This window comes from Adiantum capillus-veneris, chromosome 15 (genome assembly GCF_014529385.1).
Source record: "Adiantum capillus-veneris isolate H3 chromosome 15, ASM1452938v2, whole genome shotgun sequence".
NCBI classification, from domain to species: domain Eukaryota; kingdom Viridiplantae; phylum Streptophyta; class Polypodiopsida; order Polypodiales; family Pteridaceae; genus Adiantum; species Adiantum capillus-veneris.
The window spans coordinates 100,934,107-101,006,195 of NC_140945.1; the positions used below are offsets into that span (position 1 = coordinate 100,934,107).

At 41.8% G+C, this 72,089-nt stretch overlaps 1 protein-coding gene and 1 pseudogene across 1 annotated transcript; one reads left to right on the top strand and one right to left on the bottom strand.

Moving 5' to 3' along the window:
* Positions 1-3,138: 3,138 nt before the first annotated feature.
* Positions 3,139-3,915, top strand: LOC147441170 (uncharacterized). Its single transcript, XM_086483670.1, has one exon. The coding sequence runs from the start codon at positions 3,198-3,200 to the stop codon at positions 3,624-3,626; it is 429 nt and encodes a 142-aa protein (XP_086339796.1). The 5' UTR covers positions 3,139-3,197; the 3' UTR covers positions 3,627-3,915.
* A 37,238-nt stretch (positions 3,916-41,153) lies between these two features.
* Positions 41,154-50,005, bottom strand: LOC147441171 (uncharacterized; annotated as a pseudogene).
* Positions 50,006-72,089: the final 22,084 nt, after the last annotated feature.

Here is a 72,089-nt window from a genome sequence, read left to right on the forward strand (position 1 = left end):
CTTTGCATCACTTGCAAGGAATTGCTTCATGATGGAAACTCGTAGAATTTTCCATGTCTTTGGGGCTTTGCTGTTGCCACAAAGGCTAGCCCGCCATTGATGAGCCGATTTTTGGAAGTGCATAGCTACATGGTGTAGCTTGGAGGACTCCGTGAAGCCCTCGTCTCCAAAGGCGGCATCAAATTGTTGGATGAAGGCCAATACTTTGTCGGTAGCACCGAAGGTGCCATCATAGGTGAGAAAAGAGATACTCTTTCCTCCCTCTTTAAACTTCTTTAACTTTTGTGACCTTCGCCATGCAGAGTAAAATTTGCGATGTCCTCCCCTCTTGTATTCTCTAGGAGAATAGCCATAGATTTCATCGGTAGAGGAGGAAGGTGAAGAAGAAGGAGAAGAGGGTGGCCTCTTTCTTACCCTTTTCTTCCTTTGTTTCTTCTCTTCCCTTTTGGAGTGACGAGGAGAAGGACTATGGATTAACCAATTCCTCTTGGGAGGATTTGGTGATCGTCTAGACCACCATCTTCATGGAGCCACATCTTTTGAGGAACCTAGGGAGTCATTACTTTCTCATTCTTTGGATTCCTCTTCTCATATGAGAGAGAGTCTTCTTTTGGGGGTCTCACCAAGAGGCCTCCTAAGCTCTCTCTCCTCTTTGAGAGGAAAGAAAATCCCATAAGCACGAAGTTGTTGAGTAACTTCGGCTTGCAAAGACGGGTTGCCCATAGCTTGTTGCAACTTAGTAACAAGATAATTAATAAACATGGGGGCATCATCATTAGCACCTTCATGTGCAAAATCAAAGTTATCAATGTTCATTCTACTCTCTTGGTTATTGTCAGCCATGTTAATAGATCTTATGTGTTTACTTAGTGTATGCTTTGGCAATTCAAAACCTTAGTTTCTACTTCTCTTAGCCTTTGAAAATAGACACTTAAGTATCTACACCCACGGCTCGAATTGCTTAATTATAGAGAGTAGTGGAGTAAGTCTAACATAGCGAAGTTGCCGAGGGATAGCTCCTTTCGGACTTCTTATGGTTCAATAATGGTAAAGCCGTAGGCAAGTCTAAAAAGACTCCATTATTAAGACCAAAGCTCCCGAGGTGTGCACCATATCCCACATAGTGGGTTCAACAAAACCGATAATAGATCCCAGTCCCACTTACCCTAATATAATTAACAAAATCAACCATTAATAGGCTACTTAAGGACCTCCTTTCTTAAGCAAGAAAAGAGAAACCTAATGCTCTAATATCAATGTAATGGAAATGGCCTATGAACTTTGAGAGTAGTGGAATTAGGAAATTAGGTGAAGCACTTTTGAGAAATTACTTTGTGAGCATAGCGGGTGAACTTAATTGATAGTAGCAACATAAACATGGTACTTAGTTAACTTGGCATGAACAATACTTTTTCAAGAGAGAGTTTAGAGAACATGACAATAGTTGAGGACCGGATTCATATGGAGCCGGTCCCCCCTCCAATAGGCATTTGTATTATAGTTTCTCCCATCAAGAGAGACTTGGTACAATACAATCTTTGTGTTCCTTGTGACCTACGTGATGCAATGAAGATGGAAAGCTTCATGCATCACAAGCATAACATAAACTTGTTGGCATTTGTATTATAGTTTCTCCCATCAAGAGAGACTTGGTACAATACAATCTTTGTGTTCATTGTGACCTACGTGATGCAATGAAGATGGAAAGCTTCATGCATCACAAACATAACATAAACTTGTAGAAAGCATTAACTATCCCAAGCCTCAGTCCCAAGGCCTCAAACACCTTCGAAGGTGGAGAGAGCTAGCGGGGAATGAGAATAGGGAAGAGGAAGAAGAAACATTCCGTAGGAGAAAGAAATAGTTCCTCACTTATCATTACTCTTCTTGCTAGCATACATAATAGCATAGTAATAAAGATGGAGAAGATGGCAAGCTTAAGCATTGAAGCATGACTCTTGGTTGGATTTGCATTTTATAACCAAGAGTGTTGGTGTAGACTTTCACTCTCACAAGCTTGGAGAAGGAGGTGGTGTTTCTCAACTTTCACCAAGTGAGAATAGCCTTGCAAATGAGTGTGTGTGTGTGGAGTATATCCCCCTAGCACCCCCTTTCTTGCTTTGGGCAAAAATTATACTTGCTACAAGCTCATTGGACCCCTCTCCCCTTAGACAATCACATCCAGCATGCAGTCAAGCATATGGGTAGTCTTTTGACAAGTGTTCTCCTTACCCCTTAGAGAGAGAGAGCTTGAAAATATCTAGATATTTGTTAGATGGAAGTAGAATCTCATTGGACCCCTCTTTAGCCCAACCAATAGCATTCAAGCACACCACATGGTTAAGCTTAGTGAGAGTCAGACATGTGTCCCAGGTGCTCTTTTAGAATTTCCCTAACTTTGAGATTTTTATGCATAGGAAGTTTCTCAAGCAACTTCCTCATCAAGTGTGCATGTTCTCTTTTTGACTCAAGCATCTTACCCCCCATGCATATGAAGCTTCTCAAACAACTTTCTCATTAAATGTGACAAGTACCTCAAGTACCTTAGTCATCAAGCATGAAAAGCATCTTAGGTGGAGTTCCCACCTCAAGCAAAGCCTTAGTTTGTTTAAGTCTAGGTCGGGTTCCGATCTCAAGCATAGCCTTAGTTTGCTTAAGTTTAGGTCGGGTTCCCACCTCAAACATATCCTTAGTTTGCTTAAGGTTCCCACCTCAAGCACAACCCTAGCTTGCTTAAGTTTAGGTAGGGTTCTCACCTCAAGCTCAACCCTAGCTTGCTTAAAGTCAAAGGACTTTTAACAATAACCATTGGAGGTTTTTAATGAAGCTAACCCTAAGGTCTTTTAAGCTTCATTAATTAACCTTGCTCTTTGACAGACCATCTCTCATTTGGGCCTCTTTACCATTGGCCCCGTGTTGAGATAGATCCGTAGGCACATGTCTATCTTCTAACCCTTGTTCTTGTTTATTATCCCATATTAAATGATCAGTTTAATATGAAAAAATCATTTGGCTTGGTTAGATATTAGATATTTAATGACAGCCGCTCACACAAACCTCTCTCTCTCTCTCTCTCTCTCTCGGAATAGTTTCTTCTTCTTCTCTCTCTCTCTCAAGAGCACGTCTTGAGTTCAAAAATCGGGCAGATAATTCTTCTGGATTGCTCTTGCTCGCACACTAATTAACAGGACCGAGCAATGGCAGTGGTGAAGGTGGAAGTGGGCGACGGAGGAGAAGGTGAAGAAGAGGAAGCATGGAGAGCAGCGAAGCTGTTCATGGCCAAGGGGCCGTCGGCGACGCTCCAGTTTCTCAAGGACGAACCGAAGGCCCTGCTATATGCTCTGGACGCGCAGGCCATGGAGGGTCCCTTCCTTTCGCACGAGATTGCTGCGCAGGCCCCTGCCCTGCTGGATCCTGCCCTCGTCCGCAAGCAGGAGGCCTGGAAAGCTTTGGGCTCCATGAGCAAGACACAGGCGAAGCGTGCCTTTGTGCAGCTTCTCTCGTTCCTGCTCCCTCATTGGAAAGATTGGCACCCCCCACTCATTGAAACCCACAAGGATGAAGCTTCACGTATCTTGTCTGCATTCATGAAGAAGACAGGCCTTAAGCTCCGCTCTTCTCTTTGATCGCTGCAGCAGCTCGGCTCTCTTTGGTTGACACAATTTGCAGGTTTTGTGTCCACTGGTTTTTCCTTTTGGTATAGTCTTGCCTGCTCCTTTGCCTACTCTAATGTTCTTTGGCATCTGAATATCAATGGCACATGTGTAATCGTGCCCTGTACATGAGATACAGGAAGAGATGTCTGTGCATATGGTCCAACCTGACATCTATACAAGATGTATGTGCAGATGATATCTGTATCGGAAGCAGAATTGAATTGTATAGTTTAAATGTGTCATAAATTGATTACTTATCTGCGATGTCTTCAATTATGTTGTAGAAATGTTGCCATATGATCCTTTGGTTTTTTGGGCTTGTCGTAGATTTTTCTTCCTGGCATGTTCTTTTCGTTGCCTGTGTCTGTACGTATGAGTTCGTTCAGCTGCGCGTGAGGTGCATGGGAGACTGAAAACTCTACTCCCAAGCTTTGAAAGCCGGTTAATTTTTGCGACCAATTGGCTTGTTTCTTGCAGCTACCTGATATGTTTAAGGTTTTTGGAAAATGGGGCTTCCTTTTAAACCAATTGATGGGCTCCACGAGGGGAGCGCACCCGTGCTTCATCCTTTCCATGACACATTCTGAACATGTAAATGCAGTCAGTTCAAATAATGTTTCTGCAGGTCAGTCTACAGTGTATGTCCTTATGAGGTGTATACTTATCTGATGTGCCCTATGGGTACAGTCCGGTTCATGACAAACAGATGATGTTTCTGTCATTGGAGCTCTTTGTCATGGAAATATGTGTTTGTTATGTTGTTTCAGCAGAGCCAGGACAAATTCTCTTTGTCAAATAATTTGAGAGGTTTTAAAGGACTTTATGTTACGGATTGTGTATGTGTGTGATGCTCCTATTCTTTCCTAGGCCATGCTGAATAGGTTTTGTTATCTCTGGTTAGGGTCAGAATTTCAGTCCTGCGGCCTTTTACTAAGTCTTCTACGACTTTTTAGAATTTCTCATGTAGTCATCTCTGAGCATCTATGAGGAATTGTGTCTTTACCTATGTGTGCCTGCATGTGTATGCCCTGCAGTCAGTGTTCGGAACAAATTGAACTATTAAGCAATTCAGGTCTATTTTCTTTAATTTTTCAAGCGGATTTTCTCCTTCTCCCCCTCCCCTTCAACCGGCTGCTTTTCAACCAACTCAAGGCTAAGCTGAGGAACACTGCCTGCAGTTGCCTGTAAAGGCGATCATTATCTCTTAATAAAGGTGATGTGCTAATCTGTTTTGTACCAAGAGCTGCATAAGTGTGTTATTTTGTTTCATTTTTGGCTTTCTGAAAGAAGCCTTAGAGGAGAGAGTTAGGCATACATTTGAAATTTTATTATTTGTGGTAGTGAGTGGCCTTACCTATTCATGTGCATGATTGAAATTTTCTTCTTCTTAGTTTGTCAATGGGTCTTCTAATTTCACAGCCTTAGATTGTGAACAATTGAAATCTTCGTGTGCTTGGTTTGTCAATGAATCCTTCCGTTTCATTGACAACGTAGATGACTTTACTTCTTTTCCATTTTCCTTTCTTTGAGGTGCTTGACATTGTACTCAAAATTTGGAGATTTAAATAGTAATTACACTTCGATTTTCACTGTTAATTAGTATTGGATCGAGTATTTTCATACCAACACTATTGCAATTGTCATTGTACTATAGTTCACATGTTGAGGCTGGAACTAATTTTTGCTTCTTGCTTAGCCATGCTATTTTTGTATTGTCCCTGCCTCTTTTGCAATGTTTATAAAATCTATAACATGTATGTGTATAAAAACATAGATGTGAACTTTCCACACTACCATATATGGTTCTTTGGAGAAAGCATTTTTAAATCGTAAGGACTTCTCAAATGTTATAAAACAAATCAACTAAGAAGCGGAACGTCCTTGTCATGATGGCAAACATAGAGGGTTAGTGTATCTTGTCATGTTTGATATTGGACTGAAAACGGGACTTTATTGATTATTCATTGACTTTCCCCGTTAATTGGTTCTAGATTTTGAACACACTTGTGAAGGTCCACTAATCGTCTCTGCCAAACTACGTTTATTGCGACAATCCTTTAATAAGCATGTTGAGGCTACAATTATTGTTGCTTTTTACTTGGCCATGATTTGCATCAATGAGCCAGAAAAAATGGCCCTTTGTATAGAAACACCCCCCCCCCCCCCCCCCCCCCACCCCACCCTCCTCAAAAAAAAATCAAAAAGAGGAGCCCTCACTATGCATTTGTTGAAGCAACCCAAATCTTCCTCACTCTTTGGCTGTTGGGCAAAATCTTTAGTGAATGCAATCCAAGGGACCACATTCATGTAGGAACTGTGTTAAAAACACCTTTTGTGCTTTTAGAATTACACAATTTGCATATCAAGCTCCACTAAGCAAGATGCTCCAGCTTTATCAAAACCCTTGTACTTCCACAAGCATCCACCATACAAGTTACGTGTTCATTGTTTGGTGCAATGCCATATGCTTTCCTCATATTTATAGACAGTATTTGTAATGGAAATGGCCTATGAACTTTGAAAATAGCGGAGTTAAGAGAATTAGAGTGAGCATTTTTGTGAGATTACCTTGAGAACATAGAGGGTGAACTTAATTGCTGGTAGCAATATGAACATAGTACTTAATTAATTTGGCACGAACAATACTTTTGCAAGAGAGAGAGTATTAGAGAACATGACAATAGTTGAGGAACGGATTTACTTAGAGTCGGTCCCCCCTCCAAAAGGCGTTTGTATTATAGATTCTCCCATCAAGAGAGACTTGTTACAATACAATCTTTGTGTTCCGTGTGACCTTGGTGATACTATGAAGATGGAAAGCTTCATGCATCACGAGCATAACATAAACTTTGCAATAAGCATTAACTATCCCAAAGCCTCAAACACCTTCGAAGGTGGAGAGAGCTAGCGGGGAATGAGAGTAGGGAAGAGGAAGAAGAATCATTTATAGGAGAAAGAAATAGTTCCTCACTTATTATCACTCTTCTTGCGTAGCATAGCATAATAGCATAGTAATGAAGATGAAGAAGATGGCAAGCGTAAACATTGAAGCATGGCTCTTGGTTGGATTTGCATTCCATAGCCAAGAGTGTTGGTGTAGGCTCTCCAATTCTCAACAAGCTTGGAGGAGGAGATGGAGCTCTTGCACTTTGCACTCCACAAAATGAGAGTGTGTGTGTGGGAGAGTATACTCTCCTCTCATACTTGGTCCACACCTCTCTCTCTCTCTCTCTCTCTCTCTCTCTCTCTCTCTCTCTCTCTCTCTCGTATTATTTAATTATTTCATGTGGACACGTGTCCTCTTTTCTTCTTTGAGAGAAAGAACTTAATTATTTATTTTTATGTATCTAAATTATCATTGGTCCCTTTTAAAACCTATCCAATAGCATTCAAGCACATCATGAGGGCCACATGTGGAGGATCATTTGAACATGTGTATTTTATGCTTATTAAGTCATTTGGTTTAAATTGATTACTTCGAGCACTTAGTCAATCAAGCATGGAAACTTGAGAGTTTACCTTTGAATTGAACACTTCAAGAACCTTAGTCATTTCAGCATAAAATTCACCTCAAGCTTTGGGCAAGGTTCCCACTTTAAGCATCTTCATGCTTGGATATGATTCCCACCTTAAGGTTAGCCTAGCTTGCCTAAGGTCAAATAACTTTTTAACACTAACTTTTGGAGGTCTTTAATGAAGCTAATCCTAAGGTCTTTTAAGCTCCATTAGATGCATGTTGCTCTTTGATGGACTACCTTCTTTTGGACCCCTATTGAGATGTAACCATCTCTCGTCTTGGTCCTTTGCTGAGGTAAATCGAAAAGCACTTATTGTACATTGCTCTTTGGTAGACCGTCTCCTTTTGGACCCCTATTGAGATGCAACCATTTCTCCTTTTGATTCCTTGTTGAGATAGGTCTAGCAGCATATATCTATATTTTAACTCTTGTTTTCATTTTATCTTCCCATATTAAATAATCAATTTAATATGAGAAAATCATTTGGTAAAGTTAGATATTATATTTTATGACATTACCTCTCTCTTGAAATCATAGTCGTCCTCGACTATGAGGTAGAGAAGTTAAAGCCTAGTCATTAGTCCATGTTTCTTAGATAATACAGAATCCCTTTTTACCCTACGACATCCTTCCAAAATGGATGAATAATCCATTTGGTGCTCGGGTGACTTAGCTGCTGCAAGCATGTCTGCTCATTAGTGCATATCATACTTCCGAAGTAGAGTGACAAGTTCTACTTGATGTTTGGGAGACGTGGTCACCACAAACATGATCCTAAGCATGCATACTTCTTAAATTTTGTGCACAATAAAAGAAAGAGATTGAGTCTTATAAGACAAAAACATTGTTCATTTAAAATGCATTTTCATTTTCTTACTCTAGTTTAGCATTGTAAGCATTGACAACATTCATATTATCCTTAAGCTAGGTACCTTGCATCCATCTAACATCTTTAAAAGGATAATTCTTAAACTTAACAAGATATCATTGGATAATCTTACCATTTCTTAGTACCTTGTCTTCGTGTCGAAGAATTGATTCGGGTTGCAACACCTCTTCTTGATCTTCGATCTCTGACGGGTCCTCAATTATTGGTTCTTTTTGTGGCTCTCCTTTGTAAGGCTTGAGTAGGCTCACATGGTTAACATTGTGAATGAGCCAATGGTTGGGAAAATTTAATCGATAAGCCATCTCATTGATTGGCTTAAGAATTTAAAAAGGACCATAGTATCTTTTTGCTAGTTTAGCATAATACTCTTGGTGGCTCGTAGGATTCTTGCCCGTAGTATGCCTTAGACGAGCCTTGAGAAACTTTAGCAAGACCCAATCACTTTTATTAAAGGCTAAGGCTCTCTTGTGCTTATTAGCAACATCCCTTTTTGCCTTTGCTGTGAGATGGATATACCTTTTCAATCTTTGGAAAAGATTCTTGTAAGTCTCGGCTATATTCATCAGCAACAAAGATCTTCCCATATACTTTAAGTAGTAAGGGACTTTTGGATCTTACCTCTTTAACCCCGAAAGGTGCTTTCCCCATAGAAGTATGTACAATGTCATTGTACGCATACTCTATAAGAGGTAGGTACTTCTCTCATTGAGAAAGTTGATCTACTTCGATTGACATAGGCTTTTGATAGATTCAAGAATTGTTGGATTAGTTATTTCACTTTGGTCATCTGTTTGTGGATGATAGGCCGAAAGACAAATTTAATCTACTTCCTAGATTCTCAAAAAGACACTTCTAGAAATTACGGGTCATTCTAGGATCTTTGTCCGACACTTTGGATGTTGGCAAGCCATGATACTTGAAAATTTGAGATCTAAAGAGGGTTGCCATTTGATGTGCCTTACTAGTCTTTTTGACAGGCATAACGTGTTTTCTTGCTAAGCCTGTTGACTGAAACAATATGAGTTGCTTCCCTCAATCAAATTTCAATTTTTGGTATACCAATGATTTTGAAACATACTCTTGTATGTTTAATTTTTATGGTAGACCAACAAAAATACATTTCTACTCCTCAAAGAGTGGATTATGGAATCCCTCTTTGCCCCTCATAAGGAGAAGCATGGGATTCATACATGACTTTCTTATTGTATTGGTGAGTAACACATAGCCTATTGCCGTTTGGAAGATAATCATCCTTCAAGGTAAATGGTTCTTTTTTTCTTCCATAATGCAAAAGGGTGTATAGACACCATATTTACCCTTTGGTGTTGTGAAAGTGCATCGACCACTTGATTGTGAGTTGCTATAGACACCACATTTACCCTTGGCCGTTGTGAAAGTGCATTGACCACTTGATTGTGCTTGCCAGCAATGTGAGCGATTGAAATTTAAACTGCAAAAGAATATTGGCCCACCTCGTTTGCTTGTCGAAAATCTTGGTTTGCGTCAGGAAGTTCTTGAGGCTTTGTGATCCATTCGTAGGATGAATGGAGCCCCCAAGAGATAGTGCTTCCATGTGCCTAGGGCATGTAGAACAGCTAGAAGCTCTTTTTTGTATATGCCCAAGACCTGTTCATCGGCATTGAGCCTTCAGCTCTCATATGCTATGGCATGCCCTTCTTGAAGCAAAACTGCTCCAAGGTAATCACCACAAGCATCACATTGGACCTCAAATGGCTTTGAAAGATCCAGAAGCATAAGGACTGGTTGGGAAGTAAGCTTCTCTTTGAGCTTGTCAAAATCATTTTGTTCTTTAGCAGTCCATGAGTACTTAATGTTCTTCCTTGTTAAGTCATGCAATGGTCCTGTTATTTGAGAGAATTTTGCTATGAAGCGTCTATAGTATGTACACATACCAATAAAGCTTCTTAGTTCATGTAGATTCCTTGGATTAGGCCATGCTTTTATTACCTCGAACTTTGATGGATCCATACGGATACCATCTTGAGGGATAATGTGACCTAAAATATTGAACCTCTTGTAGGAAAAAATCATTTTTCTTTTGATTAATGAAAAGCTTATTCTCTCACACAACTTGAAGATTACCTAGAGGTGTCACTTGTACTCCTCGAGAGAATTTGAGTGGCCTGAAGATTTTTGTCCATTGTGAGTTTGAATGCGGCTGGAGCATTTGCCAGGCCAGAACTTGTAACTTATCAAATAGATCTTCTACCCACGGCACAAGAATTGTTTTTTTTTTGTAGTGATCCTATTTAGTTCTCTATAGTCGACACACATGTGATATATACCATCTTTCTTTTGCACTAAAAGTACTAGTGAACCGAATAGAGAGGAGCTAGGCCTCACCATCCCTTTTTCCACCAATTCATGCAATTGCCTCATGATCTCCTCTTGTTGAGCTTGTGAAACTCAATAAGGAGGTTTATTAGGCGGTAAGCTTCCTAGTAGAAGCTCTATTGTATGGTCATCACCCCTTGTTTTGGAGGTAGCTCACTAGGGATGTCATCTAATTCATTTAGGAAATTAGTAAATTAGACAACTCTAATTCCTCTTGATTCCCTTTACTACTACTTGTGAAAACATTAGAATCGTTTACGAATTCTCTAACTGAAAATCATATATGCAAAAATAGAGCTTTTCATTGACTTATCGCAAGCAAGCGTATTTACCAGGGATATGGTGTTCCCCGACTCATTAGCATCTATGTACATGCTCTTTTCTGTGTAGGTGAAATAGATTCTCCTTTTAGGGAACTTCATGTTGGCAGCCATACGGTTGAACCATGGTGCCCCTAGGATAACATCCTCATGTTGGAGAGGAGAGATAAAAAAATCTTCTTTGTCGACGTAGCTTTGGATATGAAGCCTCAACTTCCCAATCAAGGGAGTAACAGAGACTTGCTATCCCTTGAAAGCTTCATTGGAAGTTACAATATCTCCCATCTCAAACGTTTGAATGCCCAAGTTAGTGGCCAACTCCGTTGATATAAAGTTGTGAGTAGAGCCAAGGTCAAAGAGAATAAGGGCATCATGCTCCTTTACTTTTCCCCAAGCATAGGGGAGGGATGAGACTTTGCAATGAGTATCCTCTTTTGGAGCTTCAACCATGGAAGCTCTAGGAGTGTCATTGTGTACATTTCTTTTGGGGCAAGAACGATAACCATGTCCTTGCTCCCCACACGTAAAGCATTTATGGTCTTCATGAAAGGCCTCTAATTCTTCGGGAGAGAGCTTATTTTTACCTTTGTAAGATCCTTTCTTCTTGGCCTTGGTTTTGTTGGTGTTGGTGTTGCCTTGGGAAGAGTTTTGAGCATTGCTCTTTCCTTTGGCTTCATTTTGATCCTTGTTTTCCATGGGCTTGAAATTTCTTCTCGTCCCTTGTTGGAAATTGATCCTTGAAGCAACCGTAGTGTGGTGGGTGACTTTGGTGATAGTGCTAGGCCGTTGTGGGTTGACATACTCGGCCATTTCTTTAGGTAATCCCGCACAAAATTGTTGCTTTTTTTCGGCAAAGTCTATCCTTTGAAAGTGTTAACCCTCACGGCTCACGGACACCCCATCACCTACGACGGACGTGTATTATGTATTTGGTAGAGTAAGGTACCGGGCTTGTCGGACCAATAGGAAAAGGGTAAGAGTGATCGCCGATGAGAGGCGCACTCTAACTGGGACATTCAAGGGATTAGTTGGCTAAGCATGGGCGCCCAAGTGTGAATGGGGTGAGCTCATATAAAAGCCAACTAAACCTAAAATTCACTTATTCTCTCATTTGTGCAATAGAAGAGTGCTCTTGCTCCATCTCCATCTCCATCTTCTTCTTCTTCATCTCCTTGTGTGTGTGTGTATGCGAGAGAGAGAGAGAGAGAGAGAGAGAGAGAGAGAGAGAGAGAGAGAGAGAGAGAGAGAGAGAGAGAGAGAGTGCGATCGAGCATTGTGACAACGGCACGACGGCGGCGAAGCGATTGAGCGCGGCGAAGAGGCGGCTCCTTCTTCTTCGTGGCGAGGATTCCTCCACGAAGCAAGCGTAGAGCGGTGAGTGACACACCATCGCTTTCTTTGAGCTTACTAGTTAAGCTAGTTGTGTGCTTGGAGCCGTCTGTGGCTCGTACATAGTGTTAGGCAAGTCCCTTGCTTTGACATTGCGGCAAGGAGCGCACATTTTTGGCGCCGCTGCCGGGGAAATTCCCTACACTAAGCTCGATTAAGCACCTTACACTTTCTTGTGATGCAATTTCAATTGAAGGATTTGTGAAGAAGGAAGGTGTGTGGTTGTGTGGAGAAGGATTTGTGAAGAAGGAAGGTGTGTGGTTGTGTGGAGAAGATTTTTGTTACACTGTACTGTCTTTTTTGTTTTCTGTAAAGAAGGAGTAACAATTTTTTTGCAATGTATTGTTAGAATTAAGGTATTAGCTATGGAATGTTAGTTCTGTAAGGTTCAATGTTAGTTCTGTAAGGTTAATTTTGTAGATCTGTTAGCTACTGTAGTACTGTGTAAATAGTGTTAGAGTGTGTGTGGCAATATCTCTATTAGCTGTAAGTAGATAAGTTAGGTGTAGGTCAAGTGTGTGTGTGAGCGCGTGCGCGCCGCGGCCGCGGTGACTTTTTCAAAAAAAAAAAAACTTTTAAAAAAAAATTTATTTTAAAAAGAAGGATCGGGCTGGGGATCATTCCCCAAGCCCAAGCTCAAACCCAGACCTCAGTCCTCAGTTTTAAAATATAGTTTATACACCTTTTTATATTTAAAAACTAGTTTTAGGATTTCGAGGACTATAAAGACTATTTTTAGGATTTCGAGGGCTTCACGTAGCCGAATAGGGAGCTGTAAAGCACGGCACATTCCTTTAGCCAGAACGCTCATCTTGAGCTATTACACGCCATATTTTGTGGCTTGGTTACAAAAAATAACCAAGAATAACGAAAAACTTGGGTTATAAACACCTTAAAAAAAAAAAAAAAAAAAACTAAGTGAGCGGCCTTCACGGGCACTCACCAACGCGTTTAGAGTGTGGAGGTCACATGTACCTATGCTCTGGACGAGTGTTAGAGCACGAGCATATTGGTAGTGCCTCCATTTACGCGGGCACCCATTATTCCTCCACCCTAGGTTCTGGACCTTCGGCCGGGACTCAAGGTAGCGCGAACCAAGATCCTCATATCCCGTCTAGTGATTCTTCCTCTGACTACAAAGTCATGGAGGGGTATCCTACACCAAACCCTGATAGTTCAAGTCAAGACATGCATGCCATGGGCCCACGACCCGGGTCCAGCGTGTTTAGCCGCTAAAAAGAGACCCTTAGTAGAGCTACTCGCTCCGAACATGCGGTTAATGAAATAAATGAAGGGAGTGGGGAAGTAAATTCGTCATTCATGCCTAAAATAGACCCTATTCTTCTTGAGAGTGTGCATGTGAATGTTCCATCCACTGCACCTCCTGATCCTTTAGGACTATCTCCCTCTGAGGTTCTACTACCCGATGGTAGGAGTCTTGCCGAAGTGCAAGAGATCGAACGCTATATGCAAGAAACAAGGGAGAGGGAAATTGAGAACCTACGAAGGCTAGAACAAAGTCGAGCCCTGAAAGCAAAGGCTCCTATGACAACAATCATGCCAGCCGAGCAACCGAGTGCTCCCAAGGTAGCAGTCACGGAGGGGCAAGCGATGGGGAGCAATAATGCTTCCACCTTGAGGGAAACCTCCAGCACGCCAGACCTAGATGGGATATTCCTAAACAAAAATTGGGAGTATGACCTACAAGCAGAAGCTTTAAATGATCGGTACACAGGACATACCTATCATGTGGGTTGGTTAGATGTTCTACAATCCACATCGGGTGCTACTAGCATAGATGAGCAACAACAGAAAGTCTGTGATGTCCTCCATAGGATTGTCGAGTTAGAAAGACAGAACACAGGGATCAACATGCCTTCAACAGGCCTAATGAGATTCTTGGATACAGGAAAGGCCAACCAACCAACCCTATCACAAATGGAGACTCCCTCAGTGAGCCCCATTGATCCTCCATATGTTGTTTCGCCATGAGCCTTAGTACAATCTGAGCCCACAAGTGGTAGATTTACCTTCCCAGATCTAGCTCATCTTTCTCTTAATGACACTACGGCTACCATGCATATCCCAGTGGTGAGCATGACAAGAAGTACACCATGGAGTTCATTTGTTAATACTGCGCCGATGCCTAGTAGCACAGTGCCCATAACTATACCTACATGTATGTATCAATCATGTGCACCTGTCGTACCTCAGCCTCATGTAGCTCCTACACCTCCGATTATTCCAAGAGCTTACAATCCACAATGGCATTATCCAAGCTCTTATACAAGTGGAGTCATGCCATTAAATAATAACATGCCATATCAGGCACCCCTTATGCCTAGGGCCACGCCTGTAAACTTTGGACCACTGTCTGGTACACCACCATACGAAATATGGGACCCAAGAGCCGCGCGTATGCCAAGGCCAAGGCCAACTCCCATCTCACATGTGGTTCCAGGAGCACATACACCCATTATACCTACTCAAATAGGAGATTTGGCAGCATTTGCTCAAACTATCGGTCGCTCTATTGCGGAAAACATGCGTAGTGCACCTGATAGAGAACCTAGGAGCAAGGCAGTTCAAGTAGCTAAGCTCACACAGAAATTCAGTGGAGACGGAGATGCTAGAAAGTATATGGAAGTCTTTGAACATGTGTGCGATTCCTTGGAAGAGCACAATGAGCTACATAAGTGTAAGGCTTTAAGTTTGACCCTAAGCGGAAAGGATGGAGATTGGTATAGATCCTTAAGAGTAGAAGAGAAAACGATCTACTCTACTCTTAGGAGATTGTTCTTGAAAGAGCACATACGAGAGGGAGTACTTTGGGGTGTAGCCTCTCAGCTCCAGAAAGACCAACGAGAAGAAGGTGAATCCGTGAGAGACTTCATTAGTCGCCTAAAGAATTTGAATTCTCGATGCAATCCAAACGAGCGATTCAACAACAACCAATTGCTCGATAGATTCATTAGGGGACTACGACATGAAAGTATCTATAATGGCCTAGTCATTAGAGGTATCACTACTTGAGAAGCAGTCACCATGAATGCAATCCAATTAGAGGATAATTTAATGATTGCAGGAGAAAGAGTGTTTGCCGAGCCGAAGTCTAGTAGCTCGCAAGCGTCAGGGCATGAGCCAATGAAGATAAAGCCAATCGTGAAAGAGCAAACGATATCTGAGATGACTTTGGCAGATCTCACCAAGGCCATCCAAGAAAGCCTTAGGGGTAATCGTGCTCCACAAAACACTCATATGTATCCAAGAAGGGAGCAACAATGGTGCTCAATTTGCTTTGGCCCACATACTACGAGTGAATGCCCTACTTTCAGAGTAAAGTTTAACGGGACTTGTAACGCGTGTGGTAGGTATGGCCATCAAGCGAAGGATTGCCTAATGCTTAAACGCATCATGGAAAATAGACCGCCTATAGCTTGGGCAGACTCACCTCGAGTTCCTGCATTGATGCCTACTCCACCCATGGAGCAACACTTGCCATTACAACACATGGTCCCTAGAACCCAAAATGTGGTCCAAACCACACCGTTGCCACCTCCATTGCTAGGACCGCAACCCCCTCATCCAAGAGTTACACCTATGAACCAAATAGGCTGCGAGTCATCTAGTACTTATGTAGATTGCGAAGAGGACATAGACTCTAGTATCACCTATGGAGTCGACATGCTTGAGGAGTGTCCCATGTACTATATGGAAGACCATTGGGGACAAATCAAACCGGTATATCAAGCTACTGTGCTAGCAGCAAGAGGCCAAAACATTAATAGTTTTGCCCGGAGACCACCTCTTCAATGCTACGAATGTGGTGGACCACATCGAGTAGCTGAGTGCCCCATTAGAATGCAAAAGAATGCCGCACTAATGCAAAAAAGTCAAGGGAGTGCATTGGCAATGCCGATACTCACTTGTAATCATTGTGGCATAGATCATTTGATCGCACAGTGTCCTAACAATCCAAACGCACCGAAAATCACACCATTGAACATAATAGAGATTGTTGATGGGACACCACCAACTATAAACATAGCACCAATTAATGCACTCACACGGTCGATGCTCCAAAAGCAAAATTACATCCTCGAAGAGAGAGATGCTGCATCCATTGGCCGAGCGAGAAAGAAGAAAACACGAAGAAAAAAATCCCTTAATGCTTCTAGCTCAAAACCTAGTTCAAAGACTAACATAGGGACAGGAGAGGATCCCGTGTATATGAATGACCCTGAGGATGACTTAGATTCGATAGAGACCACGGAGACCAAAACTGTTACTACAAAGGAAAAAGCCAGTGAGGAGGATCACGAGAGAGAATTATGACGAACACCAAAAGAGTATTCAAAGTTAAACCACCCAGTTGCGAACCCCCAAGATAAGCCACGAGAGACAAAAAATGAGGATTGCAAGAGAAAGATTGGAACCTATCCAAACCCAACAGTGGAAATTGAACGAGTCCAACAACTGAGGGGTTTGGTGGAAGAAACTCAACGAAAATTAGAACCTGAACCCAAACATATCCAGATGTCGAACACAGTGTTTCCCACACAAGTTCAACCTCACAAGAACTACAGGCCGTTAGCTATACCCAGTATCATTCGGGAAGAAAGTGAGGGTAGGACATCTGAAAGTGGACACACACCTTTTCTACTAGAGAGAATGTTCAATGAGGGAATGCCCGACCCCCTTGAGGAAGTGGAGATTCCATCTTCACCATTCTCTTGTCAGGGTTCTACGTCCCACAAGATGCCATTAAATGTTGCCAAGCTGATGGATTTATGTCCTCAGAAACACGTACCACTATCATATCTAAGTTATACGGAGATCTAGAATTATTCCTAGCACTGCGAGCGCTTCTCAATGGAGAATTACAGGGCGGATTACCACAGTTTGCACATATGAACAAACCTGACTCGGTGATGAATGATGAGGAACATTTAGCACCACCATCTGACCTAGCGGGACATGAATCTGTAATTGAAATACCCGTTAACAAGTTGGGGCAATACTTTGAAGGTGATGAATCTAATGCTACTCTACCAATCACTACTAAAGGATTAACTGTAAAGGGGGTCCTTGACGGTGGTGCGGGAGTCAGAATGGTGACAAAGAGTTGTTGGGAGTCTATGGGGAGACCTCACCTTGAAGCCACAAGCGTAGTGGTAAAAATGGCTAATGGATCTATTGTTACGCCTATTGGAATGCTAAAGGATCTCAGGATCAAGGTCTTGGGACACAAGGTAAGGCAGACTTTCATTGTTATGGATTTTTCCAAGCATCCTATGTCATTTGAGATGATCTTAGGGCGTCCATTCATGAGGGAAGCAAAAATGGTGCATGACTGTTCCAAAAACCATGTCTACTTACAAATCCAAGACTTTGTCATTCGAGCTGATCTTTTAAGTGTTCGAACGCATCCTCTAGGAAATAAATTCATCATTGATAATCAATCAGACACAACAATTCACTCAGCTCCATTACAGTATTGTTACACATGTAACGAAGACACGGATATTGGGGAGAACTCTCCTTATATGGATATCCTACCCGGAATGGTTGAGTCAGACAATGTCGATTGGGTGCACCTAGCGGCAACTATAGATGCATGGGGAGCTAGAGGAACAACTTGGGTAACACCAGATGGGGAAGAGATACCACACATTGCACCGGTAAACATGTTAGGTGTAGCGCATGTAACATCCGATGATAAGAAAGAGGCACACCTACCTGAGAGTGAAACTGATGATTCCTCAAAGGCTTCAGGCCAATACACATCGGAAACGGAATCTCAGGAAGAAATGGATTCAGAACCTGAGGAAACATCGAGTGAACCAAGTATAGAAAATAAATACTCAAGGCCTAGTACGGCCGTCTATTGTAATTTATATGAGAGTGAAGAAGATACGAGCGAAGACCTATCAGGCGAGTCGAGTTCAAACATTTACCAAAATCAAAACCTTAACAAGAAACAAAGGTCATATAAGAGACGACGATATCGAGCAAATGTGAGAGCTAGGATAAACAAGGAAAGATCTATTGCAAAATGGCTTAGCTATCTAGGGGCATGTGATGCTCATCGAAAGCTAGTAGACAATTGGGGTGAACATCTCCAGAGTGTCATGTGGTGCAGCCCGCGACCCATTGACCTCGCTCAATAGGAGGTTACAGAGCCGAAATTGAGTCGAACTATAAGAAGACGTCAAAACCGAGAGTTAGCTCAACAACAAAATGAGGCAGAACTAAAAGAAAGGTCTCTGTCAGGACAAGAGCCTGTTGACTTACATACAGCTCCTGAACATTTTAAATCTTATACCACGGGGGAGCGAAAGGTTGTGTATGCCAAAGCCGAACGAATACCTACCAATGGAAGCAGTGGAGTCTATGATGGTTCAGCGGTAGTTAAAGAGATAGAATAAGCAGAACCAGGTGAGGAGTCTAAACCAGTCTTTATTGCTCAAGACCTTACCGAAACTGAAGAGGCTGTACTTAAGGAGCTCCTCAAGGAATACAAGGATATCTTTGCTTGGACATATCATGACATGAAGGGCGTTCCACCTTCTGTGGTGCAACATACGATTCCCATGATCAACACTGCTAAACCCGTCCAGCAACGACCCTATCCAATGAATCCTAAGTACGCCAAAATTGTACAAGAGGAGATTGAAAAACTTATCCAATGTGGATTCATATACCCTATTGAGCACTCAGAATGGGTTTCTCCAATAGTCATTGTGCCAAAAAAGAATGGGAAACTAAGAGTGTGCATGGACCTCTAGGAAAGTTAATGCAGCCACTAAGAGAGATCATTATCCCTTGCCATATTCAGAACATGTGCTTGAAAGAGTTGCGGGCAAGGAAGCTTATAGCTTTTTAGATGGGTACTCTGGTTACAATCAAATCACAATTGCATTAGAGGACCAAGCTCAAACTGCTTTTATCACAGAGTTTGGAGTGTTTGCATTTCGTGTTATGGCTTTTGGCTTAACAAATGCCCCTGCTAGATTCCAACGATTAATAAACACTGCGTTAAAGGAATTTCTAAGGGAGTTTTGTGAAGCTTTCCTAGACTACCTTTGTGTTTATTCTTCTTGGGAGGAGCATTTGTTATATCTATGAAAAATATTTGAAAGGTGCAGATTTTATCGCATCTCATTGAACCCTTTCAAATGCCAATTTTGGGTTAAGCATGGAGTCATTCTAGGGAATATAGTGTCCAAGAACGGGATATCCACTGATGAGAGTAAGATTTAAGCCATTGCCGATTTACCACCACCTACGAACTATAAAGGAGTTCAAAGATTTATGGGCCATGTTGGTTATTATCGAAGGTTTATTTTAAACTTTGCCGAGATAGCGCGTCCATTTTACAAGCTTCTTATCGAGTTTCACTGGACGGAAGAATGTCATCAATCTTATGAGTTATTAAAGAAGGCCCTAAAAAGTGCTCCAATCCTGCGAACACCTGATTGGAATGTACCTTTTCATGTGCATATTGATGCATCAAACTTTGATATTGGGTGTGTTCTAACTCAACAGGGAGAACATAAATTGGACTTCCCTATTAGGTTTGCAAGTCGCCAATTAAATGATGCCGAGATGAACTACACCACTACAGAGCGCGAAGGTCTAGCTATGATTTACGCAGTAAAGAAATTTTGCTATTACCTTCTTGCTACCAGGTTTGTGTTTTATGTGGATCATGAAGCATTGCTATATTTGTTAAACAAGCCATGTTCCACAGGTCAAATTACACGATGGTTGTTAATTCTTCTTGAGTTTGACTTCACCGTTGTTGTGAGGCCTGGGAGAAAACATGTCATGGCGGATCATTTATCTTGTATCCCTAATGGCGAAGCTCCTACGGGGGTTGATGATGAATTGCCTGATACTCCTTTGTTCATTGTTGAGACAATGCCTGAATGGAGTGAAAAGATTGTTAACTTCTTAGTTAATGGTTTTCCACCCAAAGAGCTGCGAAAAGATATAGCTCAAAAAATAATCAAGGAATGCGAACCCTATTGCTTACTGGCGGGAACTCTCTATAAGAGAGGAAAAGATGATGTTCTTAGACGCTGTGCCCGCGAGGATGAGTATTTATATATTCTACAAGAGGAACACATGGGCGTAGCTGGTGGTCACTTTTCAAGAAAGTTGACTGCCCGAAAGATCTTACAGTCAGGCTATTGGTGGCCCACTCTGTTTAAGGATGCATCACTTTTTGCAAAGGGATGTGATGAATGCCAACGCTTCAAGAAGCCACAAAGAAGTGATAGGATGACTCTACATCCCATCAAGGTAACCCAACCATTTGAAAAGTGGGTCTTAGACTTTGCAGGACCGATTAGTCCGGCAGCACGTAACACGCAATCATGATATATCATTGTGGCTACCGACTATGTAACCAAATGGGCTGAAGCAAAAGCAACACGGAAGGCGGATGCAAAAACAACAGCTAAGTTCCTCTTTGAGAACATTATCACACGTTTTGGATGCCCCTTTGAACTTGTGAGTGACAATGGAACTCATTTTATAAATGAAGTAATAAAAGAACTCACATCAAACTTCATGATATCTCACCACAAGTCTACACCCTATTATCCCCAAGCAAATGGCCAAGCTGAGAGTACCAACAAAACTCTCATCTCCATTTTGACAAAGACAGTTGAGGCTAATCGCACTGATTGGGACCTAAAGCTTACATCAGCTTTATGGGCTTATCGTACTGCGTATAAAGTTGCTATTAATTGCACACCGTTTAAGATGGTGTATGGCCAAGAAGCAGTTATGCCATGGGAGTTTGTCATTCCTAGTCTTCGAGTAGGTTCTCAAGAAGGTTGCGATGGTAACCCCCTAATTGAGCGATTATATATCCTGGAAAGGCTAGATGAAGAGAGGCGATTAGCTGTGCGAAATGCTCTAGTGGAGAAGGATAGGAGAAAGAAGTGGTTTGATAGCCATTTAAAGGATAAAGACATCAAGGTTGGTGATAAAGTTCTTATGTATGGGGTACGTAATGAAAAGAAGAAATTGAAATACGCTGGTAGGGGACCATAGCGAGTGTGTGAAATTACCCTGCAAGGTACCATTCGTGTGGAGACTCTAGATGGAGTTGAAACCATTGGATTCCTTAATGGGAGTAAATTCAAAAGATATTATGATCCTCTAAGCCAGGAAGAGTTGCAAGCTATCCATCAAAAGAAGGCTGCCAAGGAACAAGCAGAGCTTAGAAAAATCCAAGCAAGAGTTGAGGCTCGAGAACGACAACAACGTCTTAGACGCCAACGAGAGGCTAATCTGGGAATCACGCAAGCATTTTTCGAGGACACAGATGACGACTCATTAGAATCTGAGCCACTGCTACGATACCCAATTGAGCTAAATAGCCCCTATGGGAAAGTACTATACAATGCCTTATTAGATACGGGAGCTAAACACAATTTGTTATCCTATGGAGTTTGGTGTCAATTAGGGAAACCGACCCTATCTCCGAGTACGATGTAAGTCAAGGGCATTAATAAAAAGAAAATTGCTATTCTTGGAGTCCTTCAGACCCCTGTTGTCTATGACAATGGAAGCATAGTGCAAAGGTTTCTAGTCATGCCCGCGGGAGCTATGGAAAGCAACGTAAACCTGGGATGCACGTGGATGTTGGCAACCAAATGCACTATTGATTGGGATACTGGTAGTGTCACGACGCGACCACGGACTCTTACCCCTATCATTCAAGCAAAGTCATCTACGTTGCAAACTCTAGCAAAGTTGAAGGATAGCCAACATTCACAAGCCAAGGTGGTTAACTCGTCTTTGCCAGCTACCCATGAACCTTAGCACTTCAACACTTGTAGTTGTAGAAGCAGTAATATTGCAAGTACTCAACCTGCACGACCTAAGAGTACATATCAATGGGTCCCCAAGGCCTTACTTCCAACTACCTCAACCCTCCCCGACAGCGGCGCCAAAAATGTGCGCTCCTTGCCACACTGTCGAAGCAAGGGACTTGTCTAACACTGTGTGCGAGCCACAGACGGCTCCAAGCACACAACTAGCTTAACTAGTAAGCTCAAAGAAAGCGATGGTGTGTCACTCACCGCTCTACGCTTGCTTCGTGGAGGATTCCTCGCCGCGAAGAAGAAGGAGACGCCGCTTCGCCGTGCTCAACCGCTTCGCCGCCGCCGTGCCGTCGTCGCAATGCTCGATCGCACTCTCTCTCTCTCTCTCACACACACACACACACACACACACACACACACACACACACACACACACACACACACACACACACACACACACACACACACACACAAGGAGGTGAAGAAGAAGAAGATGGAGATGGAGATGGAGCAAGAGCACTCTTCTATTGCACAAATGAGAGAATAAGTGAATTTTAGGTTTAGTTGGCTTTTATATGAGCTCACCCCATTCACACTTGGGCGCCCATGCTTAGCCAACTAATCCCTTGAATGTCCCAGTTAGAGTGCGCCTCTCATCGGAGATCACTCTTACCCTTTTCCTATTGGTCCGACAAGCCCGGTACCTGACTCTACCAAATACATAATACACGTCCGTCGTAGGTGATGGGGTGGCCGTGAGCCGTGAGGGTTAACAGAAAGACTATAGCTTTGAGATGTAAATCTCAAAACTTTTCTACATATTTGTGGATAGACTCGTTGAAGAGCAGCTTCAAACTTCACCATTCAGTGAGCACTTTGTGCTTGGCATCGCTTGCAAGGAATTGCTTCATGATGGAAACTCGTAGAGCTTTTTATGTCTTTGGGGCCTTGCCTTTTCCATGAAGGCTAGCCTACCATGGACAAGTAGATTTTGAAAGTACATAGCTACATGGTGTAGCTTGGAGGACTCCGTGAAGCTCTCGTCTCCAAAGGATGCATCAAATTGTTGGATGAAGGTACTTTGTTTGTGGCACCAAAGGTGCCATCATAGGTAAGAAAAGAGATACTCTTTCCTCCCTCTTTGAATTTATTGAGCTTTTGGGACCTTCGCCATGTTGGGTAAGTTTTGCGATGTCCTCTCCTCTTGTATTCTCTAGGAGAATAACTATTGCTTTCGTCGAAAGAGGAGGAAGGTGAAGAAGAAGAAGAAGAGGGCGACCTCTTTCTTGCCTTTTTCTTCCTTTGTTTCCTCTCTTCCCTTTTGGAATAACAAGGAGAAGGACTATGGGTTGATCGTTTCCTCTTGGAGGAGTTGGCGATAGTCTAGACCGCCATCTTCATGGAGCCACATCTTTAGAGGAACTTAGCGATTCGCTTCTTTCTCGTTCTTTGGATTCCTCCTCTCTTATGGGAGAGAGTCTTCTGTTGGGTGTCTCGTCAAGAGGCCTTCTAAACTCTCTCTCCTCTCGGAGAGGAAGGGAAATCCCATAAGCAGAAGCTGTTGGATAACTTTGGCTTGCAAAGTAGGCTTGCCCATAGCTTGATGCAACCTAGTAACAAGATAATTGATAAACATGGGGGCATCATCATTAGCACCTTCATGTGCAAAATCAAAGCTATCAATGTTCATTCTACTCTCTTGGTTATTGTTAGCCATGCTAATTATACTTATGTGTTTACTTAGTGTATCCTTTGGCAATTCAAAACCTTAGTTGCTACTCCTCTTAGCCTTTGAAAATAAGCACTTAAGTATCTACACCCACAGCTCGAATTGTTCAATTATAGAGAGTAGTGGAGTGGGTCTAACATAGTAGAATTGCCGAGAAATAGCTCCTTTTGGACTTCTTATGGATCAATAATGGTAAAGCCGTAGGCAAGTCTAAAAAGACCCCATTATTAAGACCAAAGCTCCTGAGGTGTGCACCATAGGGCTCAACAAAATTGATAATAGATCCCAATCCCACTTACCCTAATATAATTAGCAAAATCAACCATCAAAAGGCTACTTAAGGACATCTCTTCTTATGCAAAAAAGAGAAACCAAATGCTCTGATACCAAAATAATGGAAATGGCCTATGAGCTTTGAAAATAAAGGAATTAAGAGAATTAGAGTAAGCATTTTTGTGAGAGTATTTTGAGAACATAGAGGGTGAATTTAATTGATGGTAGAAACTTGAACATAGTACTTAATTAACTTGGCAATAGTTGAGGACTGGATTTACTTGGAGCTGGTCCCCCCTCCAAAAGGCGTTTGTATTATAGATTCTCCCATCAAGAGAGACTTGTTACAATACAATCTTTGTGTTCCTTGTGACCTTGGTGATGCTATGAAGATGGAAATCTTCATGCATCACGAGCATAACATAAACTTTGCAAAAAGAATTAACTATCCCAAGGCCTCAAACACCTTCAAAGGTGGAGAGAGCTAGTGGGGAATGAGGGTAGGGAAGAGGAAGAAGGTGAAGAGAGCTAGTTGGGAATGAGGGTAGGGAAGAGGAAGAAGAATCATTCATAGGAGAAAGAAATAGTTCCTCACTTATTATCACTCTTCTTGCGTAGCATAGCATAATAGCATATTAATGAAGATGAAGAAGATAGAAAGCGTAAACATTGAAGCATGGCTCTTGGTTGGATTTGCATTCCATAGCCAAGAGTGTTGGTGTAGGCTCTCCAATTCTCAACAAGCTTGGAGGAGGAGATGGAGCTCTTGCACTTTGCACTCCACACAATGAGAGAATGTGTGTGTGTGTGGGAGAGCATACTCCCCTCTCATACTTGGTCCACCTCTCTCTCTCTCTCTCTCTCTCTCTCTCATATTATTTAATTATTTCATGTGGACAAGTGTCCTCTTTTCTTCTTTGAGAGAAATAAATAAATTATTTACTTTTATGTATCTAAATTCTCCTTGGTCCCTTTTAAAACCTATCAATAGCATTCAAACATCATGATGGCCCACATGTGGAGGATCATTTGAACATGTGTATTTTATGCTTATTAAGTCATTTGGTTTGAATTGATTACTTCAAGCACTTAGTCAATAGAGCATGGAAACCTTTTATGCCTCTTGAGAGTTTACCTTTGAATTGAACACTTCAAGAACCTTAGTCATTTAAACATAAAAATCACCTCAAGCTCTGGGCAAGGTTCCCACAACCACTTTAAGCATCTTCATGCTTGGATAGGATTCCCACCTCAAGGTTAGTCCTAGCTTGCGTAAGGTCAAAGGACTTTTTGACACTAATTTTTGGAGGTCTTTAATGAAGCTAACCCTAAGGTATTTTAAGCTCCATTAGATGCACGTTGCTCTTTGATAGACTACCTCCTTTTGGACCCCTATTGAGATGTAACCATCTCTTGTCTTGGTCCTTTGCTGAGGTAAATCTAGAAGCACTTATTGCACATTGCTCTTTGGTAGACCATCTCCTTTTGGACCCCTATTGAGATGCAACCATTTCTCTTTTTGGTCCCCTGTTGAGATAGTTCTAGAAGCACTAATATCTATATCCTAACTCTTGTTCCCATTTTATCTTCCCATATTAAATGATCAGTTTAATATGAGAAAATCATTTGGTAAAGTTAGATATTACATTTTATGACATCATTTGGCCCTTCACCAAACCCGAGTGACGACCTGCCTTGAGCAAAGTAAGAAAAGTAAACGCATTATTGGAGATGTTGTAACAAAATTGTGCTAAAATCATTAACCGTAGTGGAATTTCCTTAAGACCGTTTGATGCCATGAAGATGGAAAGCTTCATGCACCACAATTATGCTTCATGCACACAATAAAACTTGGCTTGGCCTCAATGCCAAGACCTTTAAAAACTTCTAAGGTGGAGAGAGCTAGTGGGGAGTGACGATGGAGAAGAATGAGTATTCTTATGAGAACAAAGGAGCTTGGCACTTACTTGGATTTTCATTTTATGGTCGAGTGTTATTGGTGTAGGCTTCTCCACTTATCCCACACATGAGAAGGATACTCTCACCTCGTGAGTATGCTTGTGTGAGGTGCAACAGTGAGTATTCTCATAGATCCTAGGCCTAGTTGTTGTTGAAGTTTCCCTTGGGAAACTTTTGGACATGGTCCTTCCCCTTAGGCTCATTACGGTCTTTGCTTTCCATGGGCTTAAGATTTTCTTAGCCCCTTGTTGGAAGTGGATTTGTGAAGCCACCATAGTATGGTGTATGACCGTTGAAATAGTGCGAGGCCTTTGGGAGTTGACATACTCCGCCATATCTTTAGATAAACCCGCACAAAATTGTTGTTTTTGCTCTCCAAAATCTATCTTTTTGCAGACAGTGGCTTTGAGAAGTAAATCCCAAAACTTGTCTACGTATTTGTGAATAGATTCGTAGGGAGAGAGCTTCAAGCTTCGCCATTCGGTGAGCACTTTGTCTTTGGCATCGCTAGCCAAAAACTGCTTCATAATGGAAGATCTTAAAGATTTCCATGTTCGTGGGGCTTCACTGTTTGCTCGTAGGCTAGACCACCATTGCATGGCAGACTTTTGGAGATGCATGGATACATGACGCATCTTAGAGGACTCCGTGAAGCCCTCATCTCCAAATGCCGCATCAAATTGTTGAATAAAGGCCAAGACTTTGTCCGTAGCACCAAAGGTGCCATCGTAGGTAAGAAAAGAGATACTCTTTCCACCCTCCTTGAACAGTTTGAGCTTGGACGACCTCTTCCAAGCGGCATAGGATTTACTATGGCCTCTCCTTTTGAATTCTTTGGGAGCCGCACCATCAATTCCTTCAGAAGAGGAGGAGGAGGATGATGAAGATGGAGAAGAGGGTGACCTCTTTCTCGCCTTTTTCTTCTCATACTTCCTTTCTTCCTTCTTTGAATTACGGCGAGAAGGACTATCCGATGGTCTTCTCCGTTTAGGGGGTGTTGGAGAGCGTTTTGCCCACCTTCTTTGTGTGCCATCTCCGTCGAGGTGGTGGGAGATTCACTTCTTTCTCATTCTTTTGGTGGGGACTCTACCATTGAGATTTGGGCTCTCCTTGGTGAGGGAGTTGCCCCATCAACTTGTAAGCTTTTGGGTCCTTCGTATGGGTCCTCCTCTTCTCCCACCGTAGAGAGCCCTCTTTTAGAAATCTCACTAGGAGCTTTCATAGGCACTCCCTCTTCTAGCTGAGGAGATTGGAGAATCCCATGGATGTGTAATTGCTATTGTACTTCACCTTGGAGGGATGGGTTGCCCATGGCTTGTTGAAGCCTAGTAACAAGATAGTTCACAAGCAGAGGGGCATCATTAGTAGCTTGACCATTAGCAAAATCAAAGCCATCAACATTAATTTCAGGTGTAAATTTTTACTTGTACCTTGGGACTTCAAGCCCTAGTTGCTACTCCTCTTTACTTTCAAAGATAAGCACTCAAGCATCTATACCCGTGGCTTGGAATATCATTAATTGCAAGGAATAGAAGAGAGGGTTTATCATAGCACAGTCGGCACTGGTTCCTGTCAAGCTTCTAATAGCTCAATAATGGTTAAGCCGTAGGCAAGCCCCTTGGGACTCCATTATTAAGACCATAGCTCTCGACGGTGATACCCCGTTAACTGCACGAAGCAGGCGCACCTCAAGGATAATAAATCCCTGTTCTCCTCACCCTCATGCAATTAATAATACCAACCGTTTGTAGCAAGCTTGAGGACCTCTCTTCTTGAGCAAGAAAAGAGAAGCCGATAGCTTTGATACCAATGTAACAATTACTGGTCTATAAAGCTTGTAAATAGCAGAAAATAACTTAACATAGTGAGAATTTCATTAAGAGCAAATTCCTAATGATCATACAAGAGTGCTTGGTTGGAGATAACAACATTAGCATAACACCTAATTAGTTTGGCATAACAATACTTGAAAGAGGGGGAGAAATAGAACAATTGACAACTATTGAGGACCGGATTTACATGGACCGGTCCCCCCTCCATTAGGCATTTGTATTATAGCTTCTCCCATTAAGAGAGACTTTGAACAATACAATTCTTTGTGTTCCTTGGTAAAAACTTGTCGGTGCTATGAAGATGGAAGCTTCATGCACCAAACTTACACGTGATAACACATAACATCAATTACTCATTGGTCTCAGACCCAAGACCTCACACACCTTCGAAGATGGTGAGAGCTAGCGGGGTATGAGAGTAGATCTAGAGGAAGAAGGAGTCTTCTTACAAGAAAGAAGTATTTCCTCACTTAATTACTCTTGTAGCTTAGCTTAGCTTAGTAATTAGATAATAGAGGAGAGAAGCATGGCATTGAAGCTTAGCTCTTGGTTAGATTTGCATTCCATATCCAAGAGTTGTTGGTGTAGGCCTCCATTCTCAAACTTGGAGAAGAAGATGAGCTTTCCATTAAAGCTTGGAGAAGGAGATGATTTTCTTTCTCTATACATGAGTTGTGTGAGTGTGTGTGGAATAATGCCCTTCAAAACAACCCCCTCTCTCCTCTTGGTTGACTCCCCTTGCCAATTACTCATGATGCATTCCTATTGGCCCTTGAAAGCCTAGCCAATAGTATTTGAGTACGAGTTTTACTCTTGCTGGCTTCCTATTGGCCTGTAAATAATTTGGCCAATAGCCTTTGAGAGGCCCACTCAAGAGCCTTCTGACAAGTGTCCATCCTTTTTTTTCCATTTTGTAAATGCCAAATAATTAATTTAATTATCTGCTTTGCTATTGGACCTTTTAGTCCTTTGGCCAATAGGAATTAAGCAATTTTAGGAACTGCTTAATTATCATTGGACCTTTTGATTGTCCAATAGTCTTTTAGGGAGACTATTTCTTATTGGTTATTTTTTTAAGCATTTATAAAAATAAAATTTTAGTTTACACTAGCTAACTTCTCATTGGTCCACCTCTGTGCCCATCCAATAGGATTCGGGCAAGAATTGGGGGTTTCTTTGCATGCCTGACATGTGTCCTCTTTACTTTGTGGAAAGGGTAAGCTTAGGTGTATAGTGTGTGTGTGTGTGTGTGTCTAGTCACTTCTCAAGCTTTGTCATCTTCCCTACTCGCCCTCTAACTTGTCCTCTAGCTATTTGGATTTTTGTACACACACAAAGCATCCAATTCCATTAACATTTGACCATTGGACTTACACTTTGAAATTTTGGAACTTAACCTTTTGGAAGTCTTAATAGGCTGAACCCTAAGGTCTTTGGAGCCCATTCATTGCACATTGCACATTGCTCTTTTGCAGATGGTACCCCTTTGGATCCCTAGTGTGGGCCCCCCTACTGTGACCAGTCTACTAGCCTTACTACTAATCTAGCTTTTTCTCCCCTAGTACTTCCCAATATTAAATGATCAGTTTAACATGAGAAAATAATTTAGGAGAATTAGATATTAGTTATTATGACAAACCAATGCAAGAAAGCATCTCAATGTAGTCATCTTGACCACTAGAGAGAAGACTTCATCAAAGTCAATGCCTTGTTCTTGCTTAAAGCCCTTGACACCAAGCCTTGCTTTGTACTTTGGCTGACTATCATGAGCGGTGATCTTATACCTGTAAACCCATTTACAAGGTACAGCCTTTTTGCCTTGTGGTAATTTAACTAGCTTCCATGTCTGGTTTTTATGCGAGTTGTCATCTCTGACTGCATGGCCAACTGCCATTTTTTCGAGTCAACCACTTGTAATGCTCCCTTGTAACAAGACGGTGTGAGCGGGATGGAAACACACACAACGCCTCTATAATGACCCGACACACACTCTTGGGATGATACACACACACATTATGGGGCACCACTCGGCTTACACAACCAGCCTGGCTGAGACAGGAAACACACAGACGGAGTGAGAAGAGAGAGATTTCCCACTTGCCCACTCAATACTCACACATACACACACACACACACACACACACACTCTCAATTCAGCTCAAAGGAGGCAAATTGTTGTTGTTTAGACTCAATGAAGCTCAACCCAACACCAATGGGGCAAATAGTTTACATAGTATTGAGGAAATACACCAGATACAACCACAAAGTTAAGCAGAGGCTTCACTCACCGGAGAATATTACACAGAAAAATAGTAGAAAATCTGTGAGGAATTTGGAAAAATGGACAGCGCCATCGCGTCTGGAACGGCCCAAAACCCCAGTCTACAATGTCAAAGTGCTCAAATCCGACCTCGGATGAGCAGTTTAGGACCAAAAAATGCTCCAAAAACAGCAAAAACACACTTGCGGCTATTCCTCCTCTCTTCTCCACATTTTTTCTGGTCTTCTCTCTGTTTTTTCAGTTCCCACACTTAGCTTTATTAGTTGGGTACCCTTGTCCTTTTAGATGACCTCAAACGGACCCCGAACATGCCAAAAACTGACCTCGCAGTGCATAGTTGTCACCTTTTTGCATCATCCGCACACCTGGCACTCATTTCTTTTCAATAATGCGTCTCGCAACCACGTGAAGTGGCCCCAAAAAGTGGTGCTAATGATGAACTTTCTGCATAACTCTCACAAGAAAACACCCACGTTGTGTCCGTCCTCATCCGCGTGCAAATATTGACCCCGTTCGCCCTCCTGTCGCCACTAGATGCCATCTGACGCACCTGCTTACCTCATGTCGTCGGCCCGTGGATAGATTCCTCGAGAAGTTTTACGCGCTATAAACTCCTCATTATTGTACAAAAAACATACTGGTACTGGTGATAGTGAAAATCGATGCACTATGTACATGTTGTCCTACCTGTACACATGTGGGCCCCACGTAACCACCTGGCTTTGGAAAATGGGCAATTCTTCATTTGATGCACCATGCATGTGTATGTACATATGCGCAATCCCTTGCTCCAAAAAAATCCTGACAACGGTTCTCCGCAATCTGTGAGCATGACATTATTTAGAGATGGCACATAACGATCAGGTGGTTTGGAGACACACTCAGAATGTCTCACCACAACTGATTCTGCCTCTCTAGACACTATAGGCTATTCCTGAGCCTGACCATGCTGTCTTGATGTGCTAGCACTAGTTCCATCTTCCCTGAAGACAACTCTTCTGATCTCCTCTGTCTTCTCTGGCTTAGCATGAAACTTGGCTTCATTGAAATGCACATCATTGCTACGAATAAGTTTTCTGGACTCAGGATCCCAAAGCCGGTAACCCATCTCGCATGATTCTCCGAGTAGCCAAGAAATATACACTTCTTGCTCTTTGGTTCTAACTTATTCGTGAACTCCTTAGGAATATGGCTATAAGCTTCACAACCAAAGACTCTGAGATGCTTATACGAAGGTGCCTTGCCTGTACATAGCATCTCGGCCACTGCACTCTTATCCAGAACCCTACTAGGAGACCTGTTGATCAAATGGACTGTTGTAGCCACTGCTTCCGCCCAAAATCCATCAGGCAACTCAGCATTTGACAACATGCTTCTGACCTTCTCTTGTATGGTCCTATTCATACGTTCTACAACCCCATTCTGTGAAGGATTATATGGTGCAGTAAGTTCCCGCTTAATCCCTTTTGCTTCACAAAAGTCTTGAAAAGCTTTGGAAACGTACTCTCCACCATTGTCAGTCTCAAGCACTTCAGCTTCTGACCACTCTGCTTCTCCACACACTACAAGAATGTCTTCAAGACCTTGAGCACCTCATCCTTGTGCTTCAAGAAGTAAACCCATACTTTGCGAGAATAGTCATCTATGAATGTACAAAAGTACGCTACTCCCCCTAGTGACAAACTAGGCATTGGTCCGCATAGATCATTGTGCACAAGAGCTAACCGTTCGTCCCTACGATTCCTCTTTGATCTGTGCGGTTCCTGTGTTTGCTTACCATAAACACAATGCTCACAAAACTCGAAATCTTGAAATGAAAAGCCAGGAAAATAACCATAATGAGAAAGTATTTCCATTCCTCTTTTTGACATATGTCCCAGCCTACAATGCCACAGTGACACACTTGGCTGCTCAATCACATTAATACCTCTGAAACATGTAAAGTGTATAGAGTTCTTGATTTGCTGCCATGTGCTACAGTCATCGAACCTTTGGAGATCTTCCAAGCGCTGTTCCCAAAAACTGTCACATAACCGCATCATCCAACTTCCCTGTACTGATCAAGCTCTTTCAGATTGCTAGAACATGTTTGACATTCTTGAGCCATAAAGAAGAGCCATTCTGAAACTTCAAATGCACATCTCCCACTCCAAGTATGTCACAAAACTGCTCATTGCCAAGTCTGACATAATCTTTAGTAGTCACATATGATGTAAACCACTCTTTGTGCGGAGAAACATGTAAAGATTCCCCTGAGTCGATAATCCAATCACTCATAGCATGTCCATCCTCTATAGTCAAGAAAACAAAATCAAGATTGCTTGTGAGGAAGATGTCACCAGTTGCTATACCAGAATCACATTCTGAACTAGATCCTCTGACATTCACCTCTTCAATCTTCACTGAACTCTTCTTTTCATCTTGCTCAGAACTATTTGTTTTGCCTTTTTCTTGTTTCCACTTCGTACTGTCTCGCTTCATGTGACCCTTCTTGCCACAATGGTAGCATTCTATGCCATCCTTTGACTTCGAATCACGAGACTTACTTCGGTTTTGTGCCTTCTTACCCTTATTCTCTTTAAACTGTTGTCTCCCTCGAACGACCAAAGCACTATTGCCTTTGCCTTTGTCAATGTTCTTCCTGTTCACTTCGTCTGTGAGCAAGCTGCCTTCTACATTGGCACTTGTAACACCTTCTGGCGTGACAGAATTACTTAGCGCTGTACGAAAAGTACCCCAACTGTCTGGCAAAGTGATTAAGAGAAACATAGCCTTCACTGAATCTGGAAAGACTATCTCCTGTGCTGTTAACTAGCTGAAAATTGTGTGAAATTCATTGAGATGATTTGACATGGCTGTCCCTTCCTTCATCTTCAAATCCACCAATTTCTTGAGCCAGTAAATCTGAGAAGCAGCACTTAGTTTCTCGTACATACCACATAGCTTTTGCCATACGCCATACGCTGTAGTCTCTTCTGCTACGTTGAAGTAAAAAATTTATGCCAGTGTTAGCATGATTGTGGAACAAGCTAACTCGTCAAGCTCTTCCCACTCATCTTCAGCCATACCTTTTGGTCTCTCCCCTTTGAGGTTCAGTGGCTTCACTTGTTTTTTCTGCACCAAAACCTGCCAAATTTGCTTCTTCCAGAATGGAAAGTTTGTGCCATCCAGCTTCTTTATGTTGTAAAGAGTCTCACTTTGACAAGATGCCATATCTACCAAACTGTTTACTCCTGGGAAAAATCCAACAGAGTTTCCCCTGTAAACTGGCCTCTGTACACAATAAACAAGCTGTAAACAACAAGCTGAACACCTCTCCTCAAGAACTGTTAGTATTTTGAAATTTTTTGACAAAGTCTCCCCTGTAAACTGAGCTCTGGGAACCAAAAGATAGCTCAAAAACAATCATAAATAGCTGATTAGTGACAAATCTGAAAATCTCTGTAATATGCTATCATGTAAGCATGCACTGTCTTCTGTCTGGGCGATGACAGAATGTGTATCTGTCTCAAGACTGAACCCTGAACAATGCCTCAACGGCCTGACGCATAAGATGCAATCCAGTGTATACACAAAGTCATACATCCTATGGGATAAAAGTCGCCAAAGAGGATGCGTGTAGAGGGGAACTCCAACAACCTAATCCACCTTACACTGCGTAACCCATCCCTCAGTGCTTGGCTTCAAAAAACCTCACACACGACCCTCATATATGGCTCAACAAACTGCCCAGAACTAGCATACATCCTACAAAAGACCAATCATTGTCCTATGACCGCTGCGGCGGTCTGTCTGCTAGTGTGACTCACAACTAGTAGACCCACAATCACAGTACATCAATCTGCAATACATGCCAGTGGTGTCAAGCCATCGTATGGCCACACCTCCCTTGGAACCTGGCAAGCACAAGAAGTAGCAATGCAGACTGCAATATATATATCTGATGATATATATATGTGTACATGGTCTATAGATGATGCTCTGAAGACTAATGAGTGATGTATATCGATGCCGATATTGATGCCGACCACCTCCTGCGTGCCAATCTACACAAGATGGGTTTCTTTGCGGTTGAAACCTATCTTCTAATGTAGTGTGAGGGCATAAACGGCTTCGAAAGGGGGGTAAAACTCCAGGTTGTCTAGTGGAAATACTCCCCGAACGTCAAGTGTGAATTTCCAAGCTCCGGATTCAGAATCTGCCCGAAAAGTGCGCGCGTGCGATTGCGCAAATACGCACTGAACTTGGCTCTGATACCAATTGAAGTCGCGGAGCGGAGCGTGGATCGACTCACACACACACACACACACACACACACACACACACACACACACAGATACACAGAGAGCTTACACAGTACGCAGAGAATCGTTTGAAGGGTTATCTCCCAAAACCTTATTATCCACAAAAGAATAAGCGAGTATATACAAAGAGATAGTGATAAGTGAGTTAGGCGGGCGGGCGGCCATATCCGTATAAGAGGCTACTTGAGTTTTAATCCCAACATGAAGAGAGACTGTACGAAGTGGAAACAAGAAAAAGGCAAAACAAAGAGTTCTAAGCAAGATGAAAAGAAGAGTTTAGTGAAGATTGAAGAGGTGAATGTCACAGGATCTGGTTCAGACAGTGATTCTGGTATAGCAACTGGTGACATCTTCCTCACAAGAAATTTTGATTCTGTTTTCTTGACTGTAGAGGATGGACATGCTATGAGTGATTGGATTCTTGACTCAGGGGCATCGTTACATGTTTCTCCGCACAAAGAGTGGTTTACATCATATGTGGCTACTAAAGATTATGTTAGACTTGGCAATGAGCAGGTTTGTGACATACTTGGAGTGGGAGATGTGCAGTTGAAGTTTCAAAATGGCTCTTCTTTATGGCTCAAGAATGTCGGACATGTTCCTGCAATCTGAAAGAGCTTGATCAGTACAGGGAAGTTGGATGATGCGAGTTATGTGAAAGTTTTTGGGAACAACACAGGAAGATCTCCAAAGGTTCGATGACCGTAGCACATGGCAGCAAGTCAGGAACTCTGTACACTTTACATGTTTCAGAGGTTAAAAACCATGTAATTAATGTGATTGAGCAGCCAAGTGTGTCACTGTGGCATCGTAGACTGGGACATATGTCAACAAGAGGAATGGAAATAATTTCTCGTTATGGTTATTTTCTTGGCTTTTCATTTCAAGATTTCAAGTTTTGTGAGCATTGTGTTTATGGTAAGCAAACACAGGAACCACACATATCAAAGAGGAATCGTAGGGACGAATGGTTAGCTCTTGTGCACAGTAATCTATGCGGACCAATGCCTAGTTTGTCACTAGGGGGAGCAACGTACTTTTGTACATTCATAGACGACTATTCTTGCAAAGTACGGGTTTATTTTGTGAAGCACAAGGATGAGGTGCTCAAGGTCGTAAAGACATTCTTGCAGCTTGTGGAGAATCAGAGCGGTCAGAAGCTGAAGTGCTTAAGGACAGACAATGGTGGATAGTATGTTTCCAAGGCTTTCCAAGACTTTTGTGAAGCAAAAGGGATAAAGCGGAAACTTACTGCACCATACAATCCTTCACAAAATGGAGCTGCAGAACGTATGAATAGGAGAAGGTCAGAAGCATGTTGTCAAATGCTGAGTTGCCTAATGGATTTTGGGCAGAAGCAGTGGCTACAACAGTCCATTTGATCAACAAGTCTCCTAGTAGGGTACTGGATAAGAGTGAAGTGGCCAAGATGCTATGGACAGGCAAGGCACCTTCGTATAAGCATCTCAGAGTCTTTGGTTTTGAAGCTTATAGCCATATTTCTAAGGATTTGAGGAATAAGTTAGAACCAAAGAGCAGGAAGTGTATATTTCTTGGCTACGAAAAATCGAGCGAGATGGGTTACCGGCTTTGGGATCCGGAGTCCAAAAAAGTTATTCGTAGCAATGATGTGCATTTCAATGAAGCCAAGTTTCACGCTAAGCCAGAGAAGATAGAGGAGATCAGAAGAGTTGTCTTCAGGGAAGATGGACCTAGTGCTAGCACATCAAGACAGCATGGTCAGGCTCAAGAATAGACTGTAGTGGCTAGAGAGGCAGAATCAGTTGTGGTGAGACGTTCTGAGCGTGTCTCCAAACCACCTGATCGTTATGTGCCACCTCTAAATTATGTCATGCTCACGGATTGCTGAGAACCATCTTACAAGGAGGCATTACAAGTGGTTGCTGAGAACCATCTTACAAGGAGGCATTACAAGTGGTTGACTCAAAAAAATGGCAGTTGGCCATGCAATCAGAGATGACGGCTCTGCATAAGAATCAAACGTGGGATTTGGTTCAATTGCCAGAGGGCAAGAAAGCTCTATCTTGTATGTGGGTTTACAGGTATAAGCTTACTCCTCATGATGGACAACCAAAATACAAAGCACGGTTGGTTGCTAAGGGTTTTAAGCAAGAACAGGGAATAGATTTTGATGAAGTCTTTTCACCACTTGTCAAGATGACAACATTGAGAAGTGTACTTGCTTTGGTTGCCAAACATGATCTGTATTTACATCAGATGGATGTGAAAACGACATTTCTTCATGGAGATTTGCATGAGGAGGTTTATATGCAACAGCTTGAAGGGTATGTTGAGAAAGGAAAAGAGAAATTGGTATGTTGTTTGATAAAGAGTATCTATGGCAAAGAGAAGTTTCACCAATTTATGCTTTCTCAAGGATACAAGAGAAGTGAGACAGATCATTGCCTATATACACGACAAGCTAAGGATGGGAGCTTGATAATCCTCATCTTGTATGTGGATGACATGTTACTTGCTGGTAGACAAATGGAAGAAATTTCAGCTCTTAAGTAAAAAATGGCAAAGGTTTTTGACATGAAAGACATGGGTGAGGCAAGTCATATACTGGGTATGCGTATCCAGCGAGATAGGTCAAAGAAGATGCTTTACTTATCTCAGGAAGAGTATATTGAAAAGGTGTTGCAACGTTTCCATATGGACAGGGGAAAGGCATCGATGACACCATTGCCGTCATATGTGAAATTAAACAACCAAGATTGCACAGTCTGAGGTGGAAAAGGTTGAAATGGATACGGTGCCGTATGTGTCTGCATGTGGGAGTTTGATGTATGCAATGATTGCTACACGTTCGGATATTGCATTTGCAGTGGGAGTGGTTAGCAAATATATGTCATATCCCGACAAGAAATATTGGGAGGTAGTGAAAGGTATCATGAGATACTTATAACATACAAAGAGTATGCGCATATGCTATGGTAGTTAGGATTTGAGTGTCAGAGGATACACTGACTTAGATTATGCAGGAGACTTGGATAAGAGGAGATCTATGTCTTTACATTGGCTGGAGGTGCCATATCATGGCGATCTCGATTACAAGATTGTATTAGACAGTCTACTACAGAAGTTGAGTATGTTACAGCAAATGAGGCATGCAAAGAAGCTATTTCTCTTGGTAGATTGGTAGCAGACTTGGGAATCAAAGTAGATATGCTAGAGTTATATTACGATAGTCAATGTGCTATACAATTGGCAAAGAATCTAGTGTTCCATTCGAAGACTAAGCATATTGATGTGAAATATCACTTCATTAGGGAAGTACTTGAAGACAAGCAGATACAACTAATGAAGATCCACACCAAGGACAATCCTGGATAGATGGCAGCCATGTAAATCTTTGTACATTTATGTTCATAGATTTACAGTTACTTAAAGTGCCACATTGGACTTTAAGTGGGAGGTTATTGGGATTAAAGATATGGCCAGCCGCCCGCCTAACTCGCTTATCAACAACTCTTTGTATATACTCACTTATACTTGTGTGAATAATAAAAATTGGGAGATAACCCTTCAACGAATTCTCTACGTACTGTGTAAGCTCTCTGTCTGTGTATGTGTGTGTGTGTGTGTGTGTGTGTGTGTGTGTGTGTGTGTGTGTGTGTGTGTGTGTGTGTGTGTGAGTCGATCTAAGCTCCGCTCCGCGACTTCAACCATCACCATCTCTATCTACGCTTACTATTCCTTCATCCTCAAGAAGCCATATCTCTCTCTCTAGCTGCTATTTTTCAGGGCAACACACCTATAAATCTGTAAATTTTGTTGTTTCCCTTCAGTTTTGCGCTCTTCTATTCATCCTACAAGCAACTAAGACACTAGATCTCTTCTCTAGCATACACAACAACTAAATTTATCTTTGTACATATGTTTGAGAAGTCTACTTATGTTTACTTTTATGCATGTGCACATGGCATCTTGCATGATCTACGAGTGTGAGTCTACTTGAACTCACTCTCGGGTTGATTGTAACTGAGCTCAATCATAAGGTACTTGGGTTGAGTAGAAATCTATTTCCTGAGGGGGAGGGGGGGGGGGGGGGGGGTGCCCATCTTCAACCCTCATTCTGTCTCTTGTCTCTTTGAAGTGTTGTGATAAATACTTTGTCAATTTCTTTAAGCATTAAGCACTCTTAGTTGTACGGGGCTCTTACACTCCAGCTTAACCTTTAAACTATTCAAGGCATTACAACTATTAAACTAATTTGCAATTTAAAATCAACTAGGGATCCTACTTAGTGAGATGCTTACGATGCATTCAATCAACTATGTGAATACATTAGATGCATCCATATGCATGTAGAGTTATATTACGAAGCATTTCATTTGTTAAAAAGATTTGACTTCAGTGAATTTGAATATATGTTCATTGTTTAAAGTGCTAGATATGGCTCACCTGTCATGACACCTTTATAGACTGATCCAAAAGCCCCTCTACCAATAAGATTTTCCACACAAAAGTTGTTTGTAGCTTCTTCAATTTGGCGGAGCTTCAATTTTATGATTTTACATTTTGGGGAGGTTGGTTCAGTAAACAATGTCCTGAAAGTGAAGATAAATATATCATAATGAGTGTAAAAAAGCCAAAGTTATTTAAGAAAGTGAGCTTCAAAAATATATATAACAAGTGAAAAATTATCACCTACAACATGTGTCACACTTTATTATCTCCATTCACTAAAATGATAAAAATCATTACAAGTTTCAAGGTTGTATAAAGGGCAACAATGATAGATTCTTGAGCTCAAGATTGGTCGGATAGATATTTGAGGTCTCTCTGAGTCATGAAATTGATATTCCTCCTCTTATTCTTCTTCTTCTTTTCTTGTCTCTCTCCCAAAAATCCTTTCCAAACGAGATTTGCTACATCATAAATACAGAGACTCTACGTCTCGGGGAAATATAGGCCTCTCAAAACTGGAATACCTTAAAATTGATACATGCACCAAGGTTTGCAATAATCAATCTCTCCACTAACCCTTCCCCTTTTTTGAAGTAGCCAGTGAGAATGAGATGCAAACGTATGACGAGAATAAAGACTAATTGATATCTAACTAGCCAAGCATTATGATGGAGAAGACCAAGCCAAAATGAAAATCATGTAGGGAATGAAGCTAGATAGAGAACACAAACCATGACCATAATGATGGCAAAAATCGTGCTGAGATGAAAATCATGTAAGAAGATAGAGAGAAGCACAATGCAGCTAGATGTCAGGGAGGGGGGAGGGGAGATCATGACAACATTTAAAAAAATGCCTATCATGTGGGTTCAACAATACATATTATTTTATTCTATATTTTCTCAATTTTTCACATAAATATAGAAAAGTGTTGAAAAAGAAATCTCGAAAAAAACAATTTACATTAAATAAGAGAAGGGTTTATTGGTGAAAATTTCACGTGATATATAGGTTTTAAGAGAGAGAGAGAGAGAGAGAGAGAGAGAGAGAGAGAGAGAGAGAGAGAGAGTCCCATACGTTCCACCAAAGATGTTGTGTTCTTGTGCAAGGGATGCGCTATGTAGGTATGTACTACTAGTATCACATGAGTGTAAATTAGAAAGGGGTTCTAGAATATAGGTGTTGATAAGTGACCTACACTTATATTCCATCATTTAGAGTATGTATAGGAGGGCTAGGGGAGAAGGGGAGGGGAAAGATGAGGAGAAGAAAGAAACCTTGAAATCCCAAAAAACCCTCAAATCTCTCTTACATTTTCCATATAATTTTTTGGTTTTGGAAATCTAGTAAGTAGGAAACATACTTATTTGATAAACTTTAAGAATTAATGCCATTGTATAGAGGAAACTTTGGCAAAATTTTTGAATCCCTGCAAGTGTTTGCCACCATCTTTGGCTCCAAATGCACCATTGAGAAGTAAAGATTGATATCCCTTTCAAAGAAAGATTCATTTATCCCTTTTGTCTAGTCGGGTGAAAGTGTATCTATAGGAATGATGCCTTGACACCTTCGAGCCCCACTTGGGGTAGGAATCTCTCACAAGAAAAAAATTCAGTGGGTCATGGATAAAATTAAGAGCAAGATGGATTTAGTTTTGAGACAGAAACAACCTAAACGGAAAAGAAGCACACCAGTTGGCTTCTCAATTTGATGTCAATAGAAACAGAAGCCTAATGGTCTCCAAAGTGATCGAAGGTCTACATAATATTATGATGCTTATTTGTGAGGCAGAAATTGATCAAAAATTTTGGCATTCACATCGCATTTACCCATAAACACAAAAATTGCTCTACCAAAAACAAAAGGAACTTACATCAAACGTTGTTACAAGGAAGATTGGTTGTCGTTGCCTGACACACTGTGGAGACTGTAGCTACTTAAGGCAAAGTGGGAGAGGTTATGGGTAGCATCGTCGAGAATCCTCCATGGCCTAGCATGATGTAGATCTTCATCTAGAAGGTGTCATGGGGGAAATGCTAGAGGAATAGCCACTAACCTACGTTCAGAATGTAAAGCGCTAATCAACGATCCCCCAATATATTCAGAGAGTGCTCGGTCCTGGAAGGTCTTGCAAGTAAAATTTGCAAATGGGTACAAAATACTTGCAAGATCCACTATTTTAAGAAAGACTTGATTCTAGGAGGAAAGGTACTCAATAACCAAGCCATTCTGGTATGCAGACAAATTTATCCACTTTTGCTAGTATTTGAAAGAAACCATGGGATGGCTAAATTTGAAGAAATCATACAAGAAAGTAGTGAGTGGAAACTCATACTAGCTACCCCCTACTGTTGGCTCCACTGATATTATATTCATCGGATACTCCTCAGTTCCAGTTCTGAGTTGAGATCTCTCTCACTGTAAAAGGCGGATGAGGAGTTCGAACGTGCGACATAATTATGGTACAACTTCACAATGTTTTCGGAGCCAACCCAACATGCAGCAGGTGTCGTGACCTTGAGCACAATTCCCAGCATATAAAAAATAAAAAATAGCCTGAACCTCCTGCGCCCCCATAGCTGCCAGTTCCCTGCGCGACAGAATGCAGAGCAGTTGGAGCATGAGCAGCCGAATTGCCTCGCATCTCCCACCTCGCTCAGACGTTTGTCTGCAAACTTCGACACCTCCCATTCAGCTTCGAAACGGATCTCGCGTGATTCTATCGTTTTTCCAATTTTCCCCAACTGGGTACCCCCTACTCTCTATAGGAAAACACAAAGTCTTGGAAGAGTGGAAGCAAGCACTACTAGACATGGGATACTCAAAGAGTGCCAACTATGGACTTCCAGCTAGTAACCATAATTGGCTCTATATCCACCCTCGCTTATTCTTTTGCCTTTCAAGGCACTGACTCTAATAGAGACTTAACGTACGTTTTTTTCAAGGGTTAATATAGCACTGCCACTCATAATTGTAAGGAAAAAAAAAGAATAGTGTTCGTCCTACGTAGCAGGTACCTGTGACCTTGGGTCATCATCTTTCGAGCTATGATTATGATTACTAGCACAGTTATCCCAAGTATGTCAGCTCCTATTTTGGTGGCTAGCTTCCTTGCAAGTGCCACCGGTCGGTGGCTGCATGAACGCCCAACAATACTACCGCAAACTTGAGAATTGGCCAAAAATGATGTCTCGGTTGCTATATTTCCAAGTAGCTCAGGAACCATGCCCTCTAGCTTATTGTTGTAGGAAAGATTGAGAAACTCCAGAGATGGTAATACTACCGTGGGAATCAGACCTTCCAGCTGATTGTTCGAGAGATCGAGCTTCTGTAAAGAGCTCATCCCTCCTAATAAGCTGGGTGGTATCCCTCCATAGATCTCGTTGAAAGAAAGGTTCAGAGAAAGCAGAGCCGTGCACTGCGAGAGGTCGACTGGGACTGGTTATTGCCTAAAAGGTCTAGACTCTGCATCTGCAGCATGTGTCCGAACCCATGTGGTATTGGCCTTGAGAAATTGTTGCGCGATAAGTCAAAGAGGAAAAGGATATTTGGCTTTGATGCGAGATGGGACGGAATCGAACCCGTGAAGTGTTTGTTCGCGAGTGTGAAGTTTGGCAGCTGCGTGCAATTGGAGAGCCCGGCCGGCAGGGTTTTCCGCCAGGAGATTGTTTTGGGCGTAGAGGTGGGAGAGCCTGGCGGCCTGGCCTATGGAACAGGGAAGTGGACCTTGCAGCATGTTGTCTTGAATGGTCACCCGCTCAAGCTCTATGCAGTTGAAGATCTGGCCGGGGATATTCCCTGAGAAATAGTTATGCTCAAAGGCGGCCTTTTGCAGCAAAGACAGCATGCCTATCTGGTGGGGAAGGCTTCCAGATAAGCGGTTGTTGTTGAGAAGGAGGTTGACCACGTTTGTAAGGTTGCCTATTTGTGGTGGGATGCTGCCTGTGAAGCTGTTGAACTGGAGATCAAGCTGACGTTGAAGTTTGCTCCATTTTCCTACCATTTCCCCCGAGATGCTCCCTATTTACAAATAATTCTATTCTTCAGTGGATAATCAAGTAACATTAACCTTAAAATTAGCTGAGAGCTTAATTAAATTGCATGTGAATATTAGCACCTGAGAACTTATTGAAGCCCAACATGAGATTGGTGAAGGAGCAGTTTGTGAGAGAGGGTGGCAAAGGGCCGGAGAAAGAGTTGTTTCCCAACACTAAGTTGTTGAGGTAGGGGAGACGGGTGCAGAAATTGGAAGGGATGCGGCCCACAAAGAAATTGCCGTTGAGGAGGATGGGTAGCGGAGAACCGGATAACTTGTTCCTCTCCAGCTTGAGCGACTCCAGTCGAGACGTACAGGCGCAAACCGAACTTTGCAGGAAGCAAGCGAGGGTCCAAGTATTTACGACACTGAAGAAGATAAGATTGCGAAAAGACTGTGAGAACTTAGAGATTAACTTAAATGTGATTAATATCACTGTTAATTAATATGCTAATGTCAAGATATAAGAGAGTGCAAGATAGAAATAGAGCAATAACAATAGATTGCACTTGAATGGAGAAAGAACACCTTGTTACAAATGAGGGCAGCTAATGGGATTTATATACAAGTTGAGGGAGTGAGGATTATCCATCACATGTAAATTATAGGTTGGTGGGAATAGATACATGTTGAGACTTACATAGGTGGAAGAAGTCCATGTGGGAATTAGGGAATAGAGGTAGGTGGAAAGAAGTCCACACTTAATAAAATGATAAGTTACTTTTACATCTCCCCTTAAGGGTGGACTTCTCGTTGTAACGCGTTGAGATTGATGAACAAAAAAGCTTTGTGAAGTAGCCATGTTGTAGATACATGCTATCGCCTCTCAATGAGAAGTTCATCCAATAGGGATCAAACTCAAATTACGAGATGAGGTTGTTTGTTTAGTGGCGGGCATAGACTTGGTGAGAAAGTCTGTCCAATTTTCTGCAGATGGAACATATACTGACTTGATAAAGCCATTTACGACTAATTCTTCCAAGAGATGAAAGCTAATCTTAATGTGTTTGAGCTTGGATGAGAAGGAAGGTGATTCTGTAAGTGCGATAGTAGACTGATTATCACAAAAAAGAGTGATTGGATCAGTAGAGATATTGAAGGGTATCTTCAATTGGTTGATCAATTCAGAGATCCAAAGAGCCTCGTGGGAGGCAAGCAGTAGAAACGTATTCCGCTTCAGTAGAAGAACTAGCAATAGAAGATTGTCGTTTGGTTTGCCAAGAGATAGGACCACCAGCCAAAGTGAATACATAGCCCCCTGTAGAAAAACAACGAGGGTCGTTGCCAGCCCAATTGGCATCAAAATATCCTGAAATAGAGATGGGGCTAGAGGGGTCGTAATAGTAAGTGGGGCATAGTGTTGAGTGGTGCGTAAGTAGCGAAGGGTGCGCTTTGCAGCTTGCTTGTGCACTTTACATGGCTTTAACATAGAGCGAGAGAGGATATGGCCCGTGTAAAAAAGATCGAAACGGGTGCAAGAGATAAGATGACGTAATTATCCGCAGAATTTTGGGAAATGAAAGGATGGGCAGTAGAGTGCATCAATGTGAGTGTAATCATGAAATTTAGGAGCAAGCTTGTGCTTAACAAGCAAAGGAGTAAACTCAGGGGTTGAAGCAGACATACCATAGAAGAGGAGGAGTTCTTCAATGTATTTGGATTGGGATAATTGGATAAATTTACGTGCTGGATCTCTTATGACTTCAATGCTGAGAAAATAAGTCATAGGTCCTTTTTCGGTTACTGGGAATTCATGAGAGATGCAATCAATTGCTTGTAGCAACATGTACTCTGATGTGCCAAGAAGAGGAATGTCATCCACAAAGAGGCCTAAGATAGCCATGCCTTTAGAGGTCTGCCATATGTAGATATTGTAGTCTGCCATAAGACGTTCCCAGCCACATTTGAGCAAGTAGTGGTGCATGCGGATGTACCACTCTCGCGCAGACTGTTTTAAGCCATAAATGGGCTTATGCAATTTACATACATAATCAGGGTGGAGAGGGTCTTCAAAATGAGGAGGTTGTAGCATATAGATAAGCTCTTGGAGCAAGCCATGTAAGAAGGCAGTTTTTATATCAAGATGATGTAAAAAGAAGATTAAACTTAGCAGCAAGTGCAATAAGAAGAGAAATGCAGTCATACCCAATACTAGCGAATAGGTGTCGAAGTAATCCACACCTTGTTGTTGAGTGAAGCCGCGAGCGACAAGGTGTGCCTTGTAGTGATCAACTGATCCGTTGGGGTGGTATTTCTTCTTTAATAGCCATTTGCAAGAGACAATGTTCTGAGTCTTAGGAGGTGGCACAAGCTTCCAAGTGTTAGATTCTTTGAGGGCTGGGAGTTCATCCAATATGGCAGCATGCCACTTCTTGCTCTCGCTAGAAGCGAGGGAATCGAGAACAGAGAGGGTAAGGGCATCTTCAAGAGGCTGTGGTGGATGTTCAAGAATCATTTCATCACTGAGGACATCAGAGAAATTGGTGGCTTCATAGATCTCGCGAAGAGAGCGGGTGCGACCATGCGAGCTAGAGGTGGCTTGGTCCAAGTGTACAACCAAAGTGTGTTATGATGGAGAGGTGGTAGAAGTAGAGCTATGGGTCTTGACTTCGTCAACATCTGCTAGGATGGGAGTGCCTGGCAAGCCTTCTTGGGAGTTGCGAAAAAAAGGTGGCGATTGTGAAGGTGAGACCGGTAGCGAAGGTGATGGTAGCTCACGAGGTGGAGCACCGAATGTCTGTGGTTTGATGGAAGTAGTGGCAGTCGGGATGGACGGTGTTGGTGATGGTGTCAACTATGAGGAGATGGGTGCAAGAGGTGGTGCAGGAGTGTTGCCGATTGGCTGTGCATGAGAATGCGAGACACGAGGAGGTGGATGGGCGATGAGGAAAGGCCTTTGGATGGTGAAGGGAGGCTCAGGATTGTGCCCAAAAGGGTGGGAGATTTGCATGGCTGTGTGTGTGGGTGAGGCCGTCAACAAAGATTGATGAGAAGAGTGGACTGGGGATGAGAATGTAGGGTGCAATGGTGGAGAAGATTTGCCTGAGATGATGAATTCTTCATCAAAGACGACGGTGCGGGCAAAGATAAACTTGTGATAGTTTGGGATATAGAGGCGGTATGCCTTGATGCCAAAGAGATCACCATAGCGGACAAAAGTTGTGCATTGAGCACATGGTGATAGTTTTTCAAAGGCTGCGTCACAAGTGGGTATGCACTGCTTCCAAAGATGCGAAGGTGGCCAAGATGAGGTGGGTGACCGTGCTAGAGGGTGTAGGGTGTAGTAGTAAGATTGCGGGTGGATGGAATGCGGTTTTGAATGTAGCACGCAGTGGCGGTAGCTTCTTCCCAATAGGTGTCTGGGAGGCTAGCTTGAAGAAGCATGGCATGAACAACTTCAAATAGGGTGCGATTCTTGCGCTCACCATGACCGTTTTGTTGTGGGTGGTCGGTGATGGAGAATTCATGTCGAATACTAGCAAAAAGACATAGATCTTTGAATGCATGAGAAGTGTATGCCCCACCATGATCTGTGCGGAGAGTTTTAATGTGGCAGCCATGTTTAGTCTCAACTAATGCCTTGAATGTGCAAAAATGAGAGAAGGTTGAGGATTTCTCGGCCATGTAGTAAGTAGTTGTGTATTTTGAGAAATCATCTATAAAAGTAAGCATATACTTATTGCCAGCTAGGGAGTTGACGGGCAATGGGCCACAAACATCAGAGTGGATGAGGTCGAGAGGTGCAGTGGCTCGTGATGATGAAGTGGGGAATGGGACATGATGTGCTTTAGCAAGAATGCAGCCCTCACAAAGTCTGATGTGAGTGAGGTGCTTGGGAAGACCTAGTGCAAGTTGGCGATGAGTGAGTTGGTGCAAAACATATTGAGAAATATGTCCTAGTCTATAATTCCATTTGAGTGTGTTTTCTTGTGTTTTTATGGATGATGCAGATGCATGTGTAGGCGATGAGTCACCCAATTGATAAAGAAACCTAGTTTTGGGGACCAAAAGTGTGACATACTGACCATCTTTGTTTAGTGCCGAAATCTGGTAGCCTTCTCATGATGCCATTGTCGGTTAGCTCGCTGACAGAGATGAGATTTTTCTTGAGACCACGGACATAATATACGTGAGAAATAGTGGTGTGTAGGCCATTAGGTAGGTTAATGACAGCATCTCCATAGGCTTTGGCGAGCTGGATGCTGTTATCATTGAGGCATACTTCTAGAGGGTGTTCTAGATAAGTGATGTTGGATAGCCAATGTAGGTGATATGTCATATGATGGGTGGTGCCCGTATCAAGTAGCCAGATATTGGGATATGAAGTAGCTATACTGGTGGCATATAGTTGCAAAGGATAAGATGGGCTATCATAAGTAGATATGTCAGCATAATGAGCTTGACCATAAATAAAAGGAGATGGTTGGCCATGGCGTGTCCCCCCTTGAGGGTAAGAAGGATATAGATTAGGGTGAGAGATAGGACGATTACCTTGATTGAGTGGTTGCTGACAGTCCTTTGTGAGGTGTCCAAAGCGATGATAGTTGGCACATTGCTTTGAATTTTGGTGATTGTGGTGGCTTTGAAATTGCAACTTTCTTCCAGAATTATTGTGTTGTTGAGGAGGGCCCGAATGTTGAGGCTTCTTGCCGTTGTAAGGGCGTGAGTTTCTTGTCATAGTGACAAGTGCTGTTGACTTTTGCGAGCTGCTAGTGTGGTCATGAAGCATTCCCTCTTGATGGATGTTGGCTACAAGATTTTGTAGCTGCAAGTTAGCCGTGGTGGCTTGTGTAGTAATAAAGGCTCTCCATGATGCAGGTAAAGAAGCCAATAAGAGCATACTTTGAAGCTCTTCAGGGATGGCAAGCCCTGAGATAAGTACTTCATCTAGAAGTATTTTCCACGTCTCCAAAAGCTTGGAGGATGACCGATCCTCTTGCATGGTAGTGTTTACCAATTTCTTGATCAGGGAAACTTGGTAGACGAGGTCAGTGTGCTCATAGTTCTTCTCGAAGAACTTCCAAATGGCGCTAGCAGTTAGTTATCTTTTTCACCATTTGGACTTGCCGATCTTGGCAATGGAGAATGAGATCCATTTTGGCACTATTGTTTCTACTATGCCAAGTATTATAGGTGTCGATGAAGTATGTTAAATCTTTGTCTTCGGGGTCTTGGGGGTGGTCAGGTTGCTCTTCGACTCCTGACGTGACGTCCCAAAGTTGCAGCTACGTGAGGTAGAGTTTCATCCGAATCTTCCACACTTGGTAGTTAGTACCGTTAAGCTTGTCGATAATGTAGCGGGGCTTGTAGGTGGATGCGGATAATAAGCAGCTAACTTGGCCATCTTTCGAGGTTCCGAATTCCTTGAAAAGAATGGAGAGGGAGGCTTCGAGTGTGGGCTAGAGAGATGGAATACTCTTAGCGCTAATTAGAAAAACTTACCTCAAGTTCTATCGCTCTGATACCATGTGAGAACTTAGAGATTAACCTAAATTTGATTAATATCATTGTTAATTAATATGCTAATGTCAAGACATAAGAGAGTGCAAGATAGAAATAGAGCAATGACAATAGATTGGACTTGAATGGAGAAAGAACACCTTGTTACAAATGAGGGCAGCTAATGGGATTTATATACAAGTTGAGGGAGTGAGGATTATCCATCACATGTGAATTATAGGTTGGTGGGAATAGACACATGTTGAGACTTACATACGTGGAAGGAGTCCATGTGGGAATTAGGGAATAGAGGTAGGTGGAAAGAAGTCCACACTTAATAAAATAATAAGTTACTTTGACAAAGACAATGACAGAGCGGCCGAAATTGTACCCCATAGCCTATTGAAGGAGAGATCCAGGTGTTTCAACGCACTCCAGTTGGCGAGGGTAGCGGGAATCACCCCTTGCAGTATGTTGTAGCTCAGGGGGTCTGGAGGGAAGGGAAGGTGTGGCCCATTTTCAGGGCAGCCAGTTGCTACGGCAGCGAGCCAGAGAGGCCGATGTTGTCCAGCCAGAGGTGCTACAGGGAGCGTAAGCTGCTGGCGTTGTTGGCCATATTGAGAAGAGTGGACGGTTGATGCTGGGATGATCTGTTAGCGTTGAAGCCAATATTGGTGTGACTGAGATTGAGGAGGGTAAGGGAGGACGGGATGAGAGACGCCAAATTGAAGAAATCAGAGGAGACGGCCGCGAGGTTGTTCTGTCAGAGGTCGAGAGAGGTGAGAGAGGATAAGGGAAACACGTTGAGGGAGGGGGTGAGGGTTCCTCGCAGCTGCTTGCCAGAGAGGTTGATCTCAAGCAACTGGAGCCCCTGCTCATCACATGTCAAGCCACTCCACTTATCCTTGCAGGGGTCTGCAGCGAAAGAAGTGTTGTCCACATCCCAGGAATCCAGCACCCCCAAGGGATTGCTCATTATAGACCGCTTCAACACCCCCAGCACCTCTACCATTACCAACCTCGACTCCCACTGCAGTTGCACCTGCTGCAATTTTCTTCTTCCCTTGCTTATGTCACTGCCATCAATTGCAGGTATGATGTGCCATATGGTGCTAATGAGCAGAACCAGAAGCGCCAGCCAAGGCAGTTCCGTATTTCCCGTAGCTGTACGCCAGATGTCTTTCCAGTGTAAAACTACCCTTAGCCCTAACTACATTATTGCAAGGACAACATTTTACATTTCATTTTTAAGTGCACCTTATCAAGTTATCCAGACCCATGGCCCTTCCGTCGTCGTTATCATCAGGAGCCAACTTGCCAAGTTCCAACTGCGATTTTGCGAAGCAACTAGTCAAAATTTCTCTGCGTTGACTTTTGTCTTATTAATACTCGTCAAACAGTCAGAGCAAGTTGCATAAATTGCAACTCTATCCAACCAAAAAAACCTAGGTCCAATGTATTTTAACCGGCTGAAATTGTAAAATCTCGGGTAGATTTTGAGCTTGCCTATAAGAAAACCGGTAAATTTACACAAGTTTTAGTGTAATTACCGACAAAAGCTTCAAATTTTGACCTAAAAACCAGGACAATTTCCTTAAGAAAATATCTACAATAGTAGACCATATGAAGAAGTATTTGTGTAAGAGGGGAGCCATACAATGTTTACCCCAACTATAGTTCTAACCATAGCCAATAGTTGTAATTCTCTTGAATAGAATCTTACTTGAGATTATCGTTGTCTAATGCCATTTCCGTGTTATCCATTTGGTACTCTACAGTACCAAACTTTGGTACTCCACAGTACCAAGGCTCATTCTCTTACCTATATATTTTCAAGTATTATATGTACCCCTTATGTGTGCATTTTTGCAAAAAACTAGCTCTTATGCATGAAAATTTTCACTTTCTCAATTGATAAACCCTTTACGTAAGAAAAGATGTACCTAATTATAAATCTCTACTTTTGTTCGCACGTGCTATCTTACATATTTTCTTGTGGAAGCCCTGGGTCTACAGTACAAAACACTATAAGAGGAGTTGTCTATAACCGCTAGCATTGCCGCAGAAAAATAAAGGAAAAAGAAGAGAGAAAAATTTGTGGGAGCGACAATAACCGCGGCTATGGACGCGGTAGTGGTTTCTCATCAATAAGCGCGATAATAGTCACGGCAATATACCCGTTGCTATAATTACCGCGACAGCTGCCGCTTTTATTACCACGCTTATTGCCGCTACATGCCAATTCAAAAATAAAGGTGCTCATTTAATTGGGTGGCCCGAATGAGCACCTTTATTTTTTACCTGCATAAAACAATGAAACATCAATTGTTTTTTGGAAGAGTTTAAAAAATACCAAAGAATTGAAATTTAATTTGCTTCACCTTGACAATTTAATATGCAGAAGATCAACTATTCAAAAAAGTTACATTAAAAAGTAAATAGCTGTATATACAATGTGCTACATTGGGACTTTACGAAAGTTTGGACAAAATATTTTTCTATCTAATCCTCCTCTATCTCGTCGTTGTTTAGAGGCACGTATGTTTGATCACTTTGACTCTACATAAACCCAAACCAGATTAAACAATTATCAACAACTCAAAACAGTTGATACAAAATTACTTGTTTAAACTTACCACTTGTAGTGATCCAACCGTCGCATTGAATTGTTTGCGAGAGATGTGGTTGTTTTCGAACAACCATCGCCAAGTATCAAATTCTATTGCTCCTGATACTTGACCATCTCTCTGGTTGGTCGAGAGAGAGTGATATTTTACTAAGTGAGTAATAACAATACCAAATCATTAACTAAAATCTTTCTAATCACTGATCAACGTTATAATTTAATAAATCTTACATATTTGTCCTTCCAAGCTCCCTTGCCTCTTGAGCCATAGTGCGTGGGAGTTTGTCTTGCGCGAGCCTCATGTTGTTGTTTGTATAATGAGCCCGTCACAGCTTGATCGCTCTTTTATTGAATTGCCCACTCCCACTCCGCGTCTACCATGTTGCCACCGCGGTAACTCCTATCTAGATCTCTAACTTGTTTGGCTGCCACGCGCCGCACAATGGATTGCTTGTTTTTCAGAAATGTTTTTATGTACCCCTCCAACCACTATTGTGAAAAATGTTGATCGGGGGCATTTGAAGATCTAGCTAATAGAGCGTCCTCAATGTACCATGCATGATCGGGCAGTTGGTCTCTAAACTTTATAAAACAGTTCTTATACGTTGAATGTATAAGAATTTGTAGATGGCATCGAAATGCCCTGTCCTGTGCTGTATCAAAGTCCACCTCCCCGCCATATTTAACCTTGTAGTAGCGCCCATGCGTGTTTGGCACGGGGCACACACTCTGAAAGTGGGGACTCCGTTCCCCCGTCACTACCAAAACATGCGAAACCACAAGATCCGCCGCCGCTTCATCTCTCACGGCGCTCACTGCTTTGAGACGAGCGTTGATGCACGTTGCTAGAGAAAGTTTGTCGATGGTGTTCTGGCAAAGCATGAGTGGAATGGAGTGGCGTAGGACCCTGTGATGCCATGGGAGTGGGACCCTGCAATGCAAGGAGAGTAGGACCCTGCGATGGAAGGGGAGTAGGACGATAAGAAGGGACTGTAGACTGAGGTGCCGTCGGTGCGAGGCTCTATAGGTAAGGAGTCCCTCCCTGACTCTCCCATGGTGTAGTCTGTGGAGAAATACCATAGGTTGCAAGCTGCTATACAGAGTATAGCGACCAAAGAAATTATCTGTCTCTCGGAGGTACTGGTATCGTAAAGAGAGAGCCCGCTGTACGTCTGGATCTACGAACGATGGAGGAACCTGAGAAGGGTAGGTGTAGGATGGCCATGCTTGCAAATAACAAAACTAAGCCTATGATACTCATGGTTTAGGGTTAACTAGCCATAAATATTCTTTATTTCTTTGCTTGTTCTCACCTACTCAAGACTTGGGTCCACTGGAGGCGATGTCCATCCTGAGTGGGAGCCCACCACCTGGGATGTGAACCAACCAAAAGAAGAGCCAGCTCGCTGCTCCCCGCCAGTTGGTCTCTCATCTGACATCTACATTACAAAGAGAAATATAAGATTAAGATTTCCATCCTACTCATTCATCTATAAATACATACACAAGTATATTAGCACACAAACACGTAGATACATATACATACTAGTAGACCTAAGTAGAGGCTAGTAGTGCCAAAGGCAAGGATTTCATTAATGTAATCACGATCGAGTGATTACGTCAATAACTTTAGTATTTACACAAAAGAATCACGTGATCACATTAATTGTTAACGTGACTTTGATTTTGACCTGCAAACACCTATAGACCCGGTTAGCCCTCCGGGTTTTTCATTTTTCCCTACGGGGCTCGCCGGGCTTTTTCATTTTTCCGGCGGGCCCGCCGAGTATATGCAATAGCCCGGCGGTGTGAGGTCCCCACCCCGCCGTCTCAAACGGCACATCTGATGGTAAACCTGGTGGCCACTAGATCTATAGCGGAAGCAAACAAAGTGGTTTAGGGTTCAACTAGCGGGCGATCTCTCATCACAAAGTGAGTCGAGTTTGAACCTACTAGCAATGAGATCTAGCTCCACCTCGCAGGGGAAGCGTGCTTAACTTATCTAGCGATCCTAAGACCCACCTTCCAAGAGGAGAGAAGTCCCGAGTGCCTTTTTTTCCATGTTTCAGAGGCACGTACACTTGAGACCTCGCCGCTCTTGGGGCAATGAGTATTACTAGTGTCGATTCATAACACTATGGGTACGAAGAGTTCCCGACCAATCGGGACCACCCTTCTCATAGGCATTGGCAACCTGAGCCAAGCCCCCACTTTCCACCCCCACACTCACACTTCTTTGTGTGTCCTAATTACTACCACAATGGTTATTCAACATATAAGTTCCTTAATTAGATTCGGATTCACAGGGTTCATTAAGACAACCCTTCAACCAGTATTGCAAAGCGGCACCAAGACAATAATTCTAGTAAAAATTCTACTCAAACTTATTCATTAAAATTCCAATGTGCTGGAGGTACAACATCCCCCCTCCAGCGAGAGTTTACTCCTCCCGTTGTCACCTAGCTGCCCATACAACTAGGTATGTCCACCGCATAGAACGCATGACATGGACATTCCCACCGCATAGAACGCAAGACGTGGGTATCCACCGCAAAGAACACAAGTCCTAGATAGAGGCCCCAAGCTAGTAACTCTAGCTACTGCGAAATCATTGTGAGCCGCCCCCTGTGATAATCAGTAGGGGGATCAGGACTAGTTCAAGATTGGAAATAGAAATGAATATGCCGAGCTAAATTTCCCTAGCAGACATTCTTCCTATTTCAAACAGTATATTCATCAACCATTCTTTCCTACTTAGAATTTAATATACAATTCAATTTAAATGCCAAGGTTTCCGTCCGATTTCTCCAACATATTTAGGGATATGTTCTTTCCTAACTTATCGTATGCAATGTTAAATTAAACAAAATTGAATAAAAATGTGACCTACCTCATCCATTTCCTCGTCATTGACTCCTGAGATGGCCGGTACTTGGTCGTCCATGGGAGCTTTCCCTTTCCCATTCACGTTGCTTGTTCCCGCCTCGCGGTCGTGGGCACCACCGAAGCGAGTTCTCTTTACCGGGGCCATTTTATACTCACTGCTTAATTGACAAACTTGGAGAAAAAGAACTAATGCCCGAGAGTACCATTGAGGGCGAGCTTTTTGAAATGGGGCCTCTAAACCCAAACCAATGGGCCTACCCTCACAAAATGTTCGTAAAGAGGTACGCACACTACTTGGGGCACCACCTTCTTTTGGGAGTGGAGAAGGAAACCAATAAAAAAAAATAACACTTGCACTCACCCACCCAAGCAACACACTTTGAAAACCCCCTTACTCTATATACACTTTGGACACTTGAACACCATCAACGATTATGCAACCCAATGCTGTGCATCAAAAATGAAATATGCAATTTGTGGAATAGCATTCACCTTCTTCCCATAAGAATACCCATAATACATCCAAACTCTTCCTCTCTCAAGCACTCATCAAAAAATCATGCGCGCAAGACTTGCCTCTCAAACACACAAGAGAATCACTTACATCAAACTAACACACTTTGCATAGAGAGCTCATCTCCATCTATGCAATGCTGTAACACAAATAAAATCACCATGAGAGGTAGCCACATGCATATGTAATGAAGCAAAAGAGAGTTGGAGTGAGAAATTTCTTTAGACCAATTGAATAAGTGTGGAGAAACAAACCAATGGTAAATTGAGAATAGAACACTTACTTGATTTCTCGCACACCTTTTAAGGGGAGGACAGACGCTGGCTAACCATCACGAATTGCGACACTTGAAAGTTTTTGAAGATGATTTCATGATCATTAACATAACTATGAGAGAGATCATGATGTATTTACAAGTTATTGAGGTGCTACAAATGATTTATTGGGTTGATGGAGTAAGAGATTGTAGAATGGAGAGAGTGGAGAATAGAGTTGCACTTCCTCCAAAGAGGAGGGTTAGGAGGGAGGATGTGAAAGAGGGAGAGTTGGGTGTGTGTGTCCTTGAGTCTCTCCAAGGGGGGCTATTTATAGTTGTGTAGGAGTGGGATTATGCTACACTTAATTAGAGTAAGTGATTAGACCTAATTAAGTGTCCTTTGACCACTCATTGAATATTGGACATAAAAGGGACTATTTATTCACCAAAAATATCATTTTAGACCGTGGAGGCTCCATAGGGGTGCATAATGTAGGTGGGCCCCACCATGAGGCCCTACGGGTGGCTCCTGCGGGGTATCTCAACTTGTCTGTCTTGGCATTTAGAAAGCATCTTTAGGTTGGTCCCATCACATGCAAGTGACCTTGAACACTCATTGCTCTTCTAGAAGATGAGTAGGGGAAAAATAAGATCTCACTCTCTTGATTTACTTGATTTACAGTTCCCTTTTGCTGCGAATCTGACAGATTTACACTATTTTGACCATAACTTTTTACCTGTAGCTCAGAATGACATGCTTCAAAAGGAAAAATTGACCTTCTCAACATGTTTGATATGAATTTGGACTATTCTTCACGCCCATGCACCAAGGAATTCGGTTTGGAAGGTCCACACTAAGCTAGGAACCTTTTGCTTCAAAGTCTTCTTGTATGGACCCTTTGCTTGTATGCATCCAAGGGGAATCATGCTTTTTCAAAAGGCTATGATGCTTAAACAAATAGAGGAGGGCCCAATATTATTTGCTTGTGAAAAGAATATACAATTGGAGTCTTTTTGAAAGGAGAGAAACTATATGTGTATTCTTAAGAGATATTGGGCCACCTATGTAGGGGGCATAGAAGACTTGTAGAGAGGGACCATAATCTTTGGTAAAGACAAGTGGAGAGTTGATTTCCATGGGAATTTATCTATAAGGGGTGGAAGATGGATATATTATTTTTCTACTACTAATTCACAAGAGGTAAGAAAGTTTGGGGGTATATAGTTGGTTATTGTATGCTTATTCTATTTACAAAGCAAAAAAGAAAAGGGTGGTAATATAAATATATGACTAAGGTGACATTTTTGGAAAGAGAATAATGTATGTGTCGCCACAAAGGTTAAACGAAGAGTGGAAATTTACTCTAGATAACTTAATAGCATAGAAAAATATATACACATATGAGGAAGAGGACGTTGAGTAGGCTGACAAATGTTGCAAAAAGATGGTTACCATTTTATGCCACTCACCATAACAACCAACATGACAGATTAGAATCACTGAACAATTCCTTTTATACGAGAGGGTTAGATTTCCTTCAAGACATAGTATTTTATGGATAGTACCTTACTTGTTCTTGCACGTATTGGTTCTAAAGTTAAGTACTTGGCCTAGGTAATTAAGAATTTCAGATTTTTACTAATTAAATTACTAGAGAGGTGAATTAGACATGCTCAATCACCTTTCTAATGTAAGTAGAGAGATGCAGAATTACCATATGCATAGGTGAGAGGATTTTTCCTTCCTAGTGGATTAATGACGGATTAATTTTCCTTAATTACATCCTAATCTATGAACAAATTGAATTTAATTTAGTTACTCAATCATTGTGTGGTAATAGGGTGAAATTGACCAATTCTACATCATTGTCGTATTGACATTTATTTACTATGATGACTAGCGGGAGATTTCTTCCTACTAATCATGCATTAGTCTATGATTATGAGAGGTTATTTGCCTGCATAATTAACACTTAGATGAAGATTATGTAATAGACTAATGATATGGAGAATTAGAGAGTATCTATTGAGTAATTTAGCTATGATTAAGCATAATAGTTGCGAGATTAAGAGAATGATAGAGAGATTTGTAGCAAAGCATAAAATAAATTTGATTTTACCGTGATAAGGGCTGAAATCTACTCGAATTTCTGATCCAATGGAGTTCTCAAGATGAGAATCGGGTAGCACTTCCCTCCTTTGCTTCTTCTCCAAAAACTATGTATGCCGGCAGCACCTCCCTAAGGTGTGTGTGTAAGTGTGTGTGTGTGAGCATGTGTGTGTGTGTGTGTGTGTGTGTGTGTGTGTGTGTGTGTGTGTGTGTGTGTGTGTGTGTGTGTGTGTGTGTGTGTGTGAACACTCTTATATAGGCCCTTCCATGCTGAAAATCGACCCAAGCTGCTATATGCATCTGGAGAGCATTCACTTCATGCATGGTAAGTCCAGTTACATGCGCATTGCAAAAACGCAAGATGACTATGTTTTATGTTGCTTCCCACCATTCATGCTTTGGCACATGGTTGCAATTGCGACTAGGTGTGTTGCTACTAGATTGACGGTAGCATCTAGTGCATGAATGTGTGCTCAAATAATTTCATAATGCTTCATATGCTTGAATCTTGAAAGAAGACATCGTGCGTGGATGCACTGGCACATGGTTGCAATTGCGACTAGGTGTGTCATTGCAAAAGCATAGGATGACTATGTTTTATGTTGCTTCCAGTCATTCATGCTTCGGCACATGGTTGCAATTGCGACTAGGTGTGTTGCTGCTAGAATGACAGGAGCATCTATTTGAAATAAGTCACCGTGCATGGATGCACTGGCACATGGTTGCAATTGCGGCTAGGTGTGTCATTGCAAAAGCGTAGGGTGACTATGTTTTATGTTGCTCTCAGTCATTCATGCTTCGACACATGGTTGCAATTACGACTAGGTGTGTTGCTGCTAGAATGACAGGAGCATCTGTTCCATATGCAATGATCTGTTCCATGTGCCATTGCATCCACTCACGGTGACTTCTTTCAAACAGATGCTCCTGTCATTCTAGCAGCAACACACCTAGTCGCAATTGCAACCATGTGCCGAAGCATGAATGACTGGGAGCAACATAAAACATAATCACCCTACGCTTTTGCAATGACACACCTAGCCGCAATTGCGACCATGTGCCGTGCATTCACGCACAGTTACTTCTTTCAAACAAATGCTCCTGTCATTCTAGCAACAACACACCTAGTCGCAATTGCAACCATGTGCCGAAGCATGAATGACTGGGAGCAATATAAAACATAATCATCGTACGCTTTTGCAATGACACACCTAGCCGCAATTGCAACCATGTGCCAGTGCATCCACGTATGATGATTTGATCAAAGAAATTTTAAACCTTTAAGTTTTAACGCAAAAAACTTTTTAAAAAAATCAATAAAATAAGGAAGGGTTTAAAAAATTACTGCTACACTGCTTTGAGAATGTGGAAAGCTGCCAGAAAGTTTGGTGAAGACTTTTCAATGTACCTCTTTTGTGAAAAGACAAGCTTCGGCATCACCTTTATATAGCCACGGCGGACCTGGCGGCCAAATAGCTTTACCCGGCGTGACCGCTGGGAAGATTCACTAGCCCGACGGCCCGGGCGGGCCTGGCGGGCTACGAGCCGGTCTCCAGGTCTCCCTAGAGGTCAAAAAAGATGAATGCCAATTAACAAAATATTTGTTATTTTGCATTTCTATTGTTATTAACCTGAAATTATAGTGTGATCATGTCATTTTGAAATCCCTGATAATAATGTAATTAAAGAAATTGGTGTTGAACATGTCGTTCAAGTAGTCATGGACAACGCCAATAAATTAATAAAGAAGTGCTTTCCGCACATTTTTGCCAATGGTTGTAATACACACAGCTTAAACTTGGTGCTGAAAGATTGGTAGACTAGCGAAGAAACCACATGGTTCACCAAAATAATTGATACATCACGTCAGGTTGTGAAATGTATCTTGAAACGACAAAGAGTGCTCGATTTGTATAGGAGGTGCATGTCAGTGATGTTGAAACTTCCTGCTGAAACTCGGTTCTGCACATAATTTTATACCTTGGAATCACTTCTCCGTAATAAATGCGCTATGATTGACACATTCAATTGCGCGGCCTTTGATGAATGGCAGCTTGAGCAGAAAGAAAAAGTGAAAGATAAAATTACATGTCTACGTGGCAATGTAAACAAGGTTTCTTGGTGGAGGAGTGTAATGGATACATACCATGTAATGATGCCCGTTATGTTTACGATCCGCAATCTTGATCAAAGGGCATCAAACTTGGGCAAAGTGTGGATGACGTGGTGGTCAGTCCAACAGAGTCTTGAAAATCCTGAAGAGCTGAAAGAGTCTGTAGTAGAGAAGGAGTAGTGATCACCATTCTCTGGCAAACAACAAAAAATTTTGGCTAAGTATTTTCATGCAAGGTGGAAGAGCACTCATAGTCCACTCCATAGTGTTGCTTACATGCTAGATCCAGAGTATTGGAATTTAGATCTGATGTCCAATACGGAGGTGGTAAGCAATTTCTATCACGTGGTCAACACGTTCTACTCCAACATTTAGGACCAAATTGATTGCATCAAAGAAATGAGTGCATTTAGATTTGTATGGGTAATGAAAAAAGAGCAACTTGCATGGAAGTGGTGGATGATGAATGGTGGAGAGAATCACTCTACCTTACATTTCCTTGCAATGAAAGTACTCGCACAATTTGCAACAAACTCAAGTTCAGAGAGAAACTAGAGTATGTACAAGTATGTTCATAGCATTATTCGCAACAGACTATTAGCAGACACTTCATAGCATTATTCGCAACAGACTATTAGCAGACACAGAGCAAGAAAATTAGTGTATATGTTTTGCAACGAAAAGATATTGAATCACATCGAAAGTGCTGGCTACGAGGAGGAAATGCCAACCTGGTTGTATGATTGTCAAAACGAAGATGAAGAAGAGATCAATGTTGGTGTATCTCAATGCACTGTAGACGAAATACAAGAGAATTTGATAATAGATGTGGAGGTTGAATTACAAGGAGAACCACAACACTCAGACTTAGAACCAGATAACAACTCAACTAATTCAATATAGCTTGAGAGTAGAACGAGTAAATGCCAAAAACCATTGTAAAAGACCTTGTATTCAAATGTGTTTAATTACAATGCTTCATATTCGCGATAGTACATAGTTTGTCGATCTCAATTGTGTTGCCCTGAAGCAGCATCTTGCTCATCAAACAGATTTCTAATTGTGCTAGGGGTATCTGGGTGTGCTTGCTTGAATTTATATTCGTTTGCCATGCCAAACATAATATATATTCCTTGTGGAATATCTTGTGAACAAATTGCGCATCCACTACTATTTTGCATTAAACAAATAAGACAAACTAAATGATAATAATGATCACGTGTCAATGTATAATATCCACTCCATTCATCAAAATTGTTGTAGCAAACTGGACATTGGGAAGATGAGGATGCATCTAAAGTAGACAAGGGGACCAACTCTAGATGCATGACAAGGTGGCTGATGTGTGTCCCTTGTACAAGTGTTGGATTCTCTTGTTGCGTCAGATTTTGAACGTCTTGACTTAAGCGGTGAATGCTTTTCTCCATCCAGACTTGTGAGGGTTAAGGTGTCTGGGTGGCTATAGAAAGCCGTGTTATTTCTGCATCTTTCTCTGCCAACTATGTTGTATAAATATCCTTCTCTCTTTTTAACTGTAGGCCAGCGCCTTCCACTATCAATGCCAGCTCATCTCGGGTGAAAGTGACACAACTCTCCCTTAAATCATGAGTGGAAACAGTTGTCTCCTTTGACGAGAAGTCTACTGGTCGCTGTTGCACAAAGTGAACATATAACATTTTTGCAAAATATAGCGCACAATCTGCATTGTGCACGGGATGGCCATAAACTCCAAATAAATCCTCTCAGCATTTTCTTTGATCGCATCATGGTTGCACTTCGAAACCTTCCACCTTCCTTTCTTGATCTCGGCGTCCTCATATGACCATATTGGCTTGATCATGTCCTTTGTCACTTCTTTATTGATCTCTTTCCATTGCATGTGGTTTGGATTTGCCCACTTTGAGAGTCGTCGAGCAGTACGCGTCACTTGTTGTGCGGACATGCTGTGTGCCAGAGACTTCATGCGCTGAAATGCATTAACAGCCGCTTGTTGTTGATCATCGGACAGTGATTGGGTGCCATTATCTTGTTCTTCATCGGCCATTTTCTCTTAGAGCTGCAATCAACAGATAGACAAATGTTCAATATCATTGGCAAATATATATTCTCACGATTCAATAGTCTCATAGATGCAGAATACAACAAATTCTCGTTCATAGGGAAAGTGCACACAATCCACTAAATCAAACCATAACAAATGCGACTAATTGAACTACAAGGAAAATTTGAAATACTGACAGTTAAATGATAAATTTGAAATGACTAAAGATAATTGACTCAATTAGGTGAACCACGTCAAACCAGATAATACACTTCAATAAAAAAAGAATATCTTGGACAAGACATATGTATATCATAGAATTGTTTAAATCGTATAAAATGATGGTGCAAGTTCAACAAGTGGATGTTGGACAGGGTTAGGGTCTGTCTTTAAATGTTCTTTGAAAAATATCAACACGTCAGAAGCATTCTTTCTTTGTTCCCGCTCTTTTAACTTCATCCTAACAATCTACTTTAATTCAAATAGCCCTCACAACATCTTCGTCCGGGTGATGAAAAACTTCTTCTGGAAAATAAACTTTTCTGGCTGCATTCCAAAAATCTGCTAGCATGTCGAATAGATATCCCAATGCATAAATGTCTCTCAATTTTGTGTATGCATCTATACACCATGGATCGTATAGTTCGGGGGTGTCTATCGCGCTTACAAAAAAATTTGCTACAAGCAATGACGTCCAGCCGTGTTGTAGCCTGTGCATGTGTCGTTTGAACAATCCATGAGCGAACGGTAAGCGACACATCATGTTGCCCACGGTACCCCCATTGTAGTATGGGAATATCGTGATCCAAGGAGCTTCGGTAGTAAACCCAATGTACCTTACAATGGAGGGGTGAAGCGTTTGCATTCCTTGCTCTGTCTGAAAGCTGTCAAATTTTGCCTCACTCCCTCCCTTGTAACATTTTTCCACATATGTAATGTGGTTTGGAAAAAATGAGATGCCTTTGATGGTGTACAATGTGCATACACCAAAGCATCCTGCTCCAATCCTCATACCTTCGACAAAGGCTTCGTGAGGGATGACGACAAGATGAGCGCACTTTGCATTCAAAGCAGTGCGCATGATTGTGTCGATGCCGCTGGCATCGGATCGACCTCCCAAGCTGCTTGCGCATCTTGGGCCATCTTCAATCTCTTGGATAAGGCTGATTGGTCCTGCGCTTTCACACGCTGTCGTGCCGTGGCACGTACATAGTGTGAAATAAAACATTCACCTCACTCTTGACAGTTCTCGATGTATGCAAATAAAAGCAATCATGTACATATTGTGATATATGTTGAAGCGTCTACTGCAGTCATTATCATGTACATACCTATCCGGGGAGTCGTGGCCCTGGATGTGGCCGATTTGCATGCTTTTCCACTTAATAAGATGCTTAATTTGGTTTGACAATGTACATAGTCCAAGTGTTTCATGGTGGCACACTCATTTGGCCTACAAAGACTGATGCGGGCAAAAACTGCCAAAAATAGGAGCTAACAGGCGCCGTTGCAGAATTGCATGGAAAGTGACCCAAAATGGTATATGGATGAAAAATCATGCTTATCTATGCTTTTCATGCTTATGCGAGTGATCCCACAAATTCAGGGATTTTTTTGACTCCGTTTGGGATTTTTCGCATCAAAGATGGCATTTTTTGGGTCAAAAATGAGCTAAAAATGGCCTAGTTTTGGTCAAAAGTGGCAAAATGGCCCAAAAATTGACACATCAGCTCATAATTCCATGGGGAAGAGAGAGAAGGGTTTACAGAAAAAACCATCAATTTTGCTCTACTGTGTAATTGCTTCCATGGTTGCTCAATCTATGTGTAGGGCAGTCCCACCTCTTCGAAATCTTGTATCTGAGCTAGTAAGGGAGTGAATTAGGGTTTCCCCTTATCAAAATAGTGTGTGGGCTTCACTTTTGAAGCTCTTAAATCTCTACAAATTCAGAAAATGGTCGCCATGAAGGTGGAAGCTCGTGTATTCCTTTCAGCTGTTTGATGTTACGACTACGTAATTGGGGGCGAGGCTACATGATACCATGAAAGAGGTTTGGGTTTTGATTGAGAATTGTGCTTGTATGAGCAGCGAGGTTTCATGGCTGAAACATTAGTGTTTTTCAATGGTCTTTTTAAGTGAAATTGAATGTGATTTGATGATCCTCTCATCATACTCTCGACTACGAAAACAAGCAATTTCCAAGCACGATAGGAAAGAGGGTTTGTGACTTTGCTATCACGAACGCTCTTAGATTCTCTGTCACCCTTAGAAAGAGGGTTGGTGATTCTCCACAAATGCTTTCTTGCAAAGGGTTTGTGACTCTCATCACGAACTCTCACAGCCAGAGGTTCTGCACCTTCCCAGCTAGACCGCATACTTTCCGACATTTCTGGTGAACCCGACGCGAAGCAGCTGGGGTGGGGGTTCAAATACTTGTTTTGAAAGGTTTAATTACAAATAATTAAAGCTATGGATCAACAAGAGAAACAAGGCATGCATTTTGATCAAGGCACAATGCAAATGTTTCAAGCGTTAGCCATGTTTATGCAACAACAACAGGCTGCAGAAAGAAGGGAGGCGTTAGCAACAAAAGCCCTTCAAGCTATTGTGAACAAAATGGACCAATTTCAATGGAAATATGTCACAAAGTTTCTTCATGGTTATGTAAAGGAGATGGAGCTACAACGAGTTCCAGAGGTGGACATGATTCGTAGTTTTGAGCTTGTTGCGGTCCCCGAGATTAGAGACCATGTAAGGGGAATCAGGGAGGAGCATGGAGAAGGTTGGGAGCAATTCAAGCCCTAAAGGAGGAATACTTCATGGAGGACTCTGAAAGGGTTACAAAAAGGACCTTCTTGGAATGGGTTGCAAAGCCAAAAGAAGGACTTTCCATCACCGAACTGTTAAGAGAGTTTGAGCGACGCTATGCTCAACTGTCAGAAACAGAGCGGGCTACTTTGGATAGTGAAAAGAACAAATTGTTCCTTCAAGCTGCAGGTCATGAGCTCCAAGAAAAGATAGAGCTACTCCTTGAAGACAAGAATATAGAACAGGGTTTAAAGGCTGAGTGGAAAGAGGTTGAAGACACAGTCTCATTGCTTGCTAAGAGGCAACGTCGTAGGGACAAGATGGTGGTGAATGGTACTACCTCTCCTCCTAGCACGTCAGAGATTCCACCAAAGACTACTATTGTGAGTCCAAAAGGTGATAATTCAATGCTTGATGAGCTTGTTAAGGGCATGCGAGAAATGAAGTTAAAGCTAACAAGGCTTGAAGAAAAAGGACAACCTACTGCTGCAGGACAAAAATCCCAAAGCAAAGAAGGATTTGTGCACAGATGCATATGGTGTGATGGCACAGACCATGGTAGAAGGGATTGTGATAGCTTTAGTGATGCCTTGAAAAGAGATCTTGTGTTTTTGAAGGATGGCAAGATCCATCTGTGGGAGACAGGTATGCCATTAGGAACTAACTTTGGAAAAGGAGGTATGCGGAAGTTAGTGGAGGATATGGAAACTAGTCATGCTATTTCTGTAGTGGAGGTTGCTACCTATGGGGCAAAGATAGAGCTAATTCCAAAGAAAGTGTTAAAGTATACTCCAGATGATTTTGAGGAGGTTGATAGCTTGTGGCCATATGCAGTAGCCTTAGCCGAAAAAGGGAAGGTAACTAAACAGGTATTACATGAATCCCGTGATTGCATACGCCATACAACAGGTTGGGATGACCCTGTGGACTCTTTATTAGTGCATGCCTATCTTGAAAAATGCTATAACAATGAAGCAATTGTGGAAGAGAAGCGTAGACGTGAGAATGGAGATGCAGGTCCTTCTACTTCAAAGAGGGTTACAAGAGCTGGTGGAAGAAAGGATCTAGGACCTTCTCATGAGGCTCCACCACATGTGCCTCCTCCTCCTGAGATTCCTATGGAGGAGGCATCTACAGGAAAGAAGAAAGATCAAGGAAAAGCTAAAGCAAAAGGCCTTGCATACAAACTACAATCTGACATTGAAGCTGCCACAAACTTAAAGCAGGTATTGGAGGAAAGGATTTTGAATAGCAAATTTGAGTTTACCTTGGGTGAGGTTCTTGGCATTTCTGAACGCGAGTTTCATGAATAAATTATAGATATCATAAAAAGAAAGAGGTAAACTCTCACTGAGTCTATTCCTCCACAGTCTGAGGGTGAAGGGGAGTCACGTAAGGCACATGGAATACATGTCCAAGAGAGTGATTGTGATGAAAATGTGGTAGGATGCTACCAGTCTTCTCGAAGAGATGCACATGCTCGATTTGCACATGATGATGATGATGATGAAGCCTCCTATAAAAGCCACTACTCCAAAAGTCATTGAGCAAGAGCTACATCAGAACCTTAGTCAAGGTAGGTGATCTTGAGGAGCCATATGTTGCATTGATAGATCATGGCTCTGAGATCAATCTTATGTCCAAGAGTCTTTACATGAAGGGTAAGTGGCCGATAGACACAGACCATGGGTGGATGATTAGAGCTGCAAATAACTCATCAGGAGAGCTGTATGAGGCTTGTCCAAATGGGAAAGTGACGATTGGTAATGTGAAGGATGAGCAAAATTTCTTTGTGCAGGAGATGTCTAACTATCCTCTTATCCTTGGGCAGCCATACATCACAGCCGTTCGCATGGAAACAAAGGTCTTGGATGATGGTTTTGCTTATGCTAGGGTAAAGAGCAGAGATGGGAAGCGAGTTGTGCAATTTTTGACTATGTGTGTGAATCACGAGAGGAACCGCAATAGTCTTCATGAGTATCCTCTACCAAAAGCGAACAAAGAGTTCAAAGAGTACAGGGAGACAAGGGGTTTTGGCCATGTACCATTGTGAAGCGGGATTGCAATGGTACAAGAAGAAAAAGATTCTCGCCCGACCCAATGCGAGAAGAAGCTTTTTCTACAGGTTTCAAGGGATTAACAGAGCATGGGTCAGTATGTTTTATGAAGCTTGAGGATATGAAAAGAAGTGCGCGACAATATGTATATAGTGTACAGAAATACATGAAAGAAAATGGTTTCATAGAGGATAGTGAATACATTTCAGGTTTCTTTGAACAAGTTTCTCATGTAGATACTATGCTTGAGCTTGAAGCTATAATGGAATCTAGCATGCAAGATGGAACCCACATTGTGGAAGTATGCTCTATGAAAATGTATGATGTGATTGAGGCTTTTGATGATCAGAAAGATTTCAATGCTAATGAAGGAACGGAAGTGCGTGTGGAGACCAAGTACAAAACAGTGGCAACGAAAGTGAGACTAGTGGCCTTACCTTTACCATCAGATTGTAGGAAAAAGCTAGAGCAAGCTTCTTTGCAGCCGAGTCTCAGGGATCCAAAAAGAACTGGACACAAGTTCACAATGGAATCCCTAAAAGAGATAAAAGTTGGTTGTGAAGAGTTTTGAACGGAAGAAGAGAAGAAGAGTTTTAAAGAAATGCTTTCAAGACATGGTAAGGCTTTTGCTTTGTAGCCACATGAGATAGGGTGTGTTGGTCCTAATGTTTTTGCACCTATGGTGATCTTCACTATCCCTCACGTACCTTGGAATCTACGCCCAATTCTGGTTCCAAAAGCACATTTGCCAAAGTTAATAGAACTACTCAATGAAAAGATTAGCATGGGTATTTTGGAGCCTTCTTGTGCGCCATATTCAAACATGTGGTTCACTGTGCCTAAGAAGAATGGAGCTTTGCGGTTCATGCAACCTATAAACAAGGTTACCATCAGGAATGTGGGTACATGACCTATAGTGGATGAATTTACAAAGGCGTTTGCAGGAAGGTCAATTTACTCAATGGGAGATCTCTATTCAGGGTACGATCAATTTCAGCTAGATATTGAGAGTAGAGATCTGACAACTATGAAAACACCTTTGGGACTGGTAAGGATGTGTACCTTACCTCAAGGAGCAACAAATTCAGTTGCACATATGATGAATGGGATGAACAAGGTTCTACGTGACTTCATACCTCAAATCACAATGCCATTTCTTGATGATGTGCCCATCAAAGGATGTGAAGACAAAGATAAAGATGAAGCTATGGATTCGAGGGGGTGCTGTAAGTTTGTTGCAGACCATATCGAAGATTTTGTCAAAGCTGGAAGAAGTTAATCTTACCCTGTCAGGGCAAAAATCTGTATTTGGTGTTAATGAAGTGTTGATTGTGGGGCATATGTGTGGTCCTTATGGTAGAAGGCCTTGTCCAAAAAAGATGGATGCAATCAAAAACATGAAAGAAACATGTACAACTATAACTGAAGTTCAAAGATTTCTTGGTGCTTGCGTCTTCTATCTTATTTGGATACCACATTATGCACATGTAGCAGATCCCCTTTATCGGTTGCTGAGAAAGAATCAGACGTTTCGATGGGAAGAAGAGCACAAAAAAGCCATTAGAAAGCTAAAGAATCTACTTCTTTCATCGCCAACCTTGAGAAAGGTGGACTATGCATGTGAGAGACCTGTCATTGTGACAGTGGACACGAGTCCTATAGGGATAGGATGGGCAGTAGGGCAAGATGATGATGAAGGAAAAAGGTATGTGGTGAGATTTGGAGCCAAGATTTTGAGTTCTTGCCAACGCGATTATGCACAAGTAAAAAGGGAACTATGGGGGGTGGTTACAGCATTGAGGTGTGACAAGGAGCACTTGATAGGGGCATCAGTGGTTGTGGAAACTGATTGTTTGTCTCTTCTTGGAATGATCACAAACTGTTCGACTCCTGATATTGCAATGCTGCAATGGATAGCCTACTTAAAGTCCTTGAATCTTGAGTTCAAGCATATTGTAGGGAAAGACAATCCAATGGCAGATATGCTATCTAGGGCAAGGTATGAAGATGAACAGGACATGATTATTGAGGGAGATGATGTAGGCACAAAGTTTTACACTATTGATCATGCAAAGAGTAGTCATGCATGTTTTGTGTCTTCACTTGAGTCCTTTTCAGAGGAACTATATGAGGATGAATGGCTCTTGATAGGTCGCTACTTAAGTACTCTGCAGAAGCAGGATGATTGGACTGAGCAAGAATTTAAGAGGATAAGAAGAAAAGCATACAGATACTTCTTGAGGGATGGCTACCTATGGAAGCATCCTAAATGAAGAGATGGAACACCATTGCGTGTAGTATGCGATAAGGCTACTCAGCAACAAATCATCAAGGAGTTCCATGAAAGTTTATGGGCAGGACATCGAGGTGTATGGGAAACATTTGCCAAGGTAAAAGAAAGGTATTGGTGGAAAGGGATGTATAAGGATGTGGCTGAGTTTGTGGAGTCTTGTGTGACATGCCAAATGTATTCAAATGTACGGCATCGTGATGGACTACATCCTACTTATCCATTAGCCATGCATTACAAATGGGTTGTGGATTTGGTTACAATGCCTTTGGGACTTTGGCAAATGAGGTATTTGGTGCTTGCAAGAGAAGATTTGTCTAATCAAGTTGAAGGGCGAACATTGAGGACAAAGAGTACACAAGCTGTATGTAAATTTCTTCTTGAAGATGTGCTCTGTCGCTATGGGTGGGTGGGAAAGATAACTGCAGATAGAGGAGAATTGGATGCTGATGAAGTAAGGGAATTCTTCTCTAGAATGGGCATCAAACTAGCTTTAACTTGTGCTTATAACCCGGAGGGAAATGGCAAAAGTGAAAGAGGACATCCTCAAATAATCAAAGCTTTAGCTAAGGCTTGTGAAGGGAAGCTTGGAGAGTCGCCAAGGTTACTGCCATTTGCATTGTGGGATGACCGTACAACACATAGTTCAATTACTAGCTATATGCATGTTGAATTGATGTATGGTCAAAAACCTGTGATGCCAATTGAAGATGTAGTTCTTACATGGAATGTATTGCTATGGGAAGATGGAATGAGTAGAGAAGACCTTCTTGCATTGTGCATACGGCAATTGGAAAGAAGGCCTGAAGACATTGAGCTTGCAAAAGCTCGACTAAAGAATGCAAGGTTGAAAAACAAAGACAGATTTGACAAGATGCATAGGCTCAGACCAAAAGACATTGAAGAAGGTGATTGGTTGTTGGTGTATGATAGTAGCCTTGAAAACCAACACTCTACAATAAGGAAGCTTGCAAAGAGATGGTTTGGTCCTTATGTTGTCAAACATGTGCATGGAAATGCAACTTACACCTTGCATGAACTGGATGGGACAGAACTGAAAAATCCCGTTGCAGGAAAAAGAATTAAATTATTCAAAAGAAGAGGGGATTCTCATCCATTTGATGTACAACCAAGTGAAGAGGATGATGAAGCCAACTATATGAAAAGTGAGGATGAAAGTGAGAATATGGCGTCTGACCATGAGTTTTAATGCTCTACAAATGTTGTTGTGGCACATACCGGAGGATCTGCAGGTTCAGAGGGGGTGGATGTCATGCCGTGGCATGTACATAGTGTGAAATAAAACATTCACCTCACTCTTGACAGTTCTCGATGTATGCAAATAAAAGAAATCATGTACATATTGTGATATATGTTGAAGCGTCTACTGCAGTCATTATCATGTACATACCTATCCGAGGAGTCGTGGCCCTGGATGTGGCCGATTTGCATGCTTTTCCACTTGATAAGATGCTTAATTTGGTTTGACAATGTTTATAGTCCAAGTGTTTCATGGTGGCACACTCATTTGGCCTACAACGACTGATGCGGGCAAAAACTGCCAAAAATAGGAGCTAACAGGCGCCGTTGCAGAATTGCATGGAAAGTGACCCAAAATGGTATATGGATGAAAAATCATGCTTATCTATGATTTTTATGCTTATGCGAGTGATCCCACAAATTTAGGGATTTTTCTGACTCCGTTTGGGATTTTTCGCATCAAAAATGGCATTTTTTTGGGTAAAAAATGAGCTGAAAATGGCCTAGTTTTGGTCAAAAGTGGCAAAATGACCCAAAAATTGACACATCAGCTCATAATTCCGTGGGGAAGAGAGAGAAGGGGGATTTTTACAGAAAAAACCAGCAATTTTTCTCTACTGTGTAATTGCTTCCATGGTTACTCAATCTATGTGTAGGACAGTCCCGCCTCTTCGAAATCTTGTATCTGAGCTAGTGAGGGAGTGAATTAGGGTTTCCCCTTATCAAAATGGTGTGTGGGCTTCACTTTTGAAGCTCTTAAATCTCTGAAAATTCAGAAAATGGTCGCCATGAAGGTGGAAGCTCGTGTATTCCTTTCAGCTGTTTGATGTTACGACTACGTAATTGGGGGCGAGGCTACATGATACCATGAAAGAGGTTTGGGTTTTGATTGAGAATTGTGCTTGTATGAGCAGAGAGGTTTCATGGCTGAAACATTAGTGTTTTTCAATGGTCTTTTTAAGTGAAATTGAATGTGATTTGATGATCCTCTCATCATACTCTCGACGACTACAAAAACAAGCAATTTCCAAGCACGAAAGGAAAGAGGGTTTGTGACTTTGCTATCACGAACGCTCTTAGATTCTCTGTCACCCTTAGAAAGAGGGTTGGTGATTCTCCACAAACGCTTTCTTGCAAAGGGTTTGTGACTCTCATCACGAACTCTCACAGCCAGAGGTTTTGCACCTTCCCAGCTAGACCGCATACTTTCCGACAACGCTTCATCTTTACCTTTTGTTCTTCCCACAATTTATCACAGAGCTCTAATTTTGACATGTCGCAGGAGGCAGGTGGGATATATTTTTCTTTAAGTCTCTGCAACATACTTTCATATTGCCCAACACTGTCCTAACCTTGCGGTGTGGGTCAAATTCTCGTATCCCTGCTAGAAGCAACAACTCGTATTGGCCTTCAAGTCGCAACCTGCGCTCTGTGTTCTCCCATATAGCACCAGTGATGTCTTTGATGTAGACATCGCTTTCACTAATCTGCTATGTGCGATCAACTGCACATGATAAGATTGCCAAAATACATTATTTACGAATGGCATGCATAATACATTTCTTTTGATCTGGCGTCATATTTGCACTAGAGAATAAAAAACAGCATATCAAATACAAATTCATGGTTGTGAATGACACTAACACTCTCACACTATCTCACGTAAACTCTTAACCACCACTCGAAGACTTTAAGAAATGTGTAAGGAAATATTGATAAAAATTGAAAATAATCTTCACTTAAAATTGCAATCTGTTACACGTGTAAAATGCAGATCAAACAAGTAGTTTATAAGAACTTAATTCAGATCAAACAATACATATTAACAGTTTGACACATTTCAGCATATATTGAATTTTTAACTTATATTTTTCTCCGTGCACACATACTAATTCAAACAAAGTACACACCGACTTAAAAACTTCAAAAACATTTAAAACATTGGAAGTATACAAATTGGATTAGCAAATTGTGTTCACACACTTTTTTACATAGAATTTATGTAAATGTAGCAATCAAAAAGCGATGATAATTGATGCTCTTTAAAAAGATACAAAAGAATATTTAACATGCAAATTGTGTGCATTTAGATTTTTTACAGAGAATTTATGTAAATGAAGCATTAAAAATAGCGATAATGCTTGAGAGTCCTTTAAAAATAATTAAAAAAGAATATTTAATATGCAATTTGTGTGCAAATATTTTTTTACATATAATTTATATAAATGGAACATTTAAAATAGCGCTAATTGATGAATAAAGTATTCCTTTGAATATGATTAGCTAGTATATAATTTCAACTGGACAATTAAAAAAAATAAATCAAACAATTCATACATTTTGTATATGAAATACTCTTCACAGCCGCGTTATCGACCAAGTATTTCATATACTTAATACTTCAAAAATTAACTACACATGGACATACAAATTATATAACGTTTGTACGACCGGGTTAGCGACCTGAACGCCACATTTATGCAAAAATAGATGCTTCTAACAAATGACACTCTATAAGCCGCGTTACCGACCGAGTGCCGCCTGAATCTAAGGAAAAACAATGGCTTGCATACGAACATCATATAGCCGCGTTACCGATCGATGCCCATATGTTTTTTGGGAAAGGGGAACGGAAGTTGACTTACCATAAGCATACTAGATTCCCACGTTACCAACGTAGTACCTAGACAGTAAGCCAATACTTACCACAAGGACACTATCTTCCCCGCGTCACCGAGGTGATGCCCCCGTGATAAGCACTATTTCGTAGAACAACTTACACACACACTCCCATTGTGTGGTAAGGTACCTTATTACTGTCGTGCAATACGACAAAAGACATGCTACCACACAATGCATACACACACACACA

Bases quoted from the DNA above. Each gene is read 5' to 3' on its own strand.
- LOC147441170 (XM_086483670.1), top strand. From the start codon at position 3,198: ATGGCAGTGGTGAAGGTGGAAGTGGGCGACGGAGGAGAAGGTGAAGAA.